At 38.1% G+C, this 69,084-nt stretch overlaps 2 protein-coding genes and 1 pseudogene across 4 annotated transcripts in view; 2 read left to right on the top strand and 1 right to left on the bottom strand.

The window, feature by feature from the left end:
• Positions 1-10,234: 10,234 nt before the first annotated feature.
• GOPC (golgi associated PDZ and coiled-coil motif containing) lies at positions 10,235-51,585 on the bottom strand. 3 transcript variants are annotated; one of them, XM_059177738.1, is made up of 9 exons: positions 51,060-51,585; positions 31,352-31,516; positions 29,795-29,818; positions 26,512-26,687; positions 25,327-25,492; positions 22,699-22,794; positions 21,070-21,234; positions 18,250-18,430; positions 10,235-10,615 (listed from the first exon to the last, which is right to left on the bottom strand). In XM_059177738.1, exons 1-9 carry the CDS (start codon positions 51,345-51,347, stop codon positions 10,605-10,607), a joined length of 1,272 nt encoding a protein of 423 aa, XP_059033721.1. In that variant the 5' UTR covers positions 51,348-51,585; the 3' UTR covers positions 10,235-10,604. The 3 variants fall into 3 exon arrangements, with proteins under 3 accessions (XP_059033721.1, XP_059033719.1, XP_059033720.1); XM_059177736.1 differs by lacking the exon at positions 10,235-10,615 and adding an exon at positions 11,822-14,855 and having other exon boundaries at positions 51,060-51,582; XM_059177737.1 differs by lacking the exons at positions 10,235-10,615; positions 29,795-29,818 and adding an exon at positions 11,822-14,855 and having other exon boundaries at positions 51,060-51,582.
• On the top strand, positions 37,001-38,298 carry LOC131833870 (glyceraldehyde-3-phosphate dehydrogenase-like; annotated as a pseudogene).
• Positions 51,586-60,656: 9,071 nt separating the features above from the next.
• Positions 60,657-69,084, top strand: part of LOC131833179 (nephrocan-like) — a 20,003-nt gene continuing 11,575 nt past the window's right edge. Inside the window, exon 1 of the mRNA XM_059176355.1 lies at positions 60,657-60,925. Within this exon, the coding sequence (XP_059032338.1) occupies positions 60,737-60,925 (189 nt within the window). The 5' untranslated portion in view covers positions 60,657-60,736. The remainder of the gene's footprint in view (positions 60,926-69,084) is intronic.

The following is a 69,084-nucleotide window of genomic DNA, read 5'->3' as shown; positions in this document are numbered from 1 at the left end:
GAGGCTGTTGGCATGGGGAAGCTATGGGGTGGATTGACCAGATAATGGGTTAGGGATGTGTATTTGTCCTTCTCTGCTTGGCCCTACGTTGGAAATGCGTACAGAAAATGTGAGAGGCTATCAGTTAGTAATCATAGCAAACATTCTTGCTTTGCTTCCTGGTCTGACTGGCAAGCCTGACTTCTAGCGGGTTCGCCTTCTGGGCTGGCTCCTGTGGATAATGGGTTGCTTTCCTGTGCTTATTGCTGTGGGGTGTAAATCAGAGTTCTGTTTTTATGCATGGCCTGTGCGTTATCCATTTGTATATTCGGTCTGTCATATCTAACCCTTTGGCTCCATTTCTTCTTGTATAAAAATGACGTTAATGCACCTTCCTTCTAGCCTTACAAGTAAGAATTAGTTGGAACAACATTTATCAAAGTTTTTGTTCTGGAATTAGCTGTTTTTCTAATCCAGGCCCTTAGTGGGCTGCATGTAGCCTTCTAACATTAAAATATTAGTCCACAGGAATAGACTTGTTTACAGTGAATTAAAGTTATTTTCATCCACATTTCTTGCCCATACTCATGATCTAATCATGACAGAGAGAGAATAGGACTTGGTTTTGTAACAGCACTTCCCCAGGTGGACTTGCTGTGCAGATGGGGTGGTTGAGTGGAAAGGTCTGGTAAAACCTTACACTGCCTAGCCTAAAGTAGAAGATAAGAGTGGAAAATGCTATGTCCTTTTCAGTGTTTTGCAACATCAGCAACTGTGATAAGGTGAGAATGAGATCATTCTAACTGTCTGGTGTCTTCTGTTATCAAATCCCATTGGGAGGCCAAGATGGCATTCTGTCACTTCTTACAGTTGTGACTGCAACATATCTTTCCTGACAAACAAAACTACACTGACCACAGAAGCTGCTGAAATGGCACTGGGTTTTGTTCCTATTTAAAGTTTTCTTAATATTTCTAATCAGCCTAGAAAACATCTAGGAAGGATGCGATCTGTTTATTATGCTGTTTTTTGAATCTTAGCAGAAAATGAAATCACAGTTATGGACACAACTAGAGTCACCATGAATAGCCTTCCAAAAATATTTCCTGCATGGCCTTTTAGAAATACATCAGCTCAGTGGTCCCAGTGCAAGTACCAGGTTGGTCTCACTTTTCTCAAAAGGCCTCTCTCTCTTTTTTTAAGCATTTCTTCTTCGTTTTTTAAAATTTTTTATTTTTTATTAACATATAATATATTATTAGCCCCAGGGGTACAGGTCTGTGAATCGCCAGGTTTGCACACTTCACAACACTCACCATAGCACATACCTTCCCCAATGTCCATAACCCAACCACCTTCTCCCTACCCGCCCCCCTCCAACCCTCAGTTTGTTTTGTGAGATTAAGAGTCTCTTATGGTTTGTCTCCCTCCGACCCCATCTTCTTTCATTTTTCAAAATGCCTCTCTTTCATTCGCACACCAAATAGTTGCTCAAGTTCTGAGAGCAACATGCACGCTGTACTTACTTGAGAGAGCATGCCTAAGCCCTTTGGGATCTTGGAACAGCTGAGTCTTCGAAGAGAGGCTAGGGCTGAGGTACAGTCATGCTAGTCGTCCTCCCCCGAAACAATGCAGCCCAGCCCTGCCCAGCCTCTCCCCTGTGCTCTCCCTGCGGCTAGCCCCACCACTGTGTGCACCGCACAGATCTCTCCTCTCCAACCACGGGTCTTTCTCCCAGCTCTCCCTCTTCTAGGAATAAATTCACCTAGAGGTTTTGAAAGATGTCTGCTCTGTCTTTGGTACGCTGCTGTTTCACTACTGTGTTGGACTATGAATTCTGTGAGTTTATTTGTATTCATGTTACCTGGGACTCCTGCATCTTGAATCCTAGGATTCCCCTCTCTCCACCGTAACAGATTCTCAGCCATCCGGTTTTGCACTAACTACTTGCCTCTGCTATTTTTGTTACTTCCTCCTGGAATTTCTACTGGATGTTCTTTGGACCTCATTCCATTTCCATCCCCGTCTCTTGGTTTCTCTTACTTATATCTCTTTATCTTCCTGTGCTGAGTTCTCTCCTGAGTGTCTCTCCCGAGAGACAATATGGCACAGTGGTTGGGTACACAGACTTGAGATGGCCTGGGGCAGAAGGCGTCACCTCTCTGCACCTATTTCCTTGCTTGTTCTGTGGGGAGAAACAATACCATCCACCTGCCTACGCCTGGTGTGAAGATGAGTGAAGCTTCTTGAGCATTGCCTGGCCCACATGAAATACCCCAGTTTACTATATACCCCATCTTCTATCTCATCTGCTTAATCAAGCCACTGAGGTTCTAATTTGTTTTTAAAAAATGTCTATGTCTGTGGTTTCTTTTTCAGATCTGCCCTTTTTTACACTGTCTTGGTATCTTCTAGGGCTTTGATGCCTTCTTTTTTTAATCATTTGAAACATATATATTTTTTTAATTTTCTTAAAGATTTTATTTATTCATTTGACAGAGAGCACAAGCAGGGGGAGCCGCAGACAGAGGGAGAAGAAGCAGGCTCCCCACTGAGCAGGGAGCCCAATGCAGGGCTTAATCCCAGGACTCCAGCATCATAACCTGAGCGGAGGGCAGATGCTTAACGACTGAGCCATGCAAGGGCCCAAAACATACTCATTTTATATTCTCTTTCTGATTGTTCTGTTCATCTCACTTAGAGTAGGAGCCGCGATGCAGTGATTTATAAGGCTTTGGCCGCACTGTTCAGTCAAACTCTTGCAACAAGAGAGACATTCTCGGAGTTGCACAGCATGGTACTCATTAATTACACGTGGCTGTCGAGCACTGGAATATGGCTGGACTGACCGAGGAATTCTTTTTTATTTTACTGAAGGTCATTTATTTAAAAGTAACCAGCCACCTGTGGCTGCTGGCTCCTGTACCGGACTGGGCAAATCTGTGATTTGTGCCCTCCAATCACTATGTCACCCCTCAGACCTTTGTTCACCCGAATCCAGCCACATGAGCCTCTGCGCTGTCCCTTGAACCTGCTGGGAATACACCCCTCCTGAAACCTTTGGGCTCGCTGATCTCTCTTCCTGGAAAGTTCTTGCCCCAGATATCTGTACAGCTCGTGCTCTCACTTCTTTCAAGTCTACACTCAGAATCTCCAGGAGGTCTTCCTTCCTTTCCCTGTCTGAAAACCAGCATTCTTCTTGACACATTTTCTCTCTCCTTTCCTGCTTTGCTTTTCTTCATAATGCTGATCACCATCTGACACGGCGCCTGTACTGATGTTTCTGGCTCTCCTGCTAGACCCCATCCCGTGAGGGAAAAGAGCTTTGTGTGTTTTGTTCCCTGCAGATCCCCAGTACCTTAAACACTGCTCCATAAATATTTGCTCAGTGAATGAATGGGCAGAGTTCTTGAGGCTCCATCCTGTGTGTTGTTTCTCCTGACTCTTGTTCAAGATGGTTTGTGTCTTTAGATGGTTTCCTATGTTTAATCGTGAGCCCTTCTACTTAGCAGGGCTTTTCCCTCCTTGTGAAAAACCTCATGATAATGGCCTTCCTGAGTGGTTTTAGTGTTTGTATCTGTCACGTACACCAGGTGGGGTTGCCAGACAAAATACCGGATATCCAGTTAAATTTGAATTACAGAGAAACAACAAATAAGTTTTTTAGTTTAAGGGTGTTCTATACAATATTTGGGACATATGCATTCATGTCCTGTATTTTTATTTGCTGGATCTGGCAACACTAACACTATGAATCGGTCAGCCCTGTACAAGTTTCTGGTGTAAATTTTGAGTCAGTGGTTCCTATACCCAGAGCTGTGTGAGGCAGAGCCCCTGGTTTTCATTTTTCAGGGGAGCCTTGGCTGATCATTCAGGACCATTCATCCTTTGTTGTCTGTTTTATTGGGCAGATCTTTTTCTAGGGTCACCCTTTCACTGTTCTAACTCCCCCTCATGCTAAACCCCAAATCTCCTCTCTTGTCCTTTCCAGGAGGTCACATACCCAGCATCTGAGTAGCCCAGCCTCCACCCCCCCAGGATGCTCAAGCTCCTGCTCCAGTGCTCCTCACTCTGCTTTAAAGTGCTGTCTTTGATTCCGATACCTGGGTATTTCCCTGTATTTGAGATTAGTGAGGCCTTTTAAAGAATTCTGATTTTATTTTACCTAACATCCCTAGGAACTTACAGACAGGTCTGCATCTCATCTTGCTGGAATGATGCCATCCTAGCAGGCAGGAGACAGCATATTTCTTACAAATAGCATAGGATTTAGAACCGTATAGAACTCGCATTTAACCTGGAATTTAATCTAACTACATGATTTCAAACGTATTATTGGCCTTCAGTCAATTATTATTTTTTTAAGATTCTATTTATTTATTTGACAGAGAGAGATCACAAGTAGGCAGAGAGGCAGGCAGAGAGAGAGAGAGAGAGAGGGAAGCAGGCCCCCCCGCAAAGCAGTGAGCCAGATGCGGGGCTTGATCCCAGGATCCTAGGATCATGACCTGAGTTGAAGGCAGAGGCTTTAACACACTGAGCCACCCAGGCGCCCTGGTTTCAGTCAATTAAATAAGAACCACTAGCCTGAGGGGGTTCTAATGCCCAGACTGCCTGTGTAAGCAAACTAGAGTCTACCCCTCAAAGTGCCTCAAGATTTCAAAACTGAATGCCAAGGACAGCCAGTGACCAACAGCCAACTAGGATTTAAGCTATAGCCAATCAGATAACTTCCTTTCTTTGTTCCCACATGTTCTCGAAGTCTTTCCCCTGACCGCCTTTGGTGGAGTGCTCCTAACCACTCCTGGTTTGGCACCCGCAGATTAGAATCTATAGACACTCAAATAAATTTAACATTTTTTATTTTATTTTATTTGTTTAAAGACTTTATTTGACAGGCAGAGATCACAAGTAGAGGCAGGTGGAGAGAGAGGAAGGGAAGCAGGCTCCCCACTGAGCAGAGAGCCTGATGCGGGGCTCGACCCCAGGACCCTGCGATCATGACCTGAGCTGAAGGCAGAGGCTTTAACCCACTGAGCCACCCAGGCGCCCCAAATTTTAACATTTTTTAAATGCCTCAGTTTATCTTTCAACATTGGTGATTTCTAAACCCATTTCTTAATCCCTAACATTAAGGATTATACGAGGGCTGCTTATAATAATTTCTGTCTTTTGCATACAGCAGGTGGTCAATAAATATTAACTCTTCCCTTTCAGGCCAATCTGAAGTCTAAAGCTGTCGTCCAGCACCACTTGCCTTCCTTTTCAAGAGGAGGTGGCCTTTTCTTTAACAGTTGCACTGGCTGTGGCCAGGGGGCAAGGCACACCTTCCTCCCGACACCCACTTCCCACCCATTCTCTCTCTCCCTCTTGTAAAATCTTCTCCCTCTGTGATACTCCTGCCCTCCAGTTCTGCCCCCTTTTCTTCTTGCTGTGCACCTGATGTCCCCCAAGCCATGTTCCCCATTCACTGAGGACTTTTGCCTGGCTCAAGGTCTTCTCCATTCTTTCCCTGTGATCACACTGGCGAATTGGGTGTCCAGCATGGTTTTTTGACGCCTCCTCCAGGAACCTCCACTCTGCTGAAGCTACCTCCACAGATGTCCACAAGAACTATGTCCACAAGAACTTCAGCTCAGAGATCTTACTATTCTGTCTGCTCCAAACCTCCCGTTCTTCGGCTTCCTCACCTTTCATCCTCCTTATACATTGACCTCATGAAGATATTTGATGCCCAGATAGCCATTTTCCTCTGGTTGGTGAACTTCTTAAAGTTGCATTTCCTTTGCACCCAGCACGTGAACTGTTTTGCCTCAGCATTTCATGCCGCTGTCTTTCCAGGACGGCCAAACCTGGAGGGAAGGCCCCCCTCGGCATACTACCTGCACCTGTCCACCATGGCAGCAGAACATGGTGTAACTATGTTCTCGCACTGGGGCTCTTACCAACTCCCAGTTTCCCCACTGACCAGGGGCCCATTATTCCTACTTTATCAAGCTGATCTTTACCAACTGCCCCTCAGCAATGTTGCAAAGCACCCTTCCTGTACTCAGAGGCCTTGCCTGTACCTGCCTGTCCATCCCTCTTCCCAGAGAAAAACCGCACCCACGCCAGTCCTTTCCTTCTCCCCTCCTGTGGCAACGGGAAAGGGGCTCAAAGCCTTCACCGGGGACCTAATCCCCGCGGGCTTCTCCTTCATCTCAGATTCTGCTCCAGAGATTCCCTTTTCCCTTGTCTCCACCTTCTCTCCCTCTCAAGGGGTATCTACCTCCCTCTTGGCTTATAACCTTGCTTAAATCTCTCTCAAGTGCAAAGAATTCTCCATTAATACCACAAGTCCATCTGCTTATGTGTCCCCTTTCTTCCCAGAGTGATCTAACCTGGCATGTTCATTGGCCTTGGCTCCCACTCGTCTGATGTAATCTTTGGTTACACGTGGTTATACACTGGCTATACCCACAATGTAGTAACCTTTCCATTTGTTGGAGCCTTCTTTTGCATCCCGTTACAGCATTTTATACAGTTGTCGCCCAAGTACTGCACATTTTTTAATTTATGCTTAGGTGTTTTCTTGTTGTTGTTGCCATTGGAAATGGTACCGCCCCTCTCCTCTTAATAGATCAAGAACTGGTATGGCCTTCATGGAAAAAAGTATACATCCTGCAACTGTACTGTCTCTGTTCAAATTCTATCCCTGTGTAAACAAGAAAGTATTAGTTTACCTCTCACTGACTCCATTCCCTTATTTCTAAGTGGAATTGAGGTAGACTATACTTCATGGGGTTGCAGTGAAGATTACAAGGGTTAATACATGTAAAACCCTTACAGCAGAGCCTGACCCATGGTGGGCATCATGTTGGTATTAGCTATTATAGACCTTTTTAATTTAAAAAAGTTTTAAATACTAAAACATATTCTTTCTTCCTCTTTGACTTCTGTTTATATTTTATTCCTTTACTAAGTTTCCCTGTTTCTAGTAGTTTCTAGTTGATTCTTCTAGTTTTTCTGGGAATGTGATCATGTCTGCCAATAGTGCTGTTGCAACCTCCTTTACAATATTTGTACGTACATTTAATTCCATTGGCAATACCTCCCCTACCAGATTAAATGCTTCTAGTATCTCCCTACCCAACATGATGCTGGCTTAGAGGTAGCAACAGATTATGTTTAGGTGTATATTATTAAGAAAACATCCATTCATTCCTTTTTTTCCTCACCAAGAATTAGGGTTGGATTTTCACCAATGACTTTTCAGCATCTATGGAACTAGAAGGAAATGATTTTTGGGGTCCCTGGGTGGCACAGTCAGTTAAGTGTCCAACTCTTGGTTTCAGCTCAGGTTGTAATCTCAGGGTCACAGGATCGAGCCCTGAACTGGGCTCCAGGCTCAGTATAGAGTCTCTTAAGTTTCTCTCTCCCACCATCCCCCTTTCTGCCATCCATGTGTTCCTGCATGTGCTCATGCACTCTCTCTCTCAAATAAGTAAGTCTTTAAAAAAAAGGAAAGCAAATGGTTTTCTTGCCTAGGACCCACCTCTTTCTAGACCCAGCCATACGATTAATTATATCACTGGATGTCCTAATATTAAACATTTAGTTATGGTATGTGAGTCCATTAAACTGCTGGGTTCACATCGGTAACATTTTATTTAGGGTTTTTGCAATAATGTTTTTTCATGAGACAGGGCTTTTCATTTTTTTCTGTGTCAGTCTTCATCAGGTTTATTAGCTTGACAAAAACAATTTCATATTCTCCTTTGTTTTTTTCCATGGAAATATGTTTAGATTTTAAAACTTCATTCAGTTGCTTTTTTAAAAATTTTATTTGAGAGTGAGCACACAAGCAGGAGTGGCAGAGGGAGAGGGAGAAGCAGACTACTCACTGAGCAGGGAACCCAATGCTGGACTTGATCCCAGGACCATGGGACCATGACTTGAGCCAAAGGCGGACACTGAACCGACTGAGCCACCTAGGCACCCCAGCTTCATCCGGTTTGGGTAAATTATATTATCATAGAAAAGTTTTCAAATTTATTCATATAGAATTGAGCAATAGTTTTTTTTTTAAATCACCCATTGAGTTCCCTGTTTTTATGGTTATTTCTCCCTTCTTTTGTACATTTGTCCTTGCTTTTTTTTTTTATTAGTTTAGCCAGTAGTTCATCTATTGTCTTTTTTCCCTGTAGCCCTCAGCAGAGGTAAAAATGCCCTTACCAATAGTGAGACTGATACCTTCCCAAATGTCACAAATATCCTGCTGCAAGCTGGCTCCCTGAAGACTGTGGGAACTCTGTGCATGCGAAGAGCAAGGGAGGGAATGCTCCCATCTCAAGGGTCTGCATCTCTGCCATAGAATGTGAGGAGTTCCCACAATGCAACAGTCACCCAACTGCAGGAAATTTCTAGTGAAATTCAAATCCAGCTCAACTATCATTTTTAAAAATAAAAACTGAATCTATCCTAGGTTTCACAAAACCTTGGACCCATTAAAAAAATAGAAATAATTATTGGGGGAGAAAGACTGAAAAGCTGAGTTTCATCTGTATTTCCTTTTCCCCTCCTTGTGGCCCATTAAAGTAGAATCAAGAGAGGGTTTGAGTCCTGTCTGACACCTACTAGCTGTGTGACCCTGGACAAGGAATATAACTTTCTAGTTCTCAGTTTACTCAACATCCCAATAAGAAGTATTTTATTCGACAATCTTCATATAACCGAGCTCTAGTAAACAGAAGTAGAATACCATAGTTGGGATCTGCTGCCCCCTGCTGGCATTTTGACAAATTGCAAATTTTACCATTCCCAAGCATAGACTCTTAGTTAAGTCTGTATACTTTACATTTTGTGATCTAGTTTTCTTGCAAATAGTTCCATTCATCTATCTTCCTATTTATAAGCCAAAAGTCTTTTACAATCAAATACCATCTTGACTTGAACTTTAAAACAATCTTATTACTTTTGCTTTCAAATCTTCCTTCCTTCTCAAATTCTTTGAAAGTTTTGTTGCAACCTCCCAAACCTATGATGGTTTTTTATACTTTTCTTGTGGTTCTGTTAACTTTTGCTTTATATAATTTGAGACTATTTCAAATTAGTAAATAAAAGGTTAGAATTATTTTAATTTTGTAGTGAGCTGACTCTTAAAGGACTGAAGTAGCTTTCTCTATCCCTGGTAATGCTTTTTTTTTTGAAGCTTAGTTTCTCTGATACAAATAATTATCTCAGCTGGCCTTTAATATATGCCCAGTGTATCTTCTCTATCATGTCACTTTCCAATTTTCTTTGTCCTTATGTTTTAGGTATGGATTATTTTTTCCAATCTGAATATTGTTTTAATGAGAGAATTTAGTTCTTGATCAAGCCCTCTCAAAATCCAATCCTAGTAGCACATTCTTGGCACCTGCCAGTATATGCTAGCTAATTCTTACACTTTTAGGTCTCATCTCTTTTCTCCCTTGCCAGGCCTAACACATCCATACCCAGGCTGTTCTAGGATTTGAGCCTAGTTATTGGCCTGGCAACCAATAGGGGACCAAGGGGACAGTTATTGTCTGAGGCAGCGGGGGTGCTAGCGGGACCCACAGAACTAAGCACAGAGCTGCACTCACAACTATGATATTACAGAGAAAGAACACCAAGCAAAATCAGCAAAGGGAAAAGGCATGTGAAGTCCAGAGGAAACCATGCACAAGCTCCAAGAGTCTTCTTCTAATTAAGTCACAGAAGATGAGCTGCATTCCTTCAGCAATGATGTGTAACATAAAAATACTGTCCACCAGGAAGCCTGCCTGACCCTGGGCAAGCCTGGAGTCCAGGGTTTTTACTGGGTACAGTCATGGAGGCACTCCCTGCCTAGCATGTATCAAAATTCCAGATTCCCAGAAGGAAGGCAGGTGTGTTCCAACATAAATCTTACTGTTTGTACAAAGGCTTCAGGAGGCACAATAAACCACTCTTATCAGTAAGGGAATGGGAGGGGCGGCATACTCCTAAACTCCAAACTGCTACATTACTAGCCACAGGTGAACTTTGCAGGTAGGCCTTTCTAAGGGCCACAGTTCAGGCACACCATCTATGAAATATTTAGTAAACTGAGCCATGACTTCATGCCACTCACTTAACCGATCAGATCATCCTCTTCAGCCTCTGGGTGGGAGATAAGCCAGTTCCTCATCTATTAACCTATCTCCTCACATCTCCTGGTCCACTTGTGTTAGCCTGGGTCTTCCAAGAAGCAGACACCAAGACCAAGAAGGGATCTGCTGCATAACAGATTTATTGAGAGCAATGCTGGTGAGGAAATAGAGAGGAAGCTGGGTTTAGTGGGAAGCCAGAAGCACCCAGACCCCGATGCAGGTATGAGCTCAGCTAAAGGAGGGAAGGTGGGGAGGAAGCCACTCAGATCAGAACATAATCCTGTGGGAGTCTGGCCAGACCGTCAGGAAGTCCTCAAGCCCAAGGCAAGGGGTCATAGTACTCCCGTCATGATCAGTCCCTGCGGGCAGCGGCTGGAGAAGCTGGGATAGATTTCAGAGTGCAGCAGCTGGGCGAGCCCGGAGTCAGTGTGCTCCTCCTGCTGGAGATCTGGGAGAGCATTCTCCTGGCCACCACCACAGGGGCTCCAGTGCTCAATATACATCTGAAAAAGATTCAGTATCAAACAAATATTTAGCACCAACAGCACTAAGTAACTTGCAATATTTTTAGTTAAAAAAGATACAAAACCACCTAAACTAGAACACTGATTAAAAACGAAAATGTAAAACACACACACACACACACACACACCCAAAATGTAAATAATCTTTTACATTTCATAGACTGAACAACATCCATGCAAATGAATTCTGGGGAAAAGGCTTTTCCAAACTGCTTGGTGGGCTGGGAGCTTAAGCTGCCATACAGACAGCATATTGTTTGAGGTCTAAATCAAGGATAATCAATGACAAAAGTATTTCTGAATGTTGGTAACTCAAGTAATTTTCTGAAATGTGATTTGTATTCATCAATACTAAGAGTAAAATATCATTTGTAACTTTATCTTGATTGACCTCAAATACCCTAACAAAGCAAAGGCATTCCTACGCATGTTACACCTAGTCCTTTGACGTAAGTGACCATATGTAAAACTTCTGAAGCAATGAAACAGAATAATGTTTACATATGTTTCTAAAAATTATTTTACACCTATTTTGGAAACTTCTCAACTATATGGGCTCAGATGATAAAATGGAAGAATGTCTTCTTACATGGTATCTAACAGGATTTTTTTAATTTGCTTCAGTTATCCTCTTAGAGAACACGGATATCAAAATCTGTAACACAAAATTAACCCAAGGAGACTAGTCTGCTAAGTTCTAACAAAACACTGGCCCCACAGTTGCTGACAGCTCCTTCCAACCACCATGTTTTTAACTGACCCAGAGTAAACAGTTCCTATGATCACACAGTTAATTTCTACCAAAAAAAAAAAAAAAAAAAAAAAATTGTTCAACTATAGTAATTAGGTTTCAGCCTTTTCATGGATGTGATGGCCTGTTAGTACAAATGATAGGGGCTACCAGAAATAAACCAAAATATTTAATGGGAAACTTAAAATGTTTATTTTTTAAAAAATGAGATCAATACAGGGGCGCCTGGGTGGCTCAGTTGTATCTGCCTTTGGCTCGGGTCATGATCCCAGGGTCCTGGGATCGAGTTCCGCATTGGGTTCCCTGCTCAGTGGGAGTCTGCTTCTCCCTCTCCCACTCCCCCCGCTTTTGTTCCCTCTCTCTCACTATCTCTTTCAAATAAGTATAATCTTAAAAAAAAAAAAAAAGAAAGAAAGAAAATGAGCTCAATACCATTTTAATGTAGAAGATGCCATCTTTATTTACAGGCTAATAAAAAAATATTAAACTCAACTTAACTAGATATAATATATTTGTCGTAAATCCTATAGATTTGAGGCCAACCCTATGTGGAAGACTGAGTAAGTAGAACGGTGGAATACATAATAAAGATATCAGATAATGTGTGACTTACACATGAATCGATGCATTTTGTTTCTTAACATGAAAACAAAGTAAGTCCACTGTGTGGGGAGTAAAACCAGCACCAAGCATAAGCCGTGTTACCTTTTGACAGCTGTTGAGTTATAATTACCAAGATTCACAACCTTTCATTTCTCTTAAACCTGTTTTAACAAGCCTCATAAACCCAAATATTGTTGCTCCATCAGACTCCTACCAGATACTGCAGAAGAGAATTTTAGAGGCTAAAATCTAAATATACACACATACACATAACCCTCACATTGTTGAACATTTTCCCTCAGCTCTTCTGTTGTGTACTTGCAGATTTTTCTTTCACCTTTTTAACTGTGATGGCTTTGCAACAGTTCTCTTCTTTGCTGTTTGTTTGACTTTGTCTGAGAGACTTGAGTGTTGGGAATTTCTTCCCTATAAATGTGAAAATATAAAAACTGCTTCTCATTCCATCTGTAATCCTTAGCTCATCCCCTAGAGACCATTCTAAAATGAACTTCTAACTGGGTACTTTCTCAACACCTGCCAGGAAGCTCACAGTAGCATCTGAGCAACGGGGTTCTCATACAGACTTTGCAAACCAGGGTGAAGCAGGAATAAAAATGGAACTGACTTCAGCAATCTTAAACTACCTGGGAAATTCTTCCTTCTGCTCTTCAGCCCTTGAAAGGAGTTTATGTCATAACCATCCCACGTGATCCATGTTACACAGCGTCGCCACAGAAATGCTAATTCAAGGCTCTTAAATACTCTTAATGGGCTTTTAGATTGTTCTCGAAAATCAAAAAGGTCTGGCTAGTATCTCCTAAGGATTCTGTCTAGCAGATTCAGGATATTCTCTGAAAAAACAAAAATGAAAACTGCCATGGTCTTCCCGTCCCAGGCTGCGCTTTAAAAAAACAAGAACATGGTTTCAAGTCACAACAGAAGTGTTTTCAGAGACACTGCAATGGAAATTTTTTTGGCTAAATGAATAAATGGGCTCAACTCCAGCTTGCAGTTCTCATGTCATGCCTGGGGTATGTGTTTGGTGTAGGGGGAATGCATAAAAAATTCTTTTTTCTTGTAAGAGGCCTAGCCTGTCAGGAGCAAACAATAACATGGAGCTTATTATTTGGTTGTACAATTAAATACTAGCTTTTGCTGGGAGGCAACGTTACTCTAACAATGTATTTAATATCAGTAACAATATACACTATGAAGTGCATTTCTATTAAAAACTAACATGGTGATATACAGATGAACAGAACCACCCAAAACAAACCATAAATGAGCAACAGTTAAAACATAAAATTTATAAATAGCAAAACCACCAAAGAAAGTATATACATTGTACAGATTTACCTATGAACAAATATATAGTGCATCTAGGATAAACAACAAAAAAGTGTTATATATATCACATAACATCTGAATATTAGACATGAAGATACTGGTAATACTCTAAAAGCCTTTGTAGGCTTGTCCCCCACTTAATATCCCCTTAAATGTATATCCTTTAAAAAAATCAGTGATATTGGCAAAACTATCACCTCTTTAAATACAATGTTTTCACTTTGCCCAGCAGGGTACAGTAGCCTGCAAAGCTATAAAAGCAGGCTCCCTCCAGGGCTTAATCCCAGGATAAGATAATTAACAGATCTGTAGTTTGTGAATGACAGCACTTTCATCAAGCAAACACTGAGATGAAAAGCCAACCCGAACAATTACTGTATCAAAACGTCCTCGGCTTTTTAAATGATTGGCAAATAAGTTACTTTGAGAGAAAACTGCTGTGTAGACGCAATGTAATTTCACTGACAAATCTAAGTTTTTACTGCCAGGAGAATGTATCGTTAAGTACCAAGACTATCACAAGACAAACTTTATGAACAACTCAAAATGTATAAAACTGTCTTTTGTGGATCCCAGAAAAAAAAAAAAAAAACCATTGGAGTCCAAACATTAATAATGTAATGCTCCAATACCATGCACACAGATAACATAATTGAGGACAGATATTTTACACTCATCTGCATTTCTTTCAAAAACCAGGAAAGTACAATGTACAATAACTTTTGAGAAAGTATTTCTAGTGCAGCATTGATTGATAAAGGATTGCTTAAAGAAAACTATTTTGTACTGCATTGAATAAAGCTGAAAGGCAAACTCATTACAATAAATGATCATTAAGAACTGATTTAGGTATCAGGATGCACAATAAATTAAATTAAAAGACTAAAACCATTCTTTTAATTAAAAAAAAATTAAGTCAAGCTTACATTTCTGCAATTCATTGAGTTAAGTTCTGTCTCTGAAATACCACACTTAACATTCTGGAATATATAATAAATGAATTCATTTATTCTCTTGTATTTAAAGGCTATTTCTTATAAAATTCTGGTTAGCACGGTCCTTCTACTAAATGGAAAAGGAGCCAAATAAAACAGTAGTGCTTCATTTGGTACTTAAGAGCCTAGTAATATCCCTTTGGGAAACATGCTTTGGTGCTTTACAATTTTAAGAAAATCAAAGTCGCTTTACATGCAATAGCTAATTATGGTATACCACAGAAAACCGAGAGTTTTACGCATTTAGAATTGTTCACATGAAGCCCTGAGGTACCCGCCTGTCATTTAGGCTACAAGCCTCCCTTGATCTTGTATAGTCTTTGTCACCGTTTCCCTAGTGCCCCAAACTCAGAAGAGTCTGATCAACAATCTTGTCCGGAGATACAGTCAATTTAGTATGATTTTTTGTGATACAGACTGTGCAGATCATCTAGTTTAGAAGCACTGTCTTCTACGGGAGTTTCACTTGAAGTTCCTAGGTCTCCATTTTCATGTCCATCAGCTACTGCCTTCTTATTAAACCCTGAAGGAAGGAGAAAAAAAAGCAGATACTTTCTAGTCCAAAAAAAATCTTGTAGCTTTATTGAGCAAAGACAAAGGAATGCCCACTATAATTATTAATAGTAATGAGGCAAATAATGGGACCCTAAATTAATCAAGTTAGTAATTTCTGACAAAGGGATTCTTCCTTCTTCTGGCAGAGAGCAAACACTGTACATATTTTTTCATATTCTCTGTTGGACCTATCAAAAAATTATATGTAATTTCCTATCAGACTTTCCATGAAACTTCGAATATACACAATTATAAAATTCAGTTAAGTTCTACTTAAACAAATATATAATAACCAACTACATGTTTCTTTTACATTTTGCTTTCAGATTATTTAATTGCAGTGCACTGAGGCAAAGACTAGCTTATTGCTAAAAATCAGAGTTGCTGGCAAGACAATGTCCAGATACAATCTAAAACAAATTTTGGTTAATCTAAAAAATAGACACTGGGCTTACAAATAGATTAGAATTGATTATGTCATCTATATAGTGAGCTATGAAGTATGGACACTTACTCAACAGTAACCAATGGATACATTTTTTGTGATTTGAGTCCATTAATAGTAACAAATCATAAAAGCATACATTGTGGTTATATGAGTCATATTTTAAGTGGTCTGTAGTTTACACAGGTGACAGAGAAGTCTTTTAGCCTCAGTTGCAAAAAAAAAAAAAAAAAAAAGGAAGAAGCCTTCTGATCCAGACAGAAAATAGCAGAAAGGCTGAAGGACAATGAAATCGTAAGGAATGCAGCCCAAGAGTGTACAGTTTTGACATACTGCCACAATAGTTGTGTTCAAGATGTATGGGGAGAACACAACTGCTATTGCTGTCTACGTGTAGATAATTAATAAAATCCAGGTTTACCACAAAAACATTAGTTCATCAGTTCACTATATAACTCTATGCCAGAAATTCTCATCTTTGGTTTTCAAGATGGCCTCACATTCTTAGTTAGTACTGTGGATTCCAAAGAGTTTTGTTTATGTGGTTTATTAATGTTGTGTGAGTTACTGATGTTTACCATATTAGTAATTAGAATTTCTGAGAGAGCTAAAAAAAATTATGACTTATTTTCAATTTTGCAAAGATCCTTAAAGTCTGGCTTTAGGGCCACCTGGGTAGCTCAGCTGGTTAGGCATCTGCCTTGGGCTCGGGTCATGGTCCCAGGGTCCTGGGATTGAGCCCTGCATCGGGCACCTTGCTCGGCGGGGAGCCTGCTTCTTCCTTTCCTGCTCCCCCTGCTTATGCTCTCCCTCCCTCTGTGTCAAGAAAATAAACAAAATCTTTTAAAAAAAATAAAGTCTGGTTTTATCGAAGATAGCTGTTTTTTTTTTTCGCCTCTGCTCAATCTATTACAAGTATACAAAAAGCTCACCCTCATAAAGATACACAGTTGGAAGAGGGAAGAGTAGTTTTAATAGGCTTTTCAGCTGTCAATTTTCTTCTTTGATATTATACCAAAATTGCTCGCCACAGAATTGAGCGGTTCACACTGTTATGTTAAAATCCACTTGTCTATATTGCTATTTGAATGACTCTTTTAGCCATGCAGGATTTTTAACATATTACACTGGTCTTTTGAATAATATTAGATCACTGAGTTATATAGCAATTCCAAAAGTTGAGATTTTTCATTTTTACTATATCAAAAAAAAAAATCACATTTATTAACATCACCACCAATCTTATTATATAAGTGTAGTGTTGGAAAGCTGTCAAGCTCATGGTGACTGATAAATGTCTTACAAAATTCTCAATGTAACTTGAAAGCTGAAATTCAGTCACTGGCAATAAACACTATCAGTTATTTCCCTGAAATGATGGACTCATCTTATTCCTTTCATTTTTATTTTTTATTTATTTTTTAAAAAGATTTTATTTATTTATTTGACAGAGATCACAAGTAGGCAGAGAGGTAGGCAGAGAGAGAGGAGTAAGCAGGCTGCTGCTATGCAGAGCCCAATGTAGGGCTCGATCCCAGGACCTGAGATCATGACCTGAGCCGAAGGCAGAGGCCCAACCCACTGAACCACCCAGGTGCCCCATCTTGTTCCTTTGGAAGAGAATGGCTGCCAAAGAGTCTGAACAACATAATTTGTCAGTCATTCTTCAAGTCAGAATTGTCTTCCATGAAAAAAATGGCCAGTTTAGCCAGCTACTTAACCACTTGAATGCTTTTCTTTGAGACCAGCATCTTGGTTCAGCATGCAGACTCAGTGCTTTACGTATACTTCTCATCTCATAACACACAATACAAAAAAGACATGCATTCAAGGGTCAAGATTTAATAAAATGAACCATTTTACTATTTCATGAAACTAGCATTTTATTATTCTTTCTTTTTGTTTTTTACTCTGAGAAGATGGCAAGAAAGAAACGATGATTACTTTAAGAGTAGCACCACCGCCTTGATTCATACTAAGGAAACAGGAATTTACCCCACAGCTTTTGCACCATCAGTGCAAATATCAACTCAGGAAAAAAAAAAAAAAAAAAAAAACCAGAAATAAGATTTTAACATTATTATGAACAGTTTTGCAGAGGGAGTTATTTATCCATTTGAGAGAGAGCACGCGCACATGAGTCAGGGGGCGGGGGGGGGGGGAGGCAGAGGGAGAAGCAGAATCATTGCTGAGCAGGGAGCTCAGAGAAGAAAGAAGGTCTCAGTCGCAGGATACCGAGATCATGACCTGAGCTGAAGGCAGAGGCTTATCGGAATGAGCCACCCAGATGCCCCTATTATAAAGTTTTTATCTCAGGAATTCCCTTGAAGAGTCTTCAGGGACCTCCAGAGATTCACAGATCACAATTTAAGAACCACTGCTCTATGTACAAGAAAGAGCTAGAATTTCTCTGAACAATATGTGTAAATAATAGCAAAGGAACTAAACCAAAAATCCTCAAGATCACATATCCTGATTCTCATAATAATCATAAGACAATGGTCTAATAACATATTCATATTAGTCTACAAATCATTGTATTATGAAAGAAGAATCTGCATTAACACAGCAAGATGACAGTAAGATGTGTATCTACTCTAAAAGGCATATATATCAGTCTTTATTTCAGAATCCAGAACACTTGAATTTTTATTTTTTTATTTTTCAAGGATCATTTGGAGTTCAGTAACTGGTAATACACTTATCTTAAAGTCCAAGATGAACCTAAGAAACTTCTATGTAAGTAACATTTTGGCACAGTGACCAGTATGCAATTAAACTATAAGCAAAGGAGAGCTTCAATTTGTTAATGATGATTTCCCATCATTAAAAGATTATTACTGAAGAAATCTAAAATTTTGCATTTTAAAAGTTTGCTAATGATAAATACATTAATAACTTTTAGAGTAATTTTTACCTTGCAACACTTTGATTTCCCCGCTTGTGTCTTTGCAGCTAGCACCAGGATTACTCCCTCCCTCTAACTCATCAAGGTATAAACGGTAGCGATGTCCACTCTCATCTTCATACTCCACATTTTCATCATCAGAATCCACTTCGGGAGCCACATAAACTACTTCAAATTCAATCTCTCCTCTCTAAAGTTAAGAAAGAAAATGAGGAAATCAAGTTACTATAATTATACTCAGAAAATGGTTTCCAAATTCTTTGGGATGTGTAATAGGCATGAGAAGTAGTAAGTATGACTTCAAATGTAGCTCCTTTCAAGATAACAAATAATGAAATTCTAGACTCTCAAAAGATAGAAAAACACACAAAGGCCATCACGTCCAGACCAACCCCATGAATCCTAACTTCCTTTTAATAATACAGTAGCTCTTTGTACCAGTCACAGTATTTTTGCTAACAGACCACTAAAAATGGATGCTTAACTACTCAACTTATAAAATTTTAGAACAAATGTTCAGTTTAGAAGTTATTCTGCCATTTTGTACTTGACATAGTGAATCCACCTAAGTGGTCATATTAAAGTTGCACTTAAGGGCATCACACAAACTTTTCCTTGACTAATTCAAGAAACCTCTAGAAAATGATTTCTTGTTTCTTACTGAATAGGTCTTGAGCCTTTACTTAACTTTTCCTGAGTAACATAATGTTAACAGCAATTATTATAATAGTTATTTTATTTATTATGCGAAACTATATCCTTAAATCCTCAGAATAACCCTACTATAGTACAGTCTCTTTTACATGAATGAGAAACCTGAATGAGCTTTGGAAAGAGCAGATAATTTTTCCAACATAATGAGCAAGTAAGTCAGAAAAACAAAAATTTGACTCCAAAGTCCTTGCTCTTTCTACTGGACTACATGTATCATATTTGGGGGTGCCTGGCTGGCTCAGTCAGAAGAGGCACATGAAGCTTGATCTCAGGGTTGCAAGTACATGATGAGGATAGAGATTACTTAAATAAATAAATGTAGTAATTGTACTGCTATTCTTTTTTTTTTTTTTTTTAAGATTTATTTATTTTAGAGACAGAGAAAGTGCAGGCAAGGGGAAGTACAGAGGGAGAGGGAGAAAGAGAATCTCAAGCAGACTCCCCACTGAGTGCAGAGCCTGATGTGGGGCGGGATCTCAGGACCCTGAGGATCATGACCTGAGCCGAAGCCAAGAGTCTGACTTTTAACTGACTGAGCCACCCAGGTGCCCCTGAACTGCTATTCTTTAAAAAAAACTTATATTCAAGTAAAAAGTTACAGATTATTTTATGTTTAAAAAACATTCCAGGGGAGCCTGGGTGCCTCAGTGGGTTAAGCCTCTGCCTTCAGCTCAAGTCATGATCTCAGGGTCCTGGGATCCAGTCTTGCCTCAGGCTCTCTGCTCGGCGGGGAGCCTGCTTCCTCCTCTCTCTCTCTCTCTCTGCTTGCCTCTCTGCCAACTTGTGATCTCTGTCAAATAAATAAATAAAATCTTTAAAAAAAATAAAAATAAAAAACATTCCAAGTCATTTAATAAGAGACTACAGTCACTACATACAAGTCTGGTATTTGCAAATTATGGCCTGCCTTTGCTCCAAAGAAAGCATGACATTTTTCACTGTCACTTCCTAAGTCAGTATCTTTGGTGCGCTGCTTTCCCGGATGTTTATCTTTCAAAATTTTAATACACGCTTAGCATTTCCTTAAAAGTTTGTGACTGCCTGTTTGTATTTCCTTTACCATAGCTGCCATTCATCTTACTCTTAATGCCACCAGATATGGCCAAGTTGGGTTGAGAAAACACCAACTAAAAGAGGTTATGGTTGCATTTTGATTTCTCTCTTAGCAGATAATGCTTACAAATACCACTTGGGGGAGAGAGATGGACTAATGCGGTAGTCTTCCATAAAGTGAATTAGGTCCGTGGGTGGCAGTCATGCAGATAGATTTTAGGCTTAATATGAGGAAGAACTTCCTAAAAATCAGCAATGTACAGTAACAGAATGAACTACTTTATCAACAAGTCCCCCCTTTAATATAAATATTTAATTAGTGATACTGTAGAGATTTATACAATGTGTAGTTGAACCACATAAGCTATAAATTCACTTTCAACTTTGAGATTCAATTCTACATTGATGATCCAACAAACATCTCAATGTACTATCAAAATCTAATTTCTTCAACCTTCTTTTTGAGGGAAAAAAGGAAAACAAAACAAAAAAACTTGGAAGCAAATAAGACTTGTGGGTATGAATCCCAACTCTAATTTATTTTCTCTGCAACCTTGACCAAATCATTTAATCCCTAAGAACTTCAGTTTACTCATTTTAAATAAGAGGGTTGGGCTAAATGATTTCTAAGGACCCTTTCAGTTCTAACATTTACGTCTGTAAAATCAGTTGGCTTCTAGCATTACGTTTTCTATACCTTCTATTTGTAGTGTTTTAGTCATTAATGATGTTTTGCTTTCCAAGTACCAGGTCCTGTCCTGAGCACTTTATATGAATCAACATACATAACCCTTACAGTTTTCTGATAAGGACACCGTAGCAGAGCAGAGGAATTAAGTAACTTGCTTAAAGTTACACAGCTGTGGAAAAGGGCAAACAAAATCTTCTTCAGTAAATCTGGCTGAATGTCTTCTATAAAAGCCCCAAATCAAAGGGAACTAGTGTCTGTATAAAAACACTTTACTACTTGAAAAGCCTTAAGTACAGGAAGTATAAAATATTCAGTAAATTCGAGAAGAAACAATTGATAGATCCAATTTTAACTGCAAAACAGAAACTTACCTGCTGGGAAAGAATGGTTACAGCTTCTTTATGCTTTGTGTCCCTTAGGTTAACTCCATTAACAGCCAGAATAGCATCTCCCACGTGCAGTCCTCCACATCTATCAGCAGGTTGCCCTGGATGGATCTCAGAAATGAGAATTGGAACACCATGTTCTTTCCCACCCTAACCGGAAAAAAAAGGTGGTCAATTAGTTTACTCTTTGTATGTCATAGACTATTCTACTATTTTCACAATAAAACATCTTAAAAATACATTTCAGTAAGCATCTATCCTGTATAAATACTGACTAAAATATTATTTGCCACTTAGGTAATGGTAAATATATTATTACTAGTATCAAAGTTATCTCTGAATAAAATGATAACATACATGTTTTCTAAACACATTCCAAATGTGCTTTCTAAAACACATTCCAAAGTCAAAAAAAAAAAACCAAACAAACACCAAATGAAAAAACTATAGTCAGCTAAACTCTTTCAAACATAAATAAAAGTATTTTACATATTAATAGTCCTTAGCACTACTAGATTTTATCAAATCTAAATCACTATATGACTTAGCATTATTTTACGTACTACAAAAATCACTGAAAGAGTGTAAGAATCTGAATTTCAGAGATATTAAAATATGAAAATATGCAACAAAGAATTGATGAAATGAAGTTATTTGGTACTTTTCACTTTTTAGCTTGTGTTATAATTATTTGTGTATGCATATATATGCGTATTATTTGTGTGTATGTATACAATTGTATATGTACATATATACATATTGCTTGTGCGTGTGTGTGTATATATATAACATATATATATATGTTATTATTTCTTCTAAAATATATGATCTTTAATGTCAGTGCATTCAAAAAGACAGGTAGGTATTCAATAAATACCTATTTACTGGTATAAACTTGACAGGTTTCTACCTGTCAAGGTATAAACTTGTACATAACTTGTATATAAACTTGACAGGTAAACTTCTTATGATAAAAAATATTTCTGTATTAAGCAGTACCAAAAAGCAAAAAAACTTAGGCAGTATCTAATTATTACCAAATGAAAAACAGGGTAACCCATCTTATTCATTCTTACTCTAAGCACTCTAAGGACAGCAAAATGACTCCAAATATATGTACTTTATAATAGCTGATCTCAGAAATGCTGCCCAAGACAACTGTTTATAAAGGCACCAAATTTAGAAAGGAAGAATATTTGGACTCAATAGCCACTGAAATCTGACAACAAAGAAAGGAGTCAAGAGAAAGGTAACACATACTCTAGAGAAAAGAACAATACAATCTGGAGTCATTTAACATAGAAGAAAACAATCATACCTATTCTCAAAGGTCCTAGAGGCAATCAGAGTATATTGTATAAAACTATAACCCCAGTCATAGTGAAAATGCTAAATTATGCTTAATAAAGTAATAATTTTACTGAGGTAATACTTAATAGTCATTAGGAAGATTTACATACAAAAAGTTTACACAAAAATGGTATTGCCCAGGGGAACAAATTTAGTTATTTAGAGAATATATCCAGAATACTTTGCTTCCCAAGGATGTCCAACACAGGAGCACAATTATCCTAGTTAACTACAGAAAAGGAGACTGGAAGCACCACTTCTTACTGTAATTGAAATGCCAAGGCCTTCATGATCTTCCTTAAGGAGAAGAACTTTTCTAATTGGACCAACACCCTGGCTTTTCTTTAAAGAGTCTTGATCCTTAATGGGGGAAAAAAAGAAGAAAAATTAGTACTACTTAAATGATATATCAAATAGAGTAAACCCAAGCTATATAACTCACTTTTAGAAATCTTCATTAATTTCCTGGAATGGATACACAGTAAAGTGTTAAGAAAAAAATTAACAGATAAAATGGTAAAATGAAAATAGTAATTCCGTTAATTTAGTGAAACAGATGGATGATTTTCTCATGTTTCTGTTAGTTTCTTTAATATTGATTCATCTCCTTTTAAATTATAGGACATTACAAAGGAAACTATTGCCAGGAATTAGCTGATAAGCAAGTATCTTCAAAAAATAAAAGTAGTAAGATGTTTATTTTTACTAGAAAATATCATAAAGATCATTCTAACTAATTTGCAGAATTAAAAAACAAATTGCCAATTGAATCATTAATTACTTTTCATTCTGTTGAGCTCTGGAGTCTATCTCTTAAATAAAAGACTTTGCTCCATAATTAACCTTTCTCTGGTACCTTTATTTTTTCCTTCTCTGCTAAGTTCCTCCCCATCCAGCACATAAACAAATTCTAAGCCTCTTCCAGCTTTGAATACCAACCATGTGAAAACATAAAACAAAATAAAAACCTTTAATTATCTACTATCTTCTTTAGCTACCACTCTCCATCTTACCTTAACCTTCACGCAAAGTTAATCCCTATGATATCTACTTCCTTGCCTCCCACATTCATTATTTCAGTCACTGTAATTAGGGTTTTGTGCCGACCTGTTCTATTAAAACTGTCTTCTCTACAGTCACTGGCAACCAACATGACTATATCCAATGTATAAATTTTAGTCACTATCCTACTTAAACACTGTGGAAAGTTGATACTGTTCACTAACCCCTTCGTGAAACCTTCTTTTCCTTGGTTTCTATTACATTACTTTACTAGATGGATTATATCTGACAGCTTCATTTCAGACTCCCTTCTTCAGTGATCCATGTCTTTCCCTCACTCCCTAGAAGTTTCTTTCCATCCTTGGCCTCCTATATTTTTTATTTTCTATATACTTCCCTGGGTTATTTAATCAATTCCATAGTTTGATTATAACAGATAGGTGATTTACCTAATATTTCTTCAACTCAGACTTCTCCTAAATTCCAGAGTCATATAGTCAACTGGATATATTTTGTTTGTCCCAATGGCACCTCAAATTTACATGTCGAAAACAAATCTCCTATTTCTCCCTCAAATCTTCCTTTTCCTCTATTTGCTTTATCAGTGAATGCCATCATCTCACTCAACTGCCTGCACCAAAAACCTATACTCTTCCTTCTCATTTACCCACATAACCAAAAGCAGTTAATCACCAAGTCTTCTTGATTCTTCTTCTTTATTTTTTTAAATAGGCTCCACACCCAGTGTGGGGCTTGAATTCATGACCCTGAGTTTGAGAGTCACAAGCTCTACTGACTGAGCCAACCAGGTGCCCCCAACTCTTCTTGATTCTAATTCTCTCAAAGCTACCCTTCCTCTCAAATATACCCCCCCTACATTCATCACTTTCTCCTCAGGTTACCACTGTGTCTTTCTCATGTAGGCCCTCTCCCAATATATTCTCTTCACTATGCCAAAGTAATCTGTCAAAATAATGTTAAATCTTGAGTCTACCATTTTATTAAAAATCCCATGATTATCAGGAAAAAGTTCATAATCCTTTAGGTAGCATGAAATACCTTTTGCTGTCTAGCCACTGCTTGGAATTTAATGGTCCCCCATGTGCCAGAGAAGACAATGGCATAAGTGCTTACTGTAATCCCCACTCTTCTCTCACCAACTTCATGTACATGTCAATTCTTCTCACAATAATCTTTACAGAGGCAACAAATACTTGAACTTGTTTGAGGCCATGGTTTATCTGGTACTAAGACATGTAAGCCACTGGGAAGGAGTGACATACTTTTATTACGGAAGGGCTTATATTTTCAGACAGGTGTAGTAATGAAATTTAATCAAGATTTATTCAGATAGAAAAGGCCTGTACACTGGTGGCTACAGATGCAGACAGTTGGACACAGATCTCAAATTCCATCTTAATTCAAGACCAAACAGGTGGAAAAAACTACAGTAGAATCTAGTTACCAAAAATTTCTTTAAGAACTACCTCCCAAATACTGCCAATCTATTAATCAATTTACTTAAAAATATTTATTAAAATTAATAATTTTAAATTAATTATTAGTGACAAATTAGTAATGTTCTCTGCTAAGCTTTAAAAAACAATTTAAATATGCATAATCATGATCCAGGAAAATTCTGAAATTTGAGCCAAAGCATGAGCAATAGGTCTTTGCTAGCAATAGTTCAGTTTTCAGAAATATCACTTTCAGGGCATTTCAGGGTAAGTCAACCAAGAACTTTATGTATCTATTCTAAATACATTTAATTCTACTTTCCCTTTTTAAATAATGGCTTTAAATACCACTAGAATAAAATACATGGTAAGGATTTCTGACTAAAGGAAAAAGGAAGAGACTGAGTAAGAAAGAGTAATGAAGCAAACATACATGGCCTGGGGGGGCTTGCATTGGTCGCTTCAGGTCATTACGTCCTCTACAGGCTCTGATCACAGTTTTGTGACGATGCAAATGTATTTCAGCTTCCAGCTGATTCCACAGCTTATCATGAGCTGGTCCCTTCATATCTCGTCCTAGTAATTGTATTTGTTGGACCCTTTATATTGAGAAAAGAGTTAATTCAGTTAGTTTTTCATTATTATAATTTTTATTACAGAGAGAATTCAGAAAAACTACTGAACACAAGTAGCTTTTGCATAAACCTGTTAGTAATAAAACTAATCCCTTTAGGAAGCTCCTGAGTTCTCTCAGATTTGTAAAATACCAAAAGTCTGAAAAGAACAGATGTCTTTGAGAGAGAACTAATTTCTTTAAAAAAGAATGAATGAGACCTTTTCTAATCATATACTTAATTCAAATACATCTCAAAACAATTTTTGAGACTAATGTCAATGACCATGTTTCACGTCTTGCACACCATCAGGGTAGGTCAATAAACTCAGATACTATTGTATATTAGGTCTTTATAAGAGTCTAACTGTACAAAAACATTTCTTTTAATGAGGTTTTTTTTTTTTTTTTTACAAAATCATTATTTTAAATATGGTAAGTCAGAAAATGGTCACTTTAACGTGATATAAATTACTTTTATTTGCTCCACATCAGTTCTTAATGTGGTATCAAAACAATGAGTAAAAATGTATTTACCAAAAATAATAAATCACCAAAGTCTGTGGATAATTAACTTTAAAAAATTAATGCAAGCAGAACTCTGTATTATTATGATAAAGTCACTGCCATTCCAATGTGTTTGGAGGTTCAAAAAAGATAACATTTCAATAATCATAGAAAGAATTCCTTACGAAAGTCATGCTGTACATGTGAACATCATCTTTTATGGTTTCGAGGCAGGAAATGGCTGAAAAGTGCAGATCTAGAGTTTTTAGCGTTTCAAAATAAGTTCCTATCAATGTGTGTGTGTAAACCAGAAACACTTATGTAGTAAAGCTAAATAAATCTGCAGTATATAATGCTATCAGTAATAACAATAAGCTATACCCAACTATAAAATAACTTTTTAAAGATTAATGTTTCATTTACTACAAGAGGTAAGAATCAACATCATTAAATATCCAATTTGTTACCTCAGAGTACAAGGTACTCATTTTTACACACCTTCCTGCCAGTTCCTTATCCAAGTATTTAGCAGCCAGTCTTGCCCCATAAACTTCAGCCTGGAGAACAGCTATGTGTCTTCGAAGAGCTTCATTCTCTCTTCTCAACAACTTCACCTCAGCTTCAAGTTGAGCTTCTTTCATTTTTTCTTTTTTGTTTGCTTCAAGCTCTCTCTCCTATTTTCATTAAAACAAAAACAAATACAAAAAAGTGCAATGCAATGAAAATACTCTTAAGGCTTTTCGGTAACAGACCATGTTCCTCAAAATACGTAAAAGCGCACACAGTCTCTAATACCAACAATGAAAGCATGTAATAAAAGTTACTTCATTTCTATAAAATGGAACATAAAAACAAAGATGTGGATCCAATTCTTTTTAACTAGTACCAGAAGGTGTCGGGACCACTTCCACATAAGATAATTCCATGCTTTAGGGTACTTTGACACTGAGGATACGAAGAGAATTAGTCTTCTCTAAGCTCACATCATAATATACTAATAGGAGTGGCTTCAATGAATAATTACATCTGCTCTCTATTTCCTTTCTAAAAATGTCTCAAGAAACTAAACTAAAATAAAAATAATCATTCTGGTGGTTGCATCCAAACATTTAATTAACTTTAACGCAACAATTCTTTTTTGTTGCTGTTTTTGTTGATGTTGTTTTTAAACTTTTTTTATTTTTTAAAGATTTTATTTATTTATTAGGGAGATAGCACAAGCAGGGAGAGTGGTAGGCAGAGGGAGAAGCACGCTTCCTGCTGAGCAAGGAGACTGATGGGAACATGATCCCAGGATCCTGGGATCATGACATGAGTCAAAGGCAGATATTTAACAGACTGAGCCACCCAGGCATTCCTAATGCAGTAATTCTATAAACAAGTCAAAATCCTTCAATTATACAGATAGACTCTACAGCTGATTTACCTTAGAGGATTATAAGAAACTTACACTGCTTAAATCAGAACACACTAATTTTTTAAAGAATGTTTGATGGAAAAATGCTGGTAACAAATGCACTGAAACATTTACACATTAAAATTTTTTTTCTACTTAAGCATATCTATGGTATAGATTATCACTGAATTTAGGGATCTGATTCATCTACCTGTCCATATACCAAAGTGAATGAAGTTAAAATATGAAAATGTTTGCAGAGGAAAACAGGGCCTCACCTGCCTTCTATGAGGTAGGTTGGACATTCAATTTTAGCTCTCATAAAAGGATGCCGTCCCATATTCCACTTGGTGGATAGTCCATGTATATGAATTAAAGGTGTTAGCCAGAGTATAAAACCTCAAAATCTTTGCCATCCAATTTTTATCACGAGCTTACACATGAGAAATAATGCTTCCTACGTCTATTCCTATAAACCAGGGGTGACTAACATAAATGACTTCAGGGCCCAAGCACAAAACAGAGAGGCCAATACAAGACAAAGTAGAGTGGAAAATGGAAGGTACAAAATCCTGCCTAAAGGCAGTCAAATTCAAACACACACACACACACAAAATGTGGCTAAATAAAACTCTTCTGAAAGTTGAGATATTTTAAGTGTTATTTTTGGATCAAGAAAACTATCCAAACATTGTAAACTTCCATTTATCCTTTCTCTGCCTTACAGAACTGCTTTTACCAACTCGCTGATACAGAGAATCTATAAATCTTGTGAAAATGTGGCTGTATATGTTGACGAGATGTGGAAGACACTGTTCACTATGTCCCTTTTGTGAGATAAATAAAGATCTAGCTCAGCACCAGAAAAAATGTTTCTCTTGAGCAAATGGCAAGTGATACTGTTTCTACTGTATGGGTACTGATGATTATAATGATTCCCCTTTTTATTATGAATATTAAGAAGCTGAGAAACAAATTTAAACAAACTTCTAACAATTCTGGAATATATTTTGGCACTAATTTAACTGTCTGCTTTGGCCTACTGTTTTGACAACAGTATATCAATAAATGATACAGCTAAGCCTCAATATATGATATAGTCAAATAAAAGGCAGTGAGTATCAGTCTTAAACACACATAAAAAATATACAAGCTAAAATGAATAATTACCAAATGGCAGATATATTTATCACCTCTTTGATTAAAAATAATTTGTTGTTATTATAAATAGAGGAAAACTAATTATCAGGCTTTTTCAACTTCTGTAAAAAAAATAACTATTAGACTATAATTTCTAGATACTGTTTTTCAAGATTTTGAATAATTTAGAATCCTCCTTTTACAACAACCTTGGAATTATTAAAATCACAATTTATTTCAGAACCTATTTACTAAAAGGCAAGTATCAGTTCCAAAAAAAAAAAAAAAAACCCCACAGTTTAGATGACATGAACAAAAATCATTTTTATGAAATTTACTTATGTTAATCCTATTTGTTTCAGAAAAAGAATTCCAGAAGAGCAAGTATTCTTTGGTTTATGGACTAAATAAACTTTATGTTGAGAAGTATCTACTTAAAATTACTTTGATGAGCTATTTATACAATATTAATGAAATCTAAGAAACGCCTAAGTCACCATTTTGCTTTCATGATTCAAACCCCTAATGAATCTGACAAACTCTCAGGCCTGAAAATAATATTTGCAAGCACAAACAGGTCTAAGAAAACTGAAGTTAATCACTTTTTGTTTTAAAGAAAAAATATGTATCTTTCGTTAAACTGTTTAATAGAAGCTCATTTTCTACTCAGAGAACCACAAGAAATAAAGCCATAAGACAAACTGGAACTTGATTAGGTTAGGATAGTGAGAAAGTATTAAGAATTTATATATTGATATTTTCTAAAATAAGTTCTGGTAAAGAGTTTCAGAAATCAGTTGTTTCAAAAGCCATACCATTATTCCAAGACTGCTAAAAAGTTACAATACATGCAGTGGGTGAATAAGAAACCAACATGCACATTCTTTCTCTGGGGATAAACTCAAATAGAAAAAGAGGAAAAACCTAGATCTGCTTAATGTAACTTCCAAACACTCAAGTGAGAAAACCAACTGCTCTTTTGAAGCAGAGGTCTGAGCAAGTTACAAGGCTCAGAAGTTGTCAATTATTAATGGGTTCTGCAAATAATGGTTACAAATCCCAAACAAAATAAAAATCTTTAACAACGAGCAGTGAGAAAAGAGCAAACTTTTCAGGTACTGGCAGATTTAGAAACTATCATGAATATCATTTCCAAATACAAAGTGACAACATGTAATATGCAAGTAAGACACTAAGAACACTTCAGCATGACATACTAACACAAAACAGAAACAACATACTTACCAGCTCCTCCACAGAGGGGACAGACTTAAGATATAAGAAAAAAGTTTGATAATTAGAAAAATATCAAATGAATGTATCTAGTGGTATAATCATTATAATGAAAATTTCTGTATGCTGAACATCATTGGGGTAAAAGTTCATTAGAACAAATATACTTGCAAATCCATAAGCAATAGTAACTCTATAGTGTTAGATTAAAACTCCTTGTTTCACCAAAATTCGTCAACTTAACTGCTTCAGTGCCTTTCCACTATAGCACCCTGTTTCAGATCTAATGTTAAAACTGAAAGTAAATGCTTTTCTAGTGAAAAAGTACACTGTTTCTCAACGTTACCATCAAACATCCCAAAGAAGCAGCGAGAAATCTGACTCATTTCATTTAAACAGAACAAGGTTACTAACTTAAGATTCATAGAATTTCTAAATTTAAAACGTTTAAATAAATACTCAGTTAAATAAATTCTAACATCAATATTAGAAACCCAATCAAATGAAATTAATGGAAATCAAGTAAAACTTAAAAATGTATGACTATCATCATCATCATTTCATCTCCTGGCTCTCCCAAACTGTACCTGTCTTATTGCTGTGTCCTACAAACAAGTGTCTGGCACACAGTACACACTTAATACATAGGAGATTAAGCTGAAATGAAACTTTCAAATTTTCTACTGAACCAACCTGTTTTAAGAGGGCAAAGGTTAATTATGGAAAATGTCTCTAATGAGTATTATACAAACATTAAAGAATGTTCAGTGGCAAGAAAAATGCTTATAAGAGCAACAGAAAAAAATGTGCCATCGGTTCGCACCTAATTCTATTTTCCCCTTCTTCCATAAGGAAGGGCTCCAGATTGACTGGAGATGGCCATGTGACCAGCTAAGAGGCTGAAATGCAAGCTGGGGTTGCCAATGAGATGGCTAACTGGACGGGCAAAAATCGCTGAGAAGGATTTCATGAAAAGTTCTTTAAAGAAGGTTAATGCAGCCTGGAAGCATCCTTTTGCCCTTAGATTCTTCCTTCTTCCTGCCTGGAATGAAGAAATCCTAAGGATGGAAACCATGAGCTAAAAATGGTAGACTACAAAACTACAAACTACAAAAAGCACCTGGATATACCTAGTTATCTATAAAGCTATTATACCAGCTCTAGACTACCTATATCAGACTCGGGAGGAAATAATTTGTACTACTCGAGAATAATCCCAATGTTATTTGGCTTTCTGTTACATGCAGCAGAACTTAATCCTAACCAATCCAATAGGGCAAAAATTATGTTTACAGGTTATAATCACAAATACCTTTAAAATATATTTACACAGATACTTTCAAATAGGAAAACAATCCTATTCTAAATATCAACTGCTTATTGGTATTATCCCTTTTCACCCTCGCTAATAAGACTGTGGATGATCGTAAAGATCTTTACATCTACTGCGTTTTCTGAATTTCCCACAATGAGCATATATTACCCTCTATTTTCAAAAGCCTCATTAAAAACTGTCTTCTTCACCTTCTAAAATACATGTTAGCATATGTCACCTACTAAACTACTTACCAGTTTTGCCTTAATGGTACCAGAGTCAACACTCTGACCAGTCTTAGCATGGAGCTGAAGCTGGATAGAGTGCAGTTGTAAAAGCTGATCGTGGACTTCTTTCTCCAGCACGACCTTCTCTGCCTGGGTCTCTGTCAGCTCAGATTTCAGATCCACCAACTGTGCCTTATAAAAGAACAACAATAAAAACCATCAAGTAAGTTAATTTTATTTTGACTCTAATAATTATTTAAAGATGACACAGAGAAACTACCTTTAAAATGAACAGATGAACTGACATCCAACTGAACAGTCATAAATTCAATAGCACTGGTAAGATATCTGAGTGGCAAGAGAACCAACTCTACCATAAACAGTACCTTCTTTTTTTAAAATAAAGTCTGTTTGCTTGTTTATAATCTCTATACCCAATGTGGGGCTCACATTCAAAACCCCAAGATCAAGAGTCCCATGCTCTTCCAACTGAGCCAGCCAGGGACCCCCACCTCCTAATACCTCCTAATAGCACAGAATGCTACTTCCATTTTACGTTGCTTATTTGAAGAGGGCTTTTCACTGTCTCACCTTTACCTACGAAGCTTACAAAAATATAGAGATATGGGATGGTTCATCATCTTCAGGGATAACGTGTGCCACAGTGGTCCATTAACATTAATGGTATAGTAAAGGAGAGGCAAGTGGCCACCCCAGAGAATATGAGCCCACATCAACCAACCCACTATCTAGTAATTACTTCAGGTGCTAAGGTGGGAGCCACTGAGGTCACAATGGGCTTAAATATCAGAGTTAAGGGTAAGCTACAGTTCTGCTATAGCAGAACAACTCCTCAGAACCACTTATACATTCAAGTTGAAGTTTTTACTTTTCACAACTGGTGTGTTTTACAATTGCACACACGATATGTTTCTTGTGGGTCTGGTCTTCCCAAATGGCCAACAGATTAAAGCTCAAGGAAAGGTCTGATTTTTCTATTTAAATGCAACATAATTGGCCTAAGCATCAAGGGGCTCAATGAGAAAAGAATTGTGGGAAATATCTTTAAAATTATAGATAATTATTTATGTCTTGGAGAAGCTTTCTTATCAACTTAGGTGATCTAAATGCAAGCCCACTAAAGAAAAATGTGGCAAGTTACAAATATATTTAGAATTGGTCATCCCAAGAAATTCAAAGCAAAGAAAAGTTTAAAGAGGAAAGAGAGTTCAGAAGTGCTTCGAAGTTAAATGACAAGGATAAAACAAAAGTAGTAAAGCAGTCTAGAGATGGAAAGAAGACTAGCAGAGGCAGAGAGAAACCAGAAGCAACTTAGGTAAATTCTCTGGGTTCAGCGACCAAAGGACTAAAATACATCTCTGCATCCCAACTGCACCAATCAGTACCTAGTACACAAAAGATGTTCAGGAAGTATCTTTAAGTTGAAATGAATGCTAAGACTAGCCCTGTGCTTCTAGATAAATCACTCTGTCCCTCACTGGTTTCCCTAATTTCAAAACAGGGATAATATCCATCGCTTTGACTATTCTCATGAGATTATTAATCTTATACATGAAAGCACTTACTACAATACGAAGATGTTATTATCAAGGAGATTATCAAGAAAACTTCTCTGAGTAATGCTCAGACTGCCCAAGACTGGTTAGGAACATGAAGCTGGATAAATGACTAGTTCTGGATGAAAGACCAAAACTAAGATTTATTCTCAATGGAAATCATTACATGCTCTCAGTGACATTTTTGGTTTTGTTCCAATCACAGCTTTCTTGAGATATAATTGCTGTACCATAAAATGCACGTTAAAGGTATACGATTGAAGGGCACCTGGTGGCTCAGTGGGTTAAAGCCTCTGCCTTCCGTTCAGGTCATGATCCCAGGGTCCTGGGATTGAGCCCCACATCCGGCTCTCTGCTAGGCAGGGAGCCTGTTTCCCTTCCTCTCTCTCTGCCTCTCTCTGCCTACTTGTGATCTCTCTCTCTGTCAAATAAATAAATAAATTCTTAAAAAAAAAAAAAAAGCGTATACAGTTGAGCAGTTTTTAGTATACTGCATAGAGTTATACAACCATCATCACTGTATAACTTTGAAACATTTTTTTCCAATGCCATTTTAGCAACATGCTATTTGCAGGAAAAGTGAAGACAGGGACTTCACCCTTTATCAATACCCTATTGTAGCTTTTCAAATGATGTTATCATGGGAACACTGGAAATGGAAATAAAGCATTTCAGGATGCTGAAAGGAAATTGTTGGCAACACAGACTGGATGTCCAGTGGAGAATTAGATCAACAATGACAAATACTTCAAGCTTAGAGAATACTGAAGCCATTGAAAGAAATAGCAAAATCAGGATGGTAGCTTATTTAGACTTGAGGGAGTTAGATCTAAGTTTTAGACATGTTTGTGTGTTAGCCATGATATAATCAATAGGAACTATGCCACAGAATGTTGGAAATTTAAAAAAAAAAAAAAAGTGATAAATTGGGACTAAGAAGCACTGAGAAGCACAGAGATAGGAATTTATATCCTAAGACTGAATTAGAGGGAAAACAGATGGCCAAGGACTGGGGCTTGGGTAACAACCAGAGGTAAAAGAAAAGAGGTGGCATGCTATAAACAGAACCATAATGTTGGGCACAGAACCATAATGTTGGGCACCTGGGTGGCTCAGTGGGTTAAAGCCTCTGCTTTCGGCTCAGGTCATGATCCCAGGGTCCTGGGATCAAGCCCCACATCGGGCTCTCTGCTCAGCAGGAAGCCTGCTTCCTCCTCTCTCTCTGTCTGCCTCTCTGCCTACTTGTGATCTCTGTCTGTCAAATAAATAAATAAATCTTTAAAAAAAAAAAAAAGAAACTATAATGTTTTATAATGTAAACACTGCTGTATCTTGCCTGTGTTACTTCTTGGAGATCGCTCCCTATCAGAAGAACTTCCTCATTGCTTCTTATAATATTTTTATTCATGTATAACTTAACATCAGAGAAGTACACACACAATGAATTCCAGAAAAAAAAAAAAACATGTCTACTGAACTACCATCCAGATGAAGAAACAGGGCAGTATTAGCACTCGAGGACTCTCCTTGTGGCTCCTTCCTAATAACTACCTCCACTTTCATCCACAGACAGAATTATTAGAGTAATACCCTGAATTCTAACACCACAACTAATTTTGCCTGTTTCTGAACGTTATATAAAGAGAATCATATAGTATGCATTCATTCATGCCTGGCTTTTGCCTTAAGCTTATGTTTATGAGATTCATGTTTTGTATAGCTGCAGCTCATTCATCTTCACTACTATATAGTATTCACTAAATGAAAAGACCAAAACTTACCATTCTTTTTGATTATTTATGCTGGTTTCCAGTTTTTGACTATTAAATTGATATTTGTATAAACCTGTCTTTTGGTACATATGGAATACAGTTCTGTGCAGTATATATCTAGGAGACAAAATGCTGGTTTACAATGTATGAGGACATTAAACCTTGGCAAATAAGGCCAGTTTTCCAAGTCATCATGCAACTGACATGCCCATCATGTATGAGAACTCTGATGGTTTTACATCCTTGTCTTCACTTGGTACTGTCAATCTTTTTACTTTTAGCCATTCTGGTAGGAAAGCAGTAGAATTCCATCGTGATTTTAACTAAACCTTCTTGATTACTAATAAGGTTAATCACCTTTTTCATATGTTTACTGGCCATCTGAATAGCCTGTTTTGTGAAGTGCATATCAAGTCTCTTGCCTATTTTTCTACAGGATAATCTATTTTTTTCTTCTTCTTGCAAGCACACACTCTCTTTCCTCCTCCCTCCAAACACACACACACCATTATGAGTAGGGGAATGGGCAAAAAAGGGGGATGAAGGAGAATGAAAGGTACAGGCCTTCAGTTATAGAATGAGCAAGTCACAGGATGAAAGGTACAGCATAGGAAATATAGTCAATGGTATTATAATAGCGCTGCATGACAGATGGTAGCTACATCTATGCTGAGCAGAGCAGAGCATATAGTTGTACATCTGAAACTAATGTCACATTGTGTATCAACTACCCTTCAGTTTTTTAAAAAAGATTTAAATGCTAAAAGAAATAATTATGCTAGTAGTTGACTCTGTTCTTTGAATATAATAAACATACACAAGAGATTAAATTAGGACATCATTTCCATTGTCTTCTAAAAGGGTATGTAACAGTTTTCACACAGTATCTTTCACAGATACTCCTACTGAAAAACTTAGAAAAGAAAAAAAAAACTTACATATATGATCAATGTCTTATAGATCTTCTTCCATTTAACAAAAATATGCCTACCAAAATAATTATAAACCTTTAAATTCACCTGTTACCAGACAATGTTCAGTGTATCTTGAAGATTGCTCCTTTAAAATACAAGTAAGTCTTGTGGCGCCTGGGTGGCTCAGTCAGTTAAGCGTCTGCCTTCGGCTCAGGTCATGAGCTCAGGGTTGTGGGATGGATCCCCGCATCAGGCTCCCTGCTCAGCAGGGAGTCTGCTCCTCCTTCTCCCTCTGCCCCTAATCTTGTACTCTCTCTCATACACTCTATCTCAAATAAATAAATAAAATCTTTAAAAATGTCTATCTAAAAAGTGCTTCTTAGTTAAAAAAAAAAAATCAAAAACCTATAGGTTTTTATAGTCTTTGAAACAAAGTGATCACAAAAGGAAAATAAATATTTGAGAAATATACACTCTTTTTGAGCAATATGAAGATTATAATAAAGTGAACCTACACTTAAAAATAGTTTAAAATAAGCCATTTAATCTATCACAACCCTTACCTCTTTTTTCATTACAGTGACTTTCATTCTGAATGTCTTATTTCTTTATACTATTGTCTAATATATTCCTCCATGTAGATTGGGCATATATTCCTGTATGTAGATCTGTTAACTGGAAGTTAGATCTAAAGGTTTAATTACGGTGCCTGGCTTGCTCAGTCAGTAGAGCATATGACTCCTGATCTTGTGGTTGTGTGAGTTTGAGCCCCATGCTAGGTGTAGCAATAACTTACAAATTAAAAAACAACAAAGACCAAAAAAAAAAAAAAAAAACTACTTCAAAGGTTTAATTAGATTTACTTAATTAAATCTTTGTGATAGGGGGTATATTTTGTATTTCAAAAGGCATATACTGCTGGTAGTCCCAATATGATTTATCTTTCAAACCAAAAACCTCATGAGTTATTAATAACGGAGCAAAACTCCTAGAGTTAAGAAAGAAGTTAAAGGAGCGCCTGAGTAGCTCAGCCGTTAAGCATCTGCCTTTGGCTCAGGTCAAGATCCCGGGGTCCTGGGATCAAGCTCCACATTGGGCTCCCTGCTCAGCAGGAAGCCTGTTTCTCCCTCCCCACTCCCCCTGCTTGTGTTCCCTCTCTCACTGTCTCTCTGTCAAATAAATAAATTAAATATTTTAAAAAGAAAGAAAGGAAGGAAAGAAGAAAGGAAGGAGTAAGTTAAAGAGGCATAAGTGTTATTCATTAATTAATTTGGCAGACTAATATTTAAGTCAGAAACTATTATAAAAGGGCAAGGAAAACAGAGTAGTACATGGGCCTTTTGAGTGTGGCATATTACAAACATGAACCTAAGTCAAATAATTTCTCAAGAGCTGCCCTACTTAAAAAATAAATAAAAATTCTTTACAGAGAGAAGATGAAGATATTAAAATTTGAAGCCCAGGCTCTCTATCTGTCCTTGTTCAACAAATAGATGCATCTTCTCGTGCAGTGCCGGCTGGGATTTGGATTTGGCCATCCTGGGCACCTGGGCACCAAGACTGCTCTTAACTCTGGCAAAGTCGAAATTGTTACCATCAATGACCCTTTTACTAACCTCAACTACATGGTCTGTGTGTTCCAGTATGACTTCATCCATGGCAAATTCAATGGCACAGTCAAGGCTGAGAACAGAAAACCTGTCATCAATGGAAAGTCCATCTCCATCTTCCCAGAGGGAAATCCCTCCAGCATCAAATACGGTGATGCTGACATGGAGTATGTTGTAGAATCCACTGGTGTCTTTACTACCACTTTACTATGACCACTGGTGTCTTTACTACCAAGGCTGAGGCTCATTTGAGGGGTATGGCCAAGATGGTTATCACTTCTGCCCCTTCCAATGATGGCCCATGTTTGTGATGGACATGAGCCATGAGAAGTATTACAACTCCCTCGAAACTGTCAGCAATGCCTCCTGTACCAAAAACTGCCTGGGCCCTCTGTTCAAGATCATTCATGACAACTTGGGCAACATGAAAAGACTAATGACACAGTCCTTGCCATCAATGCCACAAGAAGACCATGGCTGGCGCCACTGAGAAGCTGTGGCGTGATGGCTGAGGGGATGCCCAGAACATCATCCTTGCTTCTACAGCCAAGGATGGAGGCAAGGTTATCCGGAAGCTGAATGGGAAGCTCCCCGGTTAGGCTTTCCATGTCCTCACCCCCAACTCACCAGTCATGGATCTCACCTGCTGCCTAAAGCAAGCTGCCAATTATGATAATATCAAGAAGATAGTGAAGCAGGCATTGGAGGACCCCGTCAAGGCATCCTGGGTTCCAGTGAGGACCAGGCTGTCCACTGCAACTACAATAATAGCACCCACTCTTCCACCTTCAGTGCTGGGAGTGACACTGCCCTCAATGACCACTGTGTCAAGCCCATTTCCTGGTATGATAATGAATTTGGCTACAGCAACCAGGTGGTAGATCTGGTCCACATGGACTCTAAGGAGTAAGAGCTCCCTGGACCACCAGCCCCAGTGAGAGCACAAGAGGAAGACAGAAGCCCTCAGCTGCTGGAGAACCCTTGTCCCAAATCATCCCCCAATAGAATGAGAATCTCTTGATCTTTAACAAGTTTCCATCCTAAACCCTTTGAAGAAAGAGAGAGCTTAGGGGAGCCCTACTTTGTCATGTACACCAATGAACTACACTGTAGATACAGTAAGAAATAAAATAAAAGTCAAAACCCAATTTTATTTTTCAAACTTTCAAAAGTATTTCAAATTTACTCTAAATTTAGTAATATTTAAGTAACTTATTTCTTATCCATGATAAAAGCATTTTAGCTGCAAAGAAAACAGTCACTGACATATTTTATGTCAAGATTAGAAATTTCCATATTTTATTTAATGGTTAACTTCCTAATATCACCAAATTTTAGAATTTAAAGAGATCTCAGAGAATATAAAGACTATGATTAAGACAGTTACTATTTACATAATAACACCAAGGCCAATCAAAATTGATTTTATATCCAGGGCTACCCAACTGGTCAGCGGCAGAACAGCACTTTGAACCCAATTACTCACAGGGTAAGGCAGTGGAAGTGTTATCAAGCAGCTGGCCACAGAGGGAAAAAGAAATGTGTTTCTATAGCTATAATACATATGTTTAACTTACTAACAATATTCACAGTTACCAGAAAGCAAGCATCTATACACCATATGGCAGGCATATACACACCATACATTATCTGTAATTCTTACTCTCCAACTTTTTTCTTAGTAGTTAAGGAAATTGGAAGTTTAAAGAGTTTAAATGATTTGCCCCAAATCACATAGCTAATAAGTAACAGACTCAAAATCAGTCTGACCATAAAAAAGCCCGAGTATTTTTCACCTGTCCTACTTTGGCAACATTAGAACAAGAATGAAAGTTTAAAGGAAACAGCTGATTTCAACCTTCACCTCTTACTTAAAATTTCAAGCAAGAGCCCAAATATGCTTTAATAAGCAAAGCCAAAAACAGTAAAAACTATGTTAAATACAGTCTTAATCTGGGAAACAAACTTTTCACTTTTCCTACATTTGATCTTGAAGATTAATGTACAGAAAAATAAAACTGACCATCAAGACATTCTTTCCGTAGACAGTAAGGATAAAATGATCTTCTAGGAGAGTCCCAGGGCCTTACTTAGGACCATGACCTTCACTATACCCAAGCAATTAAATCAATCACTGGTGGGATTTCTTAAAGCAGCGATTCTCTGCATGTGGTCCAGGTGGAATGGAGTGTGGAAACAGATGAAAACCAAGTAATTCACAAAGTAGGAATAAAATATTCCCCAAAAAGAAAAAGAGAAGCAGTCTATCTAAACAACATCAGTGCATTATCATCACCACTTATTTGTATTTAATGGAGCTGTTACTTTTCTATTTCTCATCTCACACTCTTTCGAACACCCAAACTTTTCCAAAGAGATAATTCCTTCCTAAAATAATCCATCACTACTGGATTCCACCGTGAGGCACCAAAATCAAAGGAATTTTTTATTTTGAGTTTCCTATTTCTCCACTTTGTCTAGATCCTAATACTCTGTCCATGTTATCTTCTGAAAATACAAAACAGTTGTACTTTTTTCTTTCTAAACATAACCTAGTTTTTATTTTACAGGCTTATGGATAAAACTGCCAATTAGTTTCCCTTAAGCACCCCTCAAAAACCTCTAGTCAGGGAGAGGATCAAACTAAGAAAAGAAACTAGCAAACATCATCAGTCATTAGTTTCCACATGTCATTCAGCTCTCTCAGTAACACATTTTAGAGGGCCCAACCTAAGAACCGAAACAAATCAGGTAAAGCATCTTTATTTTGCATATGAAGAAACTAAGACCCAAAGAGATTAGGTGAGTTGTCCCAAATTACAAATGGCATTAAAACATAGACATCCTGACATCCTGTGTAATCCTGGCAGTAACAGAGAATTGGTGGTGAAGTGGCCCATGAGCTCCAAATGAGATCACATCCACAAATCTCAGACAGACAGGGCTTTAAGGAAGAGACTCAGAACATTCCTCATCTGGCCCCCCACTGCCCCCAACCCCCACACACAGGGGCTCATATGTATACACAGAAAGACACATAAGCAAGCACAGACATGCATGCACGCAAAAGCATACATTCCCCAAGTTGTTTAAGAATTACAAAGAGTTGACTCCCAATAGCAGTTTAATTATAATGAACAATAGCATAGAAAGCTGCTGATAAAGAAGTAAATACATTTATTTCACATTTACCTATGTTTCTACACCTTCTGTTTTAAAGTATGTGTACAAAAGGTAATCACTAAAAGGAAACAAGTATGCTTTTAAATATATATTTTTTAATGTTTGAAAATGCAGTTTACAATGGAAGTGGATTAAAATTTACATCTCTAGCAATTATACCATTTAATACCAATATCTAAAATTGATCATCTTCTCCCACCTACTTCCCAAAAGGCTTTAAAGCTCATAGGATAAATAAATGTAAAAAATAAACATACAGAGATGGCAAGATATCACTATAAAAATATCCTAATAGTGTTTATTGTGTATCAAATTTAATACAAGTTTCCTATAAATAACTCTTTGTCTCATTAAAAGAAGCAATGTCGTTTTATCTGGTAAGACTCTCTTTCTTTCCTGGAACTAAACTTTTAAAAAGAAGTATCACAGAAATTACTGTATAAAGGATCCTGACCGACAGCAGAAACAGAACGAACCATATTCTTCACGTGGCCTTTTCTCCTGTGACAAAAGTCAGTGGGATGATGTAACTAACAAAGTATTTCGATCCATTCCCTGGCTTTTCTTCTACTTCTTCCACATAGCAGAACAAAGTCTTACAGTTAATTTGAGTTAACACACACCTTTTATAAAGAATCTCCCTCTATTTTCTCTTTTCCCATATGCCCCAAGTGGTCAGCTTTTCTCCTACTACCCAAGATTACAGAAAGCCAAAAAAGTCCTATTCTAAAACAAAGACTGACCAAACAGAAAGTATATTCATGGGTCAAATATAAAAAAACTCTGCTGTACCTTGAGATAGAAAATAACAGTCCTCTTTAAGTCAGCTGCTGAACAGTCTGCTCATTTGGCTTACCAAAGTTCTGTGAGAAAACTCCACCTGTAAACTCCAATTTCCTCTTGATCCAAGCATAAGGACTACTATTGTCATCTGTCATCATTTCTCCCCAAACTGCTCTGCAGCTTAAGAAAAGCAAACTTTTTTTTATTTTTAAAATACATTCATTCAAAAAGTATTTGTCAACCCCCAACCATAGGCCAAGCACTTGGCTGGGTTTTGGGGATACACTGGTAGATGAAATATACGTGGGTCCTGCCCTGCAAAGTTTACGGTGGCCTTCTGCAGGAGGTGGCACATAAAGAAAATGAATGGCATATGTAACAACAGCGTTAACTAGATGCCAGGCGCTACTGTGAATATATGCATATTTTAATTGCCTTAGTCCTCATGCTATGCCTCAAGAGATACAATTTTCTGTATAGAGAAGGAAACTGGAACGCAGAGAGGTTAGGTGATTTGTCCAAGGTCATTACAAGCAAGTATTATAATATATAATTACAAAGCATAAGCTGTCCAAAAGAAACAAAAAGAAGGGAATTAGTGGAATGGGAGAGTATGGTTCTTCTGGGAAGTGTTCCTGTTACTATCAAAGCAGCAGTTCTCATAGGTCTGTGGGAACTTTTCAGAGCATCCACAAGGTCAAAACTCTTTTAATAATAATAAAATATTATTTGGCTTTTTCACCATGCTGATATTTGTACTACAGGTGCAAAAGCAATGATGAGTAAATGACAGCATTTTAGTACACATCAGTGCAGTGTACTCTTCACCACTATGTGCTCATGGTTAAAAAAAAAGTTCATTTAAGAATGCCCATGACGCGGGGGCGCCTGGGTGGCTCAGTGGGTTAAGCCGCTGCCTTCGGCTCAGGTCATGATCTCACGGTCCTGGGATCGAGTCCCGCATCGGGCTCTCTGCTTGGCAGGGAGCCTGCTTCCTCCTCTCTCTCTCTGCCTGCCTCTCCATCTACTTGTGATTTCTCTCTGTCAAATAAATAAATAAAATCTTTAAAAAAAAAAAAAAAAAAGAATGCCCATGACGCAGCAGTAAAAATTACTAATTTTTAAAATCTCAACCCTTGAGTACATATTTTTAATATTCTGTGTGATGAAATGGGAAGTGTGCATAAAGTGTATATGCTGCATATCAAACCATGTTGTCCAAAGAAAAAGCACAACATTTTTTTCATGGAACATCACTTTTACTTGGAAAAAGAGCAAATACAGTTATTAAGGTTAATGTATTTGGTAGACTTAATCTTGAGAATAATTAAGCAAATTTGTTACTTCAAGGCAAACAACTGGCAGCATTTATTGCCAATGATAAAAATTTGTGTTTTCAAATGAAAATTAGAATTTTGGAAAAACTGAATCCATCATGATGATCTTAACAGCTTCCAAACAGTTCAAGATTTTTCTGAGACTGGTAATAGTACAAATGTGATTTTTTTTTTTTTTTAAGATTTTATTTATTTGACAGAGAGAGACAGAATACAAGCAGGGGGAGCAGCTGGGAGAGGGAGAAGCAGGCTCCCCATTAAGCAGAAAGCCCAACATGGGGTTCAATCCTAGGATTGTGGGATTGTGACTGGAGCCCAAGGCAGATGCCTAACTGACTGAGCCACCCAAGCGCCCCCACATGTGACTTTAAAAAGACTGTATAATGAGATGTGCCCAGATTTAGAAAATCTGCATAACTCAGCAAACCAGTATTTTCAAAATGACCAATCCATAAGGTCAATATCATAACTCAGTAAAAGATTCACTCAATGACTACACATTATTGTATTCTAACAGTGGATGAAAACTTCACTGATAAGAATTTTAGATTCTACACTGTAACTAACCTTTAAAAGATTTTATTTATTTATTGTGAGAGAGCATGCGTGAGCAGGGGTGCAGAGGGAGAGAGAGAATCTTAAGCAGACTCCCCACAAAGCACAGAGCCTAACTCCGGGCCAGATCTCATGACCCTGAGCCAAAATCAAGAGCTGGACGCTTAACCAACTGAGCCACCCAGACACCCCACGAAATTACCTTTTTATATTATAGAAAAATATCCATGACTATCTGAAAAGGTTATTAAATACTTCTCCCTTATCCAACTATTTATTTCTGTGAGATCAAACTTTCTTCCTAGGCTATAACCCAAACCTTAAATCACAACTATTTGAATGCAGAAGCAGATGAAAGAATCCAGCTATCTTCTAGTAAGCCAGATATTTAACTATCATTTTTAAATGTAAAACAATGCACTTTATTTTGAAAATAGTTATTTTCTCATTCAAAATGATATTTCTATTAACATCTAATAGGCTTACTGTTGAAATAAATATTTAAAGTTTTCTCAGTGTTAGTTTCTAATACTGTAAACACCAACAGATATAACTCACATTAGAAAAAAACCTCTTTAGGGACCTCATAGTTTGTACAGCATAAGTGGGTCCTGAGACCAAAATGTTTGAGAACTCTAGTCTTAGAGTGTGAAGAAAGGCCCATGTGGCTGGAACATACAGAATAAGAGAAAAGAATAATAAGATAGGTCATTGAAGACATATGCACAGGTCAAATCATACAGATCTTGCCAGCCATAATAAGAAGTTTGAATTTTATTCATAGTATAAATGAGGACTTTTAAGCAGAAAGATATGATCAAATTTATGCTTTAAAAAAGGCAGCTGTGTGTAATACAGGAGACAAACTGAATGAACTAGGATGGGGGGGGGATTTGAAATAGAAGCAAGAAGATAAATCCGTGATGTACTTTTGACAGTTAAATTACTTTGATGTTAATCCACAAAATGAAGTCCCAAAAAAACATAAAATGTTTGTTTCCATTTTAATGTTAAACAACTCAGTTGCTTTATGATCCAACTGGATGTAGAGTGAGGAGAACCAACTCACCCAATATTTTAGAAATGTCACAAGCACACAATCCATATACGATACACTCATTTAACGAGGTTTAATGTTATTTTAGTCATAGTTCCAATTTTTTCTTAAAGTGGAATACCATGAAATATTAACTCACAAATCAAATCCTTGTGAATTACATACCAGGGAAATAAATGAAGCTGCAGATTCAGTCATTCAACAGTGTAGTTGACACTGTGTTAGACACTATGGATGTTATCAGAAAGACACCAGCCCAGCTCTCATGAAACCTGTATTACAGAATGATTATTGGTAATCTTGGAAGGATTCATGGCAGAACACTAAAAGTGTTTCAAATAATTTATTCATTCAAATAAACATGTATTGAGTACATGCTGTGTGCCAGGATCTGGAGACAAAAAGATGAGAAAGACATGGATTCTGTCCTTCAGAATTTCACTGTCTGGTAAAGAGATAAAATGACATTTCCAATTATGATGGAGAGTATCAAAAACACTATTATAATAGAGGCATGTGTGATGTACTAATTCAGAAAAAAAAAAAAATGGAAGTGAAAGTCTGGGTGATGTATACAAGTGTTGAATCACTACATTGTACTCCTGAAATGAATATTATATTGTATGTCAGCTAACTGGAATTTCAATAAAAACTTTTAAAAAAGAAGATAAAAGAAGAAGTGAAAGGGTCAGAGAGGAGAAATTTACCCAAGTACTGAACGGAAATCAGCTAATACATGGATGGTGCAGGGAAAGGTCTGAGAAATGAAAACCCCTCACAAGTGAGATACGGATGTAAATAGGTCAGAAAGGTTAGTATTTAATGTGTGAATTTTAAATTGCCAATTTTAAAAAGGGGCCAGCAAAACACCAATTCTGTAATCCACATGTAAGTCAACCAGATACCACACTCAGAGGAATTACTACTCAATAAGGCTTGAAAGCACTATAGGGGAAAAAAAAACATACCAACTCTTAGAAACCAAAAGGGGTTCACAAAGAGAAAATGTTCACACCTAAAGTCAGCTTTCACAAAGCATATGATACTGAGATTATTTCACCTAAGCCATCATCCTGACCCTCAAAGAGCTTACCTTCTAGAGGTAAAGAGCTGTGGCAATCACTAATGACAGGACAAGGTAACCAACTTAACAGTCCAAGTGAATTAAAGGTGTTGATAGCCTCTGCCTGCAGAGAGCAGAGATAAATGGAGTGAGGACAGCCTTCAGAAATGGTGATGTAAGTGGTACCTTGAAAGATGAGTGGGTGTGCGATACTGTAGACAAAGGGGACAGAGAAGGCATTATACACTAAAGCCTATGTCAAGGTGGCAAAGCCATGCAAGAGCAAGGCCTACTCAGAGAACTGCCCACAGACCAGTTTTATTGAGAGGAAACAGCAGCCACGAAGGGGTGACAAGCAATAAGGACAGACACATTGGGTGGGTACTGATCACCAAGCTAGAGTATGAATTTTATCCAATGAATAAAAGGGAAGTATAAAAAGAAGAGCGGCCACAATCAGAGTTGCCTTTTTTTATATGAACCATTAAAATGAAACATTTTAGAATTATGTTGACAATGAAAGGATGGTTTGGAGTGGGTAAGAAGCAACTAGGAGACTATGTTAGGAATATACAAGAAAGGGTAAGAACCTTAACTATGCACAATCTCCTAAACTCATTATTTTTCCTGCCAGACCTATTCCTTCCCCTGGATTCCTTACATGGTCTAAGTCTCACAGAGCTCTCACAACAAGTCACCACAAAGTTGGTGGCTTAAAAGAACAAAAATTTATTCTTTCACAGTTCAGGATGCCAGGAGCTCAAAATCAAGAATTGGTTCCTTCTGGATACCCTAAAGAAGAAACTGTTCCATGCCTGTCTCGCAGCGTTTGGTGGTTGACAGTAATCCTTGGCATTTCTCGGGTTTGTAGAAAGGTCATCCCAACCTCTGATTCTTTCTTCAGATAGCCTTCTTCTCAGTGTCTTTCTGTGTCTTGAGTGTCTCTTATCAGGACAATCTCACTGTATTTAGGGTCCAGTCTAATCGGCTATGATCTTATCGCTTACCTTTACACTAATTACGTCTGCAAAGACTCTATTTCCAAATAAGGTCACATTCTGAGGTTCTGGGTAGACATGAATTTTGGGGGAGACTATGAAACAGCTATCAACTAATCCATCTGTCAGACAGAACTGTGGTGGCATCCTCTTCCTCACCCTCCACATATACATAATTATCAAATCCTGTTTCTACTTTAGTTGATTATCTCCTTTTCTTCATCCCCATTACCATTTTCATTTCAGTAACACTCTTGTCTACATAGCAAACTCTGTGCTATGGCACTGGATTATTACTATCATCACTGAGCCTGTTAGTAACCATGTAAGCACTGCTGGAGAAAGTCACGCAACAGGGCACACTGGTTGTACCATGAATTTATGAAAACTAGCTCCAAGTAAGTCTCCAACGTTGCCTGACAGTCCTTCTATTGCTCGGCTAGTTGGCTCTCCCACTCTTCCCTATTTCAAAGCTCTTATTACTCTCACCCACTTTCAGCAGTTGTCCCAGGCTCCAAGTTTACAAAAAAGAAACCATCAGACAGAATCCTCTCAACCTCCTACCTTCTGCTCTCACCGCTTCCCTCTCCCTCAAAATTGTCTCTCTCTGCCTCAAAGTACAACAGCTGTCCTTTCAATGTAAGGCCATTCTCTCTACATATATCTTTGATCTCTTCTTCATTCAGAAACCTTATCAATCCTAATTATCCCTCTCTTTCGCTAGAATATTGAGCTTTCCTCTCAAGTAGATGCATCTCATTGGCTTATAAACGTGTCTAATTTTTATAACAATACCTCCCAGGAACCCCACACTCCTTCTTACAATCTAACCAGCCACATTCACTCTTTCTACCTGCTTTTCTCTCCACCTCCTCTTTCCCCACACCAGGCATAAATGCATGTGTTTTTGGAAAAACTGGCTTCTCTAATTTTAGAGCCTTGGGCCACTTACTTAATCCTGAGCAAAATGGGAATAATAAGAATACTAAATCTATCACACAGGACTGTCATGAGAATTAGATGAACCAATATATGCAAAACGAAGTGAGTCTGCCCATTAGTAATTGATCAGTAAGGTTAGCAATACAGTTATTGTTAATAATAATGCATATCCATCTATCTATGCAACCAACTGAAATCTTGGAGTCATCCTGAATTCCCTCATCCCTCCATTCCAATCCATTTCTAAACTGTTTACTTTTACTTCTCCAGTCTCTCCTGTTCTGAACACTTACCTCCATCTCACTATCCTACCCTGCACTATCCTACCCTCACTATCCTATCATATGGATCAGAATAAGAACCTCCTAAATGATTTCCTGCATTCATTCTGTGCATGTCCCAAAGTCTCTCCTTATCCTAGCTTGAGTGAACTATTCTAATCTCATACCTAAGGTTACCATCTAGTTTAAAACATTTCCCACTGCTATGATACCGGCCCCTAAATCTACCCCATGGCCAGTAAAATCAAGTAGATATGTCCCTACCCACCTATTCAAACTTATCTTACATCTCATTTCTTTGGCCCTTTGCTCTTACAACACATACCAGCTTTCTTTCAAGTGCATTACACACTTTCCTGTCACAGTTGCGTTCCAATTTCTATTCTCTCTACTGTAAGACTGACTGATATTCCTATTTATTGTGGCCTAATTAATTCCTACTTATCCTTTATGTCATAACTCAATAGTCACTTCCAAAAGGAAGCCTTCCTAATCCCCCAGAACAGGCTCTCACTATTCTACATAACTATCATAACATGCAACAAAGTTGGAATTTCACACTTATGTGATAATTATCCCAATTAATTATCCAACAGAATCCTAGCTTTGAAAAAGAAACAACTGTGTCCATTTTTGCTCTCCATTATATCCCAAATACCCAATAGAGCAACTGGCACATAATTAGGGCTCAGTAAATACATACCGAACCAATAGTAACCTTCAAGTTCAACGCTACAACATTGCTTCACTGCTTGTTTAAAAACAGGACAGCTTTAAAGCAGTAAAGAATAGTACCTCATTAGTTCATTATAAACATGTCTCTAGACCAAAGTTTCTCCACTGATGGTTGCAAGTAAATTACTTGAAAGATATACTGATTCAGGAACTGTTGACAGAAAGGAGGATGTGACAGATGGATTGTTCTGCTGTTATTTTAAAGAAGGGGTAAAGAGGCAGAAAACTGCATCTCCAGGTAGAGAGATGGGTTTTTCTAAAGTACTAGTTCTTCAATCTTTATTCTACTCTAACACACTAATATTACTAATACTACTACTACTCTTACTACTGTCCCAATCAGTACTACGACTCCAGCACCAACGGTCACCAAGTAGCTTACCATAGCAGGAATTCTCAAGTAGGTGGGTAGGGTAAATAAGAGAGATGTGAGTAATTTGAAATGGCACTATCTCAATATATTCTGATACTCTTTGCTCTCCCCTTCCCCTTATAAAAGCCCTATCCCCAAATATAACTTATAGTAAGCAACAGTCACGTAGACATCATTTACATTTTATTTTAAAATGTAACCTATGATTTTTTTGCAGCTAAAGTTATTTTCCTAAACTGCTATGTTAATGTTAAACATGGTGTTACCTAAAGACACAACAAATGGGCAGAAGGAACAATTTCCAAAGATACTCAAGGCCAATTTAAATATAAGTTACCCATACTGGAGGTATCTGTGTTTTGATTATAAAAATATTCAATTCTGGTAATATGGTTTAAGGTATCAACCTCTAAAACCTGAAATTCAGTACCCACCTTCTATATCAAGCCACAAATGGCCTCAAAGGTTGTATTTTAATGTCCATAACCTTAAAACAATAGAACTAATTCAGCCCACTTACTAAGAAAATAAAACAGGGCTAGGACGTATGGAAATCTTTTCTAAGATTTCAAGATCTCAGGTGATTGATAACAGTATATGAAGTAACCTCTGAAAATCTGCAGATAATCCAACAGCAGATCTACCTTGAAAATGAAAAACACTACTGACAATGAGGCTCTCTCCTCACCAGTACATACCGATTCCACAAAAAATGTAAAACCTGCTAAATGGAGAAAGATTAACCCCACAAACAAATAAAATGTAAGTGAAAAAACACAAAAACAAAATGTCCCCTCCCCTTTTTCTAAGATCTTTTAAGTCAAAGGTTTCAAGCATGTTGAAAAAACATGCTCACATCATGACAGACTAGCATTTCTTATTTTGAGAAATAAGGCCACCTCCTAAGCCAGGATGTGGAGTCAGAATATGTAATTACAATTTCTGAGAAAAAGAATATACATAATTTATTATAGCTCTGAATACTCATTTAAAATATTTAAAGATTGGGGGGGGGCGGGAAACGAGCACCATCTACTCACAGAATAAACCTTTCTCCAAAATTAGATTTTATATCTGACATCAAAATACCACTGTTGAAAGTGTCCTTCGTCATTTAAAAAAAAATCAAATAGGTATTGTTTCATTTTTAAAAAGTTATTTATCCTCATTAGACACTTGCAGTTGTAAATGATAGGAAAGTTCTCACGTAGCATTTAAGTAATTCCTGCTCTGTTATTTAAAGCTTTTACTATTTTCAAAAAAGAACCATTACATGCATTTTCGCCACCTGAAAAATAAACTATCTTCTAGAAATAATCACTAATCAAGAAATCAAGAAACATTTTCATATAGCTAGAACAAGAAGTGATTAGCTTCCTATGAGCACTTCCATTCCAACCTTTTCAAAAAGTATGGAAGAAAAGAACAGTTCTTTCAACAAAATCTCTGTTTTGCATCTATGTTAATCACAGATGAATTATACCATCTTTTTGATGGGTAACTGACAGGGAAGTGAAAGAACGCTAACCATTAATTATAGACAGGATCTATCTGATAATCACACTGATTTGAATCCAATGGGTATTCTTAATCATTGTAACTGATAGAAATGATGATTTCTTAGGTAACCTAATGTTCAAAGAGCTTTGCACATTACTAATTGTCCAATTTTTATCTACTTTAAAATGAAAGATTCATTCTCTTAAATTATCTACTAGAAAATGGTCTTTATGTAATAACGTTAATCTCCCATGTTCCTAAATACTGTAATAATGCATTAATTTAACTTTCTGCACAATGCGGTAGGTTGTTTTGGTTTTTGCTTCTTTTGTTTTTTTTTTTTTTGGAACTACCACCACTCCACCCACACAACCAAGATTACAGACTTAAGCAAATGACAATTCTTCACACACTCTCCCAAATGAATCCAGACTTTGGAAAAACCTCAATGTTATAAGTCATTTGAAAAATTGGAGAGTACTCTGGTGCTTATCTGCCTGTAATTTAAAGACCAACTGTAAACTGAGAAGAACACTGATACTATGCTGTTTATCCCACTAAATTTTCCTAAGAGCTCTGATAGAATTCCCCTAAATTGTTCATGCATGCAAGGAATAGTATGTCTGTGTGCAACAACAGACGTTGATCTGAAATGGTTAAAAACAATCAACACTATCAGTCTGATGATACATACACCTAGTTTATCAATGTGAAAATCCATATAAGAACTCAAATGTTGCAAGGTGGACTAAGATATTCTTCAGACAGAATTTCTGGTTTGCTAATGTTGTATGTACAGGAGGCTGGTGTAATCAGTTCCTGCTTCCTCCTGATAGAGATCCTAGGAAGGTGGATGACAGGACGCCGGGACACCCACAGGTCCATCCAAATCCCTTTTTCTACCTCATATCACTCTTTTCCTTTACACACACTCCCCTGTCACACTAAAGCTCAGGTGCCCCAGTGGGCAATTTTCTAGGGTGGTTTCACCGGTGCGTTAAATGGGATCTGACAACTGGGGTTGAATGCCACCTCCTCCAGGGCCCAGAGCTCACCTCTAGCTTGTGGTTGATCTGGGACACGGTCTGGGCTTTATGGCAAAGCTGCGCAAAGCAGGAACTCAGGCTAGTCATCTTCTGTCTCCCCTCGTAAGTGATGTCCGCTTGGTCCGGATCGATTTCACCCAGGAGCAGATCCACATCCACGAAGGCCTTGTCGAACTCCTTCTCTAGCACCTCCAGCCATCGGAACATGGATACCCCGCCGGGGGAGACCCCCACGGCGCAGGAGGCGCCCCCTGGGCCCCCTCCGGCTCCTGCCGGGCACGGGCCGCCCGCCGACATGGCGCCGTCTAGGGCCTCCCCGGACTGCTACTGACCCCCGCCGCCCACCCCGCACGAGAGGAACTGCTGGGACTACGGGGACCCCCGCGCACGCACGCTCCGTCGGTCCCCTCCCTTCCCCTCGCGCGGCTAACGCCGGCAATGCAGCCCCAGAGTGGCAAGAGCAGCGAAGCTAAGGCGGCGGCGGTGGCACACGGAAGAATCGAGCCGTCCCACCTCCCGGCCCGCCCCCGCGGCGCATGCGTAGCGAAAATTTAGGCGGACGCAGCCTAGTGGGCTGAAATGGGCGGGGCTAGGATGTGACCTTGGCCTATGAAAAGCCTCCGCTTGGGAACCAGCCTGTCAGCGGCCATATTGACAACTGGCAAACTCCCGCTTGAATCCCCGAGAAACGGGAACGCATCGTGTTTGCTTCCAAGCTGTAAAGGCCCGAGGAAGAGGAGGGTGTCCACGTCGCAGACAGGAACGGCTTCCGGCCATTTGACTTCACAGTGGGCGGGAGCCATTCTAAAGTCCTCCAGGAGAGTGGCTGCGGGGACTTACAGGGGCCGGGAAAAGAATGCGGGGAAAGGCGATGTGAGCATGCGCAATAGCCACGTTTTACCTTTCCATTACCGTGCCTGTGGAGGGTGAGGTGGGTGGACGTACGGGCTCTTCTTGCTAAATTCCGGGTGGAAACTGCCTGGGGCTGCGCGTTGAAGGACAGCAGCCGACCAGGTTTTGCAGAATTCATGCGAGATCTTTTGTCGTATGATTAAGAGTCAGGCTGACCTGGGTTCAAGTTTTACACCCTGTCACATATTACCGTTCCCATTTAGTTGTATTCTTCAACCTCAAAGCTTCAGTTTATAAAATTTACTTCCCTCAGTAGTAAGGTAAAATGCTTAACTTCAGTACTTGGTACTCCTTAATATTACACCACAGGTCATGGGTTTCCCCAAGGAACTGTTTTTTAAAAGTGTACTTATTTCAACAACGGAAGTGTTCCCACAGTGACTTTTCATAAAAACAAAACTGAAGATTCATATATTGATAAATATATGGCATGCAGAGCCCCGTTGAGGCACTGGAGACACACAGTGAGATATGAACCTCGCTCAAGCAGAGCTCTTAGGCTAGTGGGTCTAACACTCAGCTACTTTATTTGAATTTTGCAGTACATTGGAATGTTTACAAACTGCTCATTAGCCCTGTTCACTGTCAAACCCCTTCCACTTCTAGAGCAGTCCATTCCTAGGGAAGGAGAAATCAGACTTCAAAGTAGGCTGGCGAGAACTGTCCCTCTTGCATTGTCTGCGATAGGCTCCTGTGATCTGGAATAGACTCTTCCAGTTGCTCACCACCAAAGCCTGCATTGTGTATCTCTCGCCAACGCAATGACATTGAGGAATAAGAAATCATAGCTCTAGTTTGCTCTGTGGGTATTGCAGGGCACACTAGCACTGGTCAATAAAGTCCTTTGGCTTCAGCAAACTTAGCAAAGCGAAACTAACTGTGAGGTCTTTGCCTTGAGCTTAAACAGGTGCCTTCACGTAGGTTTTAAAGTTTTTTCTCCAAAGTCTTAGCCACTAACCATGGAATATAGAGGGATGAGGGAATCCAATTCTTTTTGTATAAGTTACCAGCATAATAAATTGGCAAATCAGTCCAAAAGTTTTTCTTTTCTTTCTCTCTCTCTTTTTTTTTTTTTTTTTTTTTTTGAGAAGGGGAGGAGAAAGGGAGAGAATCTTAAGCAGACTCCACCCCAGCACAGAGCCCTAGTGGGGCTTGATCCCAGGACCCCGAGATCATGACCTTAGCCAAAATCAAGAGTCCGTGCTTAACTGAGTCACCCAGGTACCCCTGTCCAAAAGTTTTCCTTAAAAAAATAAAAAATAAAAATAAATAAAAATTATTCCCACTTATAAACCATGTACAAATCTATTAATATATAAGAAATATTACCAAAAAAGTAATTCTAATACTCATTTTCTATTATCACTCTCTTTAATTTGTATGGCCTATACTTGGAAATAAATCTAATTTCTTTAGAAAGAAACACCATTCAATTTTCTATCATACCATGTGGGTATGGCCAAAATGCGTTAAAATGTTTTAAATGTTTATGCTGGGGTGCCTGGGTGGCTCAGTGGGTTAAAGCCTCTGCCTTCGGCTCAGTCATGATTTCAGAGTCCTGGGATTGAGCCCCACATCGGGCTCTCTGCTCAGCGGGGAGCCTGCTTCCCTGTCTCTCTCTGCCTGCCTCTCTGCAGACTTGTGCTATCTGTCAAATAAATAAATGAAATCTTAAAAAAAAAAAAAGTTTATGCTTCCAGTGCTCTGATGGGCAGTGAAAACCCCATTTTCAGGATTGTAGAACCAAGTTCCAGTTCTGTTTACAACCTTTACATTTTCAACAAATCACGCTCTCTGTGTCTCAGAATACTTTATCTCACGCTGTCCCTTCTCATGATCCCACTCTCTAGCAGCTGCCACATCTCTGTGTGCTTGCTATCTTGGTACTATGTGACTAGTTCAAATGTTCCTGAAATGCCCTCTGTGTAGACATTATCCTTGGCCCCACTTTACCAGGGATTTGCATTTCTGCAAGTCACAACCTAATATGGAAGTTTTGGAAGAGCAGGATTTGATACTCAAGTGCTGCCATCTGTTGTCAGAGTGTTTTGCCTACATTTATTGCCATCCCCTCCCCCACACTGGTAAATTTATTTATTTATCTATCTATTTTATTTTTGATTGCCTTATCTTGACCTACCCCAGAATTTGGAATTGTGTGTAATCTCAATCCCTGTGAGATTTGTTTTCCTAGAGATAATAAAATGTTGATACTTCTATTTGCAATTGCATTGGCAGAAACTGAACAACTGTTCCATGAATCAGGCTTATGTGATTAAAATTTTCTAATAGAACTTAAATGTGACAGTTTTGTTTTAGGAACTTATCCCTCTGGGGTTTTGCCACGAGGTATTTCTAAGAATAAATAGGGTGGGAACTGAGGAAACTGGGCAAAAGAGAAGGTGCTAAGGATTTCTTAGGTGAGTACTGGTGCTTAAAACTGTGAGGTTAGTGTAGAGTTCAAACATGTATTGGAGCCTCCTCGATCACAAAGGCACTGTATTGAATGGCTGTAGAAGATCCACTCTGGACTGGAGAGGCAGACTACCATTTATTAAACTCTACTGTGTGCCAGGCCTTGTACTAAGCTTCGCAGATTTCATTTAGTCTCTAGTAACCCCACCAGGAAAAAAGAAAAGGTAAAGTAAATGATGTTGGTCACTATAAACAGTTGTATGATGAATCAAGCCAAGGAAAATCCACTACCATTTTATTTGAGCAATGTGGATAAAGTCTTAGAATATCATGTTCATACATATTATTTAAATTATATTTATTCACATTCACTAACAATATGAAATTTTGAGATAGGCATAGTGAAGAAGAAATCTGGGCATCCCAAAGTGATTTCTGAGCCTTATTCTCCTTCTGATAATTTCTTTTATATAGACATATAGAGAAATTGCCCAATTCTTAAAACTTGAGAATTTTGGTGCAGTGGCTTAGGATTAGCTCAGACACCTCTTTCAGAAAACCTTCCTTTTTTCTTCTCATGTGGAGCTATAGATAACATCACCATTTAGTTTCCTGCAAACACCTGCTACAACACATCATATTTTTTTGGAGCCCCTTAGACTGTGAGCTCCTTGCAGCAGTAACTATATGTTACTTAATCTTTGAATTCCAGGTTCTAAAACAGAACATAGAATATGGTCAGAATGTTGTAAGTATTTGTGGAATCAGCTTAATAATTGAAACAGTACAACAGTCTACTTAGGGATCTAAAAGCTGTCACTTTTCAAGACATACCTTTGATACCTGCCAGAAAGCATAGTTAAAAATTTTTATATTGGCACAGGAGTCAGGAATATCTACAAAATACATGTTTTCCTCTAAAATTCAAGGAGTGTTTTTTCTTAACCAAAAGAGAAAGGTTTATTTAACAATGACCTGGTTGATTTGACTAAAAATGCACCCTGTAAAATGCAAGCTTTGGGAATTATTTTATCTATTCAATAGTTAAAATTTATGAACTACTACATTTTTGTGTGGTATACCCAAACCTAAAGACAAAACATAACAAAAACAGTTTTCAAAATGTCTATTACTATGTTTTTTCCTTACTCAGGTCCAACCTCAACTGCTTTTCCACCTGTTACTTGATTTACATTCTTTATCTACCATTTCCCACAACTCCAGGTTTGATTCAGCATTATCTAAAACCCCCATTTATCAACAATGGTATCAGAGTTTACTCGTCATTGATTCTTCCTCTTTCATCCACTGTCAAGTCACTGTTTTTTTCTTGGACTGTCAGACTCTACAGATCAATCATAGACTCCCCCTCATCAGCCCCTGTCATTTATGTTTCTTATAGATTAATTCTACAGGGTCCCCAAACAATTGCATTCTGAACACCGTTTAACATTAGTTATCTTTTTCTTCTTTTTTTTGCACTTTGATTTAAAAGTACAAGAATATCTTAAATTATCTCCTTAGAATTTTTATAGTCTTCCAAATGAACCTGTCAGGAAACTGGGGGGAAACAATTATACAAAATCCATGTCACAAGAGCTGTTGGAACTGGAATTTGTTTGGTCTTAGTTGGCTGTAACTCAGTCAAAACTCATTTGGTTTTTGTGGCTATGGGAAGCAGAGGGGGTAAAGTTGAAAAGAATTTTATAGTGGATATTCATCACTATAAGTGGGGGACCACCCATGTTTGAGACCTCTTCCTCTGTTTAGGGAATTCCTTACCTTTTATAACTTAAATACGGTAAACAGAGTCTTCTTCCCATAATGAACTGAAATTGTCAGACAAGCACAGTCTCCCGGCTCTGTGACAGCTGGAGCAAAGGTATATATATGATCTGGAGTCAGCAAACCAAAATAACCAACCTGGGATTTTTACCCTGGAGACAAGTGAGGCAAGGATTGGGACAGTTCTCGGAAGGGAAGAGAGATGGTACTGGAAATAGTAACGTCCCTTTTCAGTAGCCTTGGGGGCCAGCGTGGCACACAATTTTTTATTCAGTGGTGGAGGCCAGGGCATCCATGTTCTTTGGTGAAACTAGACTGAAGTGTGATTTTTGCCTATGATTCTGGCTATATAGCCTTCCTTTTATTCTTGCCATTTCCAAATCTGGTTCCCTAGGTTTTCACAACTCTGTGTGTCACCCAATCTTCAATAATTCCCTCTTCTGCTTAAATTAGCCAGAACTGTTTTTCATTGTTTATAACTAATAACCTGAACCAATACAGCTATCCTATACTGAGATTTCCTTTTCACGCATGGACTTGACATGCCTTTGCTCACTTCATCTATTCCTTTCTGAAGAATGGAATTATTTCCCTTCATTTTATCTTCACTTACATAAGAAAAATTGAGATTTAGAGAGGTTAAGTAGTAGAAAATTTTTTTTTATCTTACCTTAAACAGACTTTTTCTGCAACATTCTCAAGAAGGAAACAAGCTTGCTTATTTATGTATTTTAAGATTTATTTATTGATTTGAGAGAGACAGAGCAAGGGTGGGAGACAGGGAGAGAGAGAAAATCCCAAGCAGTCTCCCCATTGGACACAGAACCAACACAGCTGGACTTGATCTCAGGAACCTGAGATCATGACCTGAAATGAAATCAAGAGTCGAACACTCAACTGACAGAGACAGCCAGGCACCCCAAGAAGGAAACAAGTTTAAAAAGAATAATGCTCATAATTTTTGATTCTTTAAAATTTCTTTTCTTTTACCTCAGAGGGAGAGTTTCATAAATTAAAGCCTTCTGTTTAGCTCTTGGTTGATCAGTTTTATAACAGGAATCACAAGCCAGTGCTTACAGACCAATTTCAGGGAAAATTTGGGTTAGTCAGTTTCTTCTCTGGAATTCAGTTTCCTGTCTATAATGGGAACTAGCCCTTTGCTTTTAATAAACCAAAGAAGGCCAATACCCATTGCATTGTATTTATTGCAGGGTTTCTTATCAATGGCACTGACATTTTGGACTTCTTAGTTCTTGGTTGTGGGGCTGTCCTATACATTGTACATTCTTTAGTATCATCCCTGGCCATTACTCTCTAGATGCCCGTAATACTGCCTATCTTCTCCCCATCACAACCAGCTTTTATTGTCATAAAAAAAAAAAAAAAAAAAAAAAAAGTCTCCAGACATTGCCAAATTGCCCCTGGCTGAGAACCCTTGGGTTCTAGAAAGGAACAAATGAAGGGAAGCAAGGAGGTGTGATAAAGATAAAAAAAAAAAAGAAGAAGAAGAAAACAAGTGAGGGAGGATCCTAGCTTGAGAATCTAAACAAAAGACATAAATCTAATTCAATCCAAATTCAAATGCAAATTCAAATTCAATCCAAATTCTTTAAGATTGCAATCTTTCTAGTGCTGAAAGATTTAACCTAGATTCTAGACTATATTCTGAACAGTTGCTAGGTGAATCATTTGAGTTTCCATTCTTGAGAAAGATGTTCATGTTTCTTTCTTTCTTTTTTTTTTTTTTTAAAGATTTTACTTATTTATTTGACAGAAAGAGATCACAAGTAGGCAGAGAGGCAGGCAGAGAGAGAGGAAGGGAAGCAGGCCCCTTGCCAAGCAGAGAGCCCGATGTAGGACTCGATCCCAGGACCCTGAGACCATGACCTGAGCCAAAGGCAGTGGCTTAACCCACTGAGCCACCCAGGCACCCTTCATGTTTCTTTATTAGGTTTCTCCTTGCCCCAAGAAGACAAGCAATAATGATTAGAGAAGGTGTTTTTCAGTCTTCTCAGAGAAAAGAACAGTATTCCTCACACTTAGTCTTAGGGATCCATAAACCCAAGACCTAAAAACACAAGCTAGAAGTAGGGAATTTTACACCTGTAAAATTAGCACGGGAAGACTCCGGAAGTCTGCAGAAAGCATGCCAGGGGCTGAGCAGGGTGGTAGTTTTGTGGCTGCTTCTTAGCACAACCTAACTGCAGAAGAGCTTGTCATCTCCAGAGCAGGTGCAACAAAACAGGTATGCTCTTTAAACACCCAGGCTGTACATTTGTACTCTACTTTCTCCATAGATTGTGGTCTTAATAAGACTTTGCCTTCTACCTGAAAAATAAATAAATAGATAAATAAAAGAATTTTCAGCTTCTCTCTAAATAAATAAGCATGGTCTGGGAGAACAAATGGAGCTTTTATTCTTCAAAACATTTTAAAACTTTTTATGATCCAAATATTTATATTTGTAATGTTCAAATCATGAAACAACCTAAAAATCTATCATTTAGTAGTTAATCAAACTGGGACAATACTATTCTTTTAAAAAATATTTATTTATTTATTTATCAGACAGAGACCACAAGTAGGCAGAGAAGCAGGCAGAGAGAGAGAAGAGGAAACAGGCTCCCCGCTGAGCAGAGAGCCCAATGCGGGGGTCGATCCCAGGACCCCGGGATCATGACCTGAGCGGAGGGCAGAGGCTCTAATCCACTGAGCCACCCAGGCGCCCCAGGGACAATACTCTTGATGGGCTATTAGGCATTTAAATTTACATTTATGGAAACTATAAATTCACATGAAAAATATAATAGTGAAAGTGTAGAATATAAAGTTGTATATGAGTATGTTTACAACTTGATAAAATGAAACTGTTTACATTATAAAATAGTAACAGAGATGATGCCAGAATTGCAGGAAAGCTATAGAAATACCATGGAAGAAGAAAATGGCATACAGTGTAATTTCAGGGCTCCTTCAAAGCAAAGGTCATCCTGCGGTGACCAACAGAGGATGCAAAATGGACTTCATCTCTGTGCTACAAAACAGAAAAATTAGCTGTCGCTGATGGCAGATGACGGCATAGGGTTTGGTAGGCATTTCCTTTTAAGTAACCATGAATTCACTCTTAGTAAGACAGAAGAAAAAAAGATTTCCCATGAGTATTTCTTCTTGTTTTTTTTAAAGTCTAGGCAGAGAAAAGAAACTGGAAAAATGTTTGATTGGCGCACAGGACTAACATTTATTTTTTTTCCCCTTCCTTGCTTCTTTTTTCCCAAATTTTCTTTTATTGAGCATGACTTTCTGATTTGAAGATTCTAAAATCTTAAAAAAAAAAAAAATTCTATCACTAGACAAGAGAAATAAATGATCAAGTTTGTTGAAAATCAGGATATTGGTAGAAAAGAAATCCCTTATCATTCCCTATCTCAGATAGTAAAAGAAAACAGAGGTTAAAAAAAAAATCAGGAAAGAGGAGCAGACAAGTCTTTTGAGAAAAGCACACAGAAATCCTTACTCTGGAAATAGAATGAACTGATTATTAGAGAAAAGAAACCTTGTGGCTTCACAATGAAAACTGTAGCAAAGATAGGTGGATTGAAGAGCACATCACAAAAGCTTTTCAATATTAGAAAATTTGGAGCAATCCACTCAGGCCAAAAAGCATGGGGAAATTCAGGTCTTCCACCTGGCAGGAGAAAGCTTTGCTATATAATCTTTTGCTTGAAATGCTTTTAAATTTCTCAGCAGGGATGAGCCCAGCAAGTAATAGAGCCTCAAAAAAGGCATGCCTGGGACAAATGAAGCCTTCCTTCTGCAGCTGGATTTCAGAACACACAAGTTCCTCTGAAGAAACTAGAGGCCTTTTCTTCCATTACAGATAGATGAAGGTAAGGGACCCATTGTGATGTTTCATTCTACATCTGAGTCAACCATATTTTTGCCATTCAAATTCTTGAATTTGAATTTTGAATGGCAAAAAATATTGTCCAAATATGTTAGTTGGGTGGGTAGAATGATAGATGAACCGAACCAGTTTTCTGTGCCTCTAAACCTCTCTTCTTGGTGGCGCATTGTTTCCCATAGCAATAAAATGTTACTGGAACAACAATAATAAAGAAAATACCTGCCCATTTCCCTATACTGGTTAATGGGATTAGAAAACACCTGCCTGTTGCAGGTCTACAAAAATGGTTTTAATACAGGGTCACAGAAAATTCAAAGGTTTACAGCCCACTATAAAACAGCTCTTTGTCTTTTCCCACTAATTCCCTAGTGTCACATTTAACAAAACAAGGAAACTACAGATAGTAGAGGTGTTTGCAGATTAGCCTCCCAAGCCATAAATAACAGAGGGTTTTGCTCACCTACAAATATTAAGGCAGCTTATCAATGTTTAAACCCTTTGTGATGGTTGCTAACATTTTAACCCAGGTGAATTGAGAATTTTTTTCTTTCCTGTCTTCTTACATTGACAGAGTACACATTCATAAGATTCTATTATCAGATTTCACGATATAAAGAGTGGGACATCCCCTAAACACTCGCCTGCTGCCTGGGAGGCCTCGTTTGGGAAGATGCATCTGCTTTATGCTTTCCTTGTTTTGCTTTCTCTTAGTGATGGTTTCCATCCCACCTGTCCCAGCAGATGTAGCTGTGATTCCCTGCAGTCAGTGCAATGCTACAGGATAACGGAGGTGCCGTCCGCTCTTCCTTCCACCACCAAGAAGCTCTACATTAGCCACAGCAAAATTCCACACCTTCAGGTAACCATTCCATGCTCAAGTTGCCGCAGTCTTATTTTTTTGAGGCAGGGTGAGGGGGGACGGTGGGGCTGGGAGGCTTGATTTAAATGATCAACCCTTAAAAGTGGTGGTTATCAAGTTGGGATCCTTGGACTAACTAACTATCTGCTTGCCCTTTACTCCTGAGAGGGGTATATGCCTCTGGGTATTTCTTTTTAGAGACTCAGTCAAAAACCATCAGAATCTATCATTCATGATGTTTTATTTCAATTTTTACGTTTGTAAAAGTGTAATTATGTTGTTGCAAAGTACAAGTAAAGAAGTGGCTCTTTCTTAACAAAGAGAGCTTGAGAGCCAATGGCTACTCGCTATCCTTGGAATTGACAATGAGTGCTTTCGGGGGATAAAAAAAGGAGTTTTGTTTGTGCCATAGAAAGCAGGTATTCCTTAGAGCATTGTAAGACTATCCAGATGACCCCCAGCATGTGAGAATTATTTGTAGCAGACCCTACACATGTGCCAGACATCAGGGGTTTTATGGAAACATCTACGGAGGAAATACGTGTTTTTGATTTGGCGTGTTATTGCAGTACTTGTTCTTTGAACTTCTTTTTTTTTTTTTTTTAAGATTTTTATTTATTTATTTGACACACAGAGAGCGAGCGAGACAGAGAGTAAGGGCAAGGAGGGGGAACAGCAGGCAGGGAGAAGCAGGCTCCCCGCTGAGCAAGGAGCCAGATGTGGGGCTTGATCCCAGCACCCTGGGACCATGACCTGAGCTGAAGGGAGATGCTTAACCCACTGAGCCACCCAGACACCCCTGTTCTATGAACTAATTTTGACTTTTACATTTATGCCAAGCTAGTCAGAGTGCAAAGAGTGCTATAGATTTGTCTGGCTTTTATAATACAAAGGAATTTTGGTTTGGGCCTTTGATATTTTGGAAGCTATAGAAAGACAAGGGTCCTTATCCTAGGTTTCCCCCTAGCCAGAGATATAATCATCTTAAGCAAACACTTTAAAAAAAAAATCCCTGGGCCTCACTTTCTACCTTTTTGAAGTAAGAAGTTTGGGTTAGATTGGTGATCCCTGACTCTTTTTACCTGGAAAAGTCAATCTGATTTTGTCTTTACCGGTCACTGTTCTTGCCTCCTTGAACCAAATCCCAAGAGAAGGAAATACATCTCTGTGGGACAGGTGCAGAGAGTCCACAGGTGGCTGTAATTTCCCTCCACATAGAGACCCCATCCCTTTTCGTCTGCTTATGAAATTCGAATGCAGGTGCACCTAAACACGGAGAGTTTAAAGTATGTGGTATGGTATTGATTTCAAGGCTCAATAAGCAAAATTGCCTAGTGGACATGTGGACTCTCCTCCTGTAATCCAGTAGTAAGATGCTTAAATATTTGTTTTGGAGGCCTGAGATGCCCAGAGCTAAAGTGTGAGCTAAGCTCGGTAATGATCCTACACTGCTGCTTCGCAGCCAGGAAGATGAAATTACACCTCTCATCAGATTCATTTACTGAATGAGCGCATTGGTTTATGTTCAATGAATGGCAATACTGCCACTTCCCTGACTTCAACCCATTTCATGGTCTCTTGGAAGGACAGTTTTAGCAGAGAGGTTGATGAAAGACAGGGTTGTTTTGGGAAGGAAATAAAAATCTCTAAGCAATAATACATCTCTTTTAGCTGTTATTGGTGAATATGATATATGTTCTACAGAATCAGGTGCCTGTATTCCAAGAAATAAACATTAGAATATCTTCAGATTAAAGCAATAGAAATTACACACATATGTACACACACACACACATATATATGCACACATACATATACGCACATGCCACATACAAACACACGTGTACACCCTACACATATACATGCAAACGCCTCACAATTTAAAATATTTCTATTACTTCTTTATCTAATTTGTGTTTGGGACTGTGAATGCTGTGTTTGAGACTGGGGATAAAAGACAAAAAATTCACAGTTCCTGCCCTTGAGACATGAAGGCCTTCATTATCCGTTCATCTGTAAAGCTGCCTGCTTGTTTGAGGTGCATGCCATCGGACTGTAGCACTCCTGTTTCTTCTTCCTTTGTTTCATACTGTGCCTCAGCCCCTTCCCTCCTGGCTTCTGGTCTTGCTTTCCATCCTGAGCCCTGCATCTCCTTGTTGCCACCAGGGTGCAGTGTCCTAGCTCATTAGAATTCCCTGAGCTGATAATAAAGTATCCATCTACATTTCCACTTCACTACAGCCATCTACTTGGTGATATCATAATTATTATACCGAAACTCCTCCACTCAGAAATCTTCAATTCCCCCATTCTCTGATCATTATCTTCCTTGCTTTCAGCTGCCATATTCTGCACTTCTCTTGTCACCTCGTGGAGACTTCTAACCGTACATCAACCCGTTTTTCTCAGATCATTAGTTTATTTCCTATCATCTTCTTTCCCATCCCCTCCTTTTTTTTTTTTTTTTTTGCATCCCCCAAATAAATTATCTCAACACCTATCCCGCAAAGTCTTAGTCTTAAATAATGGTGATCATTTTCTCTTGTTTCTCTTATACTTAGATAGCCTGATGCTGCTGGAGAGGATCACACCACCTCTCTACACATATGTATGTATAAGTGTGTGGTTTGGAGCATTCACAGATTTGTAGAAATACTGCAAATTTAAGGTCTCTGACCTCATCTGGGTCTTCAGTGTCATCAATCCTTTCAATTCTTCTTGGTCAGGCTTTCCTACCTTCCATCAACATCTTCTAAAACCTCAGTAGAGTTTGGGTTATGTTCTCAATTTCTACTATCTTCATTCTCACCCGTGGCTGGCCTCCCATTTTATTGACTAATCCTAACAAAACTCAACTTCTGCTCATTGTGGACTAACTTGTCTCCATTCAGTTCTGCAAACTCCTTCCTCCAGGCGGAGAGGATGAGATCTTCCTTCTTCTGCTCAAGGCAGCGTCCCACTCATCCCCTGGAGTCCATCTTCTTTGCCACCCCCTGAAGCTTGCTCCATCATTCTCCCCACACCTATATCTTCAGTTTCTCTTTCCTTACTAGTGCCTTATTCTAGCTTATAAATAGATAGGCCCCTCTCATTACAATAAAAATAAAATTATTTGGGGGCACCTGAGTGGCTCAGCTGGTTGCATGTTGGACTCTTGATTTTATCTCATGTCATGATCTCAGGATTGTGGGATTGAGCCTTGCATTTGGCTCCACATTCAGTGGGGAATCTGCTTGATATTCTCTCTTTCCCTCTCCCTCTCCCCACCACTTAAATAAATAAATAAATCTCAAATAAATAAATGTTTAAAATAAAACAAAATAAAATAATTTTAACTCTCTTTGTCTCTTCCTGCTACTGTCTCTCTTTACTTGCAAAACTCTGTAAAAGGATACTCTGTACTTACTGTCTCTAGTTTACCTCCTATTTATTCTTTAATTCACCACTGTCTGGTTTCTACCTACTCCAAACAGTTAAACCACTATTCCTACTAAGGCATTGGGTCATTCATATTTCTTGAAATTCTTACTCTTTTGCCTTCCATGGCACCACACTTTTATGTCCTCATGATTCCTTTCTGATAGTTCTTTTCTGCCATTTTTGTAGGTTTCTTTTCCTCCTCTGCCCCTTATTTTTTTGGCTTTTCCGGGGAGTCTCGGTCCTCAGCCATGCCGTTTCTTACTATGTACAGTCTGCTTAGGTGACTTCACTTTATGTAAGTAATGATGGCTCCCATAACTGAATTTCTAATTCATGCCTTCCTCCCATGTTTCAGACTTATCCAGCTCCCTATTGGACCTCTTCATATATGTATTTCATCTCAAAATAACATGCCCAAATCTTTCCCCCTAAACCTGTGGTCTCTTGTCGCTGGCTTCTTTCACTTAAAGTAATGCCCTCAAGGTTTATCCATGTTGTAGCATATGTCAGAAATTCCTTCCTTTTGAAGACTAAATAATATTCCACCTTATGTATATACCACATTTTGTTTATCCATTTATCAGTTGGTGGACATTTGGATTGTTTCCTCTTTTTAGATATTATGCTCCAAAGAACATTCATGTACAAGTTTTTCTGTGGACATATATTTTCATCTGCCTTGGGTATATATCTAAGAGTGGGATCTCCGGGTAATATGGTAATTCTGTTTCACATTTTGAGGAACTGCCAGATTGTTTTTCCAAAGTGGCTCCATTGTTTTGTATTCCTAGAGTAACGTATGAACGTATGATGGTTCTGGTTTCTTCACATTCCTGCCAACACTTCTTATCGTTTTTTTTTGTTTGTTTGTTTGTTTGTTTTTTTTTTGGATCATAACCATCCTAGTGAGTGTCTGTTAGAATCTCACTGTGGTTTGACTTTTCTATCACTAGAGGTTAATGATGTTGAGCATCTTTTTGTGCACTAATTGACCACTTGATATCTTTTTTTGGGAAAATGTCTCTATGAATCCTTTGCCCATTTTTTTGAAATTGGGTTCTTTGTCTTTTCATTTTCGAGTTGTAAGAGTCCTTTGTATTTTCTAAATACAAATCTCCTATCAGATCTATTATTTGAGAAAATGTTCTCCCATTCTATGGTTGTTTGCTGTTACTGTTGTTAATTTTCTTAATGGCGTCCTTTGAAGCACAGGTTTTTAATTTCCAGTAAGTTCCATTGACTATTCTTTGTGTATGTCACTTTAGCTTTTGGTGTCATATCTAAGATAGCTTTTATCAAACCCAGGGTCATGAAAATTTATGTCTATATTTTCTAGTAACAGTTTTACAGTTTTGGCTCCTACCTTTAGAGGACAAATAGGAGTGCCTTTAGGACGGCAGTCAATTAAAATGATTGTTCTTTACATCTTCAGTAGAAGGAGAAAAGCTACTTCAGATTCCTCCTGGGTAGGAAACATAAACAGACTTGATCACCAAGTGGGAGGATTATGGACTATTTTTATATTCTCTCCATACTTGCCAGAATTTTAAAATTATTTACAGAGAACAAGTATATTGATGATCAGAAAAAAGTTCCAATATTGTTTTACTTATTGGCCTGGTGCACACACGTCTGAGCCTCTAACTATGAGGGTATTTCGGTTATCATGTGGACATTGAACCTATAAGCAACCCAAGAAAGGTTTGTGGCCCTCTAATGCTTGCAGCAGGACCCACCCAGAAGAAACTGGGAAAAAAGCCTGTCATGAGGAAGGAAGCCAGCAGCCCTTGCTTCTCTGGTCTACCTCATTTTACTTTTCTTGCTTCTTTTTCATTTTTTGAATTTTATTATAACTTTTATCTACATATATCTTAGATTCACTAAACTGTAAAAATGTGTGGAGGGAATTATACTTAGTTAAACTTCCTACACTTAATCATTAACACCAAGCCCTACTTGCCTTGCTTTTTAAGCAACATTGAAAAAACTCACATAGCCTCAAGGTTAGCTCGAGGGCAAAAGCATCTCTTTTTTACATCTCCTGAGCACAGTTCAGCTTAGTCCAGGGAAATGGAAAAACTGGTCTAGCAGAATTATTTTCCTTTTTCTGCTCTGTAAATTCAACGGAAAAGTTGAAAATAAGTATCTTCCCCACTGTTTGTGGTGTCAGAATTCTATATTCTTCTGCTAAATGCATGTCATAGGAGTGAGGTTAAAATAAAAATATGTGTGTTGGTATGAGATAAATCTGGGTTGGAGGCTCAATTTTTCCACTTGCTAGCAAGATACACTAAGCCCAGATATTTTATCTCCTCAAGCCTCAGTTTCCCTTTCCGAAAAAGGAATAATCATGCTTACACACAGGACTTTACAAAGATAACCATAGTAAATACTTAGAAAATGGTAGCCATTTTTAAAAGATTTTATTTTTAAGTAATGTCTACACCCAATGTGGGGCTCCAACTCACAACCCTGAGATCAAGAGTCACATGTTCCTCTGACTGAGCCAGCCAGGTGTCCCAAGAAGATGGTAACCATTTTAATTAGTAATAACCCAAAGTAATCTGCATTGACTGACAGAAAGAAAAAAGAAAGGTCTCTATGCTTACCAAAAGAAAATTCCGTTAAGAACATGATCTATGTCAATGGTTTATGCCAGTCTGTACACTGGACGAGTAGAAATGAAGACAAATTGAACCTCTGAAATGACACTTTGTCTGGTCCCCAGATAAACAGGCCATTTGGATCCATGTTAGCCCTGATACTTGCTGCATACTCAGCAATCTTTGAGGGTTTGTAGTCACTCAGACAAAAGTGGAACTATTAATAGCACCAAGTTCTTATGGAAGATCAGCAGTCTAAGAAGTGAAGATCTATGTCTAGAGTCTTTTCTAACTTTATATGCAAGAAAGGTTAGAAAGGGCATTTAGAAATGAAAAGTATATTAAAGAACAGTCTTGGGCAGGTCTTTTCATTTTTGGTGGGGAGGCTGAAATTCTTCATCCCTTTAATGGGAGATTTGAATTAGATAATATCCAAAATTTCTGCTTTTCTAAATCTCTATGATTTATGTCTAGATTTTGTCTTTTTTGAAAAACATTAATTGTAGACCAGATGCAAGAGAAGATGGTAAGGTGAGGAAGAAAGAGTTTAGCGTTAAGAGTTCAGTCTGTTTAGAGTTCAGCAGACCTTGAAATTCTCAACTCATTTAAGTTTGATATTAGCAAACTTGCAGGGTTATTAGAAGAATTAGTGATAGTGTACTGTTAATAAACAAAATTCAACTGAGTACCTTGGAAGATCTAATAAGTAAGCTATTCATGAATCAGGCAGCATCTCCTCTAGCAGGCAGAGCTATGCTCCCAGAAGCTGTTATCAAATGGGAGGATTTTAGGGTAGAGCAAGGGAGTTACTGAGAAAACAGTAAGTAAGGATGGTTTCAAGTCAGGTCAAGTTCCTTTTGAGAATAAGGGAAGGGCAGGGTTTTTATAATGATGATTATGTAACTAATGCTGATCAGGAAATTTCAGGTTGATTGTTAAAATTCACATTCTTAAGAGAGGTTAAAACTGTAATTAAGTCTTTGCTGTCATGGGTGGGGAGAAATGACTCCATTTGGGACGTGTATGGGGTGTTTTGTTTTGTTTTGTTTTGTTTTTAACAAAAAGCACTTGGCACCTGCAGATAGTCAACAAATGCAAGAAAAAAATACTATTAATATTGGGACTAGGACTAACTAACACATCTGACTAATCATTAAGAGAAGATCATATGTTAGCAGCAATGCACAAATCGAGGCAGCTGCCAAAGCTTTTATGATTAAAAACATCTGTTTATGGAAATTTTAACATGAGATTCTTCCAATGGAGTATCATCTTAGGAGAAGCTTTAAAATATACCATAATTCACATCACATGTCCTCCTAGGATATAAGTACCTTTAATAAATATGTGGTGCAAAATTAACCTGCCTTGAATGTGTTAATCATGCATTGGTATTACAGAAGGGCTCAACTGCATAATTAAGTCAAACATTCAAAAACTGGATAGAAAGACATAAAACTGTGCATTGGAAAAAAATGTTTAAAGACTTTATTTATTTGTTTGTTTGTTTGTTTGTTTATGAGAGAGAGAGAGAGAGAGAAAGAGAGAGCACACAAGCAGGGGGAGTGGCAGAGGAAGAGGGAGAAGAAAGGTCTCTGGGGAGCAGGGAGCCCAAGTCGCTGGATGCTAGGATCCTGGTATCATGACCTGAGCTGAAGGCAGATGCTAAACTGTCTGAGCCGCCCAGACACACTGTGCATTGAAAATTTTAGCTCAGTTGAATTCTAAACCAGACAGAAAATTTTGAGAATCTTTATCAAGCTGAAGAAAACCTGGAACAATTCCTCTTTCTGCCTAGAGATGATCTTACTGTAAGAACTAAATACCAAGGATTACGTCATCCTGGAGAAGACCTAGATGGCAAGGTAGGAGGTTGACAGATATGTGGAAGGATAGGAGTGCTTGAACTTGCAACCCATGGAGAAAGTTTATCAGATTTGATCATTTCTAAAACCTAAGAGAAGAGTAGATTAGGTCTGGGATATATGCCAAATGGAATCTTTGCTCTCAGACATGGAGACACATGTATCCTGTTTGTTTCTTCCTGGATCTTTTTCATCAGTGAAGTGCAAATTGAGGGGTAGGGAAGAGGGAGGCTAGGCTAGTTTTACTAACTATAATAGAGTTGAAAATGTT

The sequence above is a fragment of the Mustela lutreola genome, chromosome 6 (assembly GCF_030435805.1).
Source record: "Mustela lutreola isolate mMusLut2 chromosome 6, mMusLut2.pri, whole genome shotgun sequence".
Lineage (NCBI taxonomy): Eukaryota > Metazoa > Chordata > Mammalia > Carnivora > Mustelidae > Mustela > Mustela lutreola.
The sequence above is the reverse complement of the archived record's forward strand: the minus strand, read 5'-3'. Positions and strand labels throughout refer to the sequence as shown.

Coding starts and splice junctions, on each gene's coding strand:
- GOPC (XM_059177736.1), bottom strand. CDS start 51,347: ATGTCGGCGGGCGGCCCGTGCCCGGCAGGAGCCGGAGGGGGCCCAGGG. Junction 22,795..25,326: donor TGCAAGCCCCCCCAGGCCAT/GTATGTTTGCTT, acceptor TCCCCCATTAAG/GATCAAGACTCTTTAAAGAA. Junction 18,431..21,069: donor TAACCATTCTTTCCCAGCAG/GTAAGTTTCTGT, acceptor TCTTAACTTTAG/AGAGGAGAGATTGAATTTGA.